Source organism: Xyrauchen texanus, chromosome 20 (genome assembly GCF_025860055.1).
Source record: "Xyrauchen texanus isolate HMW12.3.18 chromosome 20, RBS_HiC_50CHRs, whole genome shotgun sequence".
Taxonomy (NCBI): domain Eukaryota; kingdom Metazoa; phylum Chordata; class Actinopteri; order Cypriniformes; family Catostomidae; genus Xyrauchen; species Xyrauchen texanus.
Window position 1 is genome coordinate 28,139,726 of NC_068295.1, and position 72,089 is coordinate 28,211,814.

Genomic DNA, 72,089 nt, shown 5'->3' on the forward strand with positions numbered 1-72,089 from the left:
ACATTCTCACTTCCTTTCTACGCAAATAATAGGATCAAACGTCTAGATCATTTTTTCTCCATGTGTGACAAAATGACACTTATTGGAGTTTTCCTTGTACTGTTTACACATACACACAGGGATATTTGTTCTCTTGATTTTTATAGAACTTCTGTATTAATTTTCAATAATCAGTAAATTAATATGAATCATTAGATGTGTATTTAATTACATAAAATGACATCAACCTTAATGTCTATCATTTATTTGATAATCTAAATTCCATTCCACTGTAATAGCAGGCCGGTGGCAGTGTAGTGATTTAAGATCTGGATTGTTCACCCAAATATTAGCATGTATAAAGTCTGGAAGTGGTAATCTATATATGAAAGAGAAATTGAATAATTAACATTATGCTCTTAAACATCCAACTTCACCCCAGACAGCCCCTGGGTAACCTATTTATTTCAAACAAGAAACTTTACCTATTTAATGAATGTAATGTGACTTTGTGTAGTATATCTAAATAAAATTCCTCTTTAGAGCAACCTTAATTGATTAATAGAATTTTGATTGATTCTTGATGTCTAATCTATTTCAGCAGAAGGACTTTTTCTTCAAGACACCAGATGGCGCTGAAAACCCACTTACAATATCTTAAGTTTAGCCTATGGAAATAAAGAGACATAGAGAAATTAAGAAACCTCTTAAACTCTTGTGAATTTTTGCATTCTTGTTCATGGACATTCAGTCTAATTTTCAGTTTATGCACCACCCTCATTATTTCATCAAATATCTTGGCCTCTGAGTGGATTAAAAGCTCAATCTAGGTGTCATAAAATATTTTTTTGCGATGATTTGTTTAGGATGCTTACATGTTGGACTGCATATTTTATTTTGGACATCTAAGATAAAACATTGGATTATTAACCCAAGCAAGGTAAAAGCAGATATAAAGTTTGTTGCTATTTGTGGCTTACAGCAGCAGTGGTTTGTCCTCTGTTGCGGACAGCAAGTCAAACCAGTTTAAACCATTTCAAACAATTTACCATTTCCTCAAGTTTATATGAACACTCAAACTCATGAAAGTGATATTTGAAAGGCTTTTATATTCACTTTAATATTTCTACCACGTGACATCTAGATGGTGCTTATTTGCGACACACGTTTTCAGTCCTTATTTTGTTATTGATAAAACATAAATTCAAAATGTGTGGTATTTATTTTGTGATATATATAGTTTAAGGGGTTTTAAAACAACCAAAACAACCATAAATTTGCTATGCAATTTTGCCTTTTTAACTGTTGGTATGAAATTTTAATTAATTAGCATTTACATAATTGTTTAACATCTTGCACATAAAGGCCTTTGTAAAAGCAACAAATGAATATGTTCATTCTCATCAGAGAATTTAAATTTATGGTATGTATATATGAAACTAAAATAATGGATTTTTGGTCTTGATAGATTAAAAGGTACTTGATTGATGTTGATATGAAATCACCTGTTGAACCACCACTGGATTTGTGAAAATTGTTCAGTGACCTAAACTCACACCATTGGTTTAGCTAATATTGCTGTGTTGGGCTGAACGGAGCAGGCGATAAGGCAGCCCTAAGAACAGCTAGGGCCAAACTGTCACGGGCAATCAGAGAGCTACTGCAGTTTGCGTATTGTTCAAACCGTTCAATGGACGATGCCATCGCCACAACCCTCCATCTGGCCCTCACCCACCTAGACAATAAGGACTCATACGTTCGAATGCTGTTCATAGATTTCCCAGCACCTGATTGGAAAGCTGAACCTGCTGGGCCTGGACACCTCCCTCTGCAACTGGATCCTGGACTTCCTGACTGGGAGACCTCAGTCAGTCCGGATCGGGAACAGCATCTCCACCACCACCACCACACTGAGCACTGGGGCCCCCCAGGGCTGTGTGCTCAGTCCACTGCTGTTCACTCTGCTGACTCACGACTGTGCAGCAATGCACTGCTCGAACCACATCGTCAAGTTCGCCGATGACACGACCGTGGTGGGTCTCATCAGCAAGAACGACGAGTCAGCATACAGAGAGGAGGTGCAGCGGCTGACGGACTGGTGTAGAGCCAACAATCTGTCTCTGAATGTGGACAAAACAAAAGAGATGGTTGTTGACTTTAGGAGAGCACAAGGTGAACACACTCCGCTGAACATCGACGGCTCCTCTGTGGAGATCGTCAAGAGCACCAAATTCCTTGGTGTTCACCTGGTGGAGAACCTCACCTGGTCCCTCAACACCAGCTCTATCACCAAGAAAGCCCAGCAGCGTCTCTACTTTCTTCGAAGGCTGAGGAAAGCACATCTCCCACCCACCATCCTCACTACATTCTATAGAGGGACTATTGAGAGCATCCTGAGCAGCTGCATCACTGCCTGGTTTGGGACTTGCACCGTTTCGGACCGCAAAGCCCTGCAGAGGATAGTGAGGACAGCTGAGAAGATCATTGGGGTCTCTCTTCCCTCCATCAAAGACATTTACAAAAAACACTGTATCCGCAAAGCAACCAGCATTGTGGACGACCCCACACACCCCTCACACAAACTCTTTACCCTCCTGCCGTCTGGCAAGAGGTACCGAAGCATTCGGGCCCTCACGGCCAGACTGTGTAACAGCTTCTTCCCCCAAGCCATCAGACTCCTCAATACTCAGAGACTGGTTTGACACACACGTGTCCTGAGTTGCACTTTAATTACTGTCACTTTATAACTGTCTGCTACCTCAATAACTGCTACTGCATAGAACACTATCTCATAGTATGTTATGTTTACGTTTTTTTTTAGAAACTGTCATCTTTTGGTCGGCGCTGCACTTTGTCTATTGTCCTGTTCATTGTCAGAAATTTGTTGTACTGTCCCGTACTTTTTGCACATGTTTGCACATGCACTTTATATAGGTATACATAGGTATTTTATATAGGTATTTTATTTCGTTGTGTAGTCTCATGTGGTCCTGTGTTGGTCCTTTGTTGTTTTTATGTAGCACCATGGTCCTGGAGGAACGTTGTCTCGTTTTGCTGTGTACTGTACTAACTGTATATGGTTGAAACGACAATAAAAACCAGTCGACTTGAATTGAATTGACTTGACTTGACTTGACTTGACTTGAACGGGGTTACATGTACATTGCACCTGCAGTGCTCCTCTGGATGTCTGGCCATCAATGTCAAGTCAAGTCAAGTGGTTTTTATTGTCGTTTCAACCATATACAGTTAGTACAGTACACAGCAAAACGAGACAACGTTCCTCCAGGACCATGGTGCTACATAAAAACAACAAAGGACCAACATAGGACCACATGAGACTACACAACGAAATAAAATACCTATATAAACTACCTATATAAAGTGCACGTGCAAACATGTGCAAAAAGTACGGGACAGTACAACAAATTACTGACAATGAACAGGACAATAGACAGTGCAGCGCCGACCAGTACTCAGTAGTGCAAAAAGATGACAGTTTCTAAAAATGTAAACATAACATACTATGAGATAATGTTCTATGCACATAGCAGTTATTGAGGTAGCAGACGGTTATAAAGTGTTATACAGTATGTCAGAAAATGTCTACAAAAATAGGTCTGAAATGTTCCCTCCTGTAGGATTGAAATAAAACAGTTCAATCTGAAAGGATTTGGAGTAAAAGGCCCCCATAAAATACATTGTTTATCTTTAAGTGGGGTGAATAGATTTGTTATGAAACATTTTCAAAGTGGGCTTACATTTACTGATCACATTACAATAGAGATAAATTTGTTTATAGAATAGTTGAGATGTTATATGCAAACCTTTAGTCATTGTTGTGTTTGCATGTGTAATATGTTGATATGTACAATTATTATGTTTTATTTGTATGGAGAGGCTTTGGACAAATGGAGATGTTTTGGATACTTTTATAATTTTGTTTTTGTAATGCTATAACTTATGATTACTTTGTCATATTAACACACAAATTTCACCTTATTTACACCCAAAGATATATAATGTCAACACATTTTTTTTTCCCAGCAGTTTCTTAGGCTGAGAGTCTCAGGATCTGTCATAGTCTATATAATAAAAACATTTGAAACGTTTTCTTCAGAATGATACAAAACACTTGACCCTCCTTTTTGTTTTTGTTTTTTTCATGTATTGAAAATGTATTTTTATTATCAATAAGAGTACCTTTATGTTTCCTGAGAGAAGCGTTTCACTCATATTTTGTCATAATAAATCCATAGGCAAAAAACGTTATGGTGTATGTAAAGCCTACACCAGACCTGTGTAACTTACGGCCCTCTGGCATATAGAAAGTGTTAAATTGAAAAGGTTTTAATTTAGATTTGTAATGCCTGATTAAAAAAAAGCATCTACCTTTGTAGAGTAATACAGTATTTTAGGCAATTGCCGAATAGTCCCATTAGTCACACACTCCAGAAAATTAAGTACACAACAATTTCTGGGCTTAAAAATACAAAAACCAAATGAATGCGGAACATTGTATCTGAAAAGGAATACAATGTGGCCCCTATGCACTACTTAAAGCCGATTTGGCACCTTTACCAAAATAGTTGACAACCCCTGGCCTACACCATATGATGTCCGTGCGCTCTCCAGGGGGCACACGTGTGAAGCTATGCTCGCTCTAGGACCCGGTTCTTGCGTCTTTTGGCTACTTGATGATCTCCGGGTTCACGCCTATGTGTATTTCAGACAAGTCGCTCAACCCTCAGATAAGCTGCACATGATACAGACGGATTGTGTGTCTTGTCGACCAGGAACGCCTGTGGATAATGTCCTAGTAAATCATCACACTTATAAGTGAACTCTCACAGTGCCAGTCCATATGTATTTGAGCGCAACCTGGGAGTTTGCCTGAATAATACGGATGATACACCGCTAGAGACGCGAACTTCAGGGGCACAACTTTTCTTACTTAGCTGTGCTTTGGACGACAATTTCAAACGACTAAGGTAAATATAGCTTTTTATTTTATATTGGAAACGACTGGTCGATTTCATGAAGCAGTAAATATGGACGGACGCTCCAACCATCCAAGGCTACTCGAAGCTCCGTTCCAGTTTCATACTTTATAATCATCCTTTATTTATCTAAGTTAAACAATTAAGTACTATAAGTCTAGTTGTTATACTTGAAACCTATTATACTTTCCACACTTAAAAACTTTTGACACCAAACGGCTCTTGTTTTCTGGCGCATTTGACACTGGTGCGCGCTATGGAAATCTGCGTGCGCGCTTTAATGTTCCTTGGACTTACAAACGCTAAACGCTTACTATCAGAAATAAAAGTCACTGGACGTTTTGTCTTGACTCATCTCCATATAGTTCTTGTCTTATTCAGACTGAAATTACTTCTCTAGCAGGAAATACACAACAATGAATCAGCGACGGGGCCATTCGCATGGATTCCTAATCTACCTGTCTCTGCTGGCCCTTTGGCGTGGACGGTAAGCAGAAATGCACGAAAATATAGCAGTGTGCTGATTTGTTTAATGGTCACAAAATGACTAAAAATAAATCTATTTACATACACATGCATTAAATAATGCATAAAGACCTAGAGGGAAAGGGGTATGGTTTCAAAATTGACCATATGGACGCAGGTTTCCTGAGAAATAGTCTCAGGTGTTTTGGTTCAGCTGTCATCTCAAGCTATTCATAATTGTGATTTTGCCAGATGGTTGTCCCTTCATAACTTCCTTGGACAAAGTGTGTAGAGCACTATGCGGATGAGTGCTTGAGAGCGTTCTCTCATATTCTCTGTAAATGTTTTAGTGGTTGACCAATATGTGTATTTCAAGAACAGAACAAAACTGAATTTGTTTATCATCCATTGACAAGGCTGTCTGTACATTTTGGAACAGACACAAGGCACTACTAGAACTTATTCCAAATATTGTATACCAGATAACGGCAGATTAACCGGCTTGGCTGATATGGTCTATAATGAATAATATGCTTGTATATATGGTGTAAACACAACTAACAGACCTTTTTGACACCAAATGTATCTTGTGTAGTTCTGAAGCAGAGGTGTCAGGTTCAGATGCCTTTAAAAACAACATCACCCTCTTTACACGGATTTTGGACAGACTGCTTGATGGCTATGACAACAGGCTGAGACCTGGTCTCGGAGGTAAGAGCACAGAGTTGCACTTGTATAAAAATTAATGGGAGAAATTGGAACACTCAATATGGCGGATGTAGAAAAGAAAGTCCAGAGTTAACAACTTTTAGATACATTCATCACCTGATACTCAACTCGAGAACGTGCATGCACATTAGCTGAACCTGCCTGAAAAAAAAAAAAAAAAAAAAATATATATATATATATATATATATATATATATATATATATATATATATATATATATATATATTAGCTTGATCTGAGCTAAAGAAGCATAATTTATGATACCATTGTTGTCTGGTTTAACAGCTGATTTGAAATATATTCTTTGAGCATAATCTTGACCAACCATTCTGTAGATTTCATACTTTTCCCATTCGAGTAATTAGGAGCTCTACATTTATGCCGCTTGTATCCATATAAAATAGCTTTCTCAGAAACGCTCATTAGATGAGGGGTGATTGGACTGACTTGCCATGAAAGGGACTTTGGTTGACCCCAGGTTTAGATTCAGCTGTGTGATGATTAGGGAATGAGTGTCATTTCCAAGAGTCATTTTGCTCTTTGTGGTTTCATTGAACAACCTAATTTCCTGAAGTAGGTATTACACTTATATACACATAACGATGTGCTAATGCGCAATGTTACGGTCATAGTGTCGTTTCTGTTCAGGATTTTCATACATACTGTACAGTCTCATGTTTGCATGTATTTTCAATCAGATTCAATAATTATAATGAGCTGCTAATATGATCTGAGAAGATAAAATCATGTCTGAGACCACTAAATGAAGGAGAAGAAAACAAAACCAGGAATCTGAGCCACACTTAACCATCAACAAATCCTGCCTGTGTAGTCGGTCAGTGTTAATATATATTTATGTGCCATTGTGTGTATGCTCTGAGTCTGATAACATGAAAGACTAAATGGATCATGCAAAATCTACCATTAGGCAAATCGATTTTGGGAGTGTTTCCTTTTTTATCCTTACATTTACAGAGACACAAGCACACATTTATAGACCATGGCACAGGAGTCAGTGGACAGGCAGTTGAGGTAAGAGCTTAGATGAAGTGTTGCCATGGTAGTACCGTTAATGGCAAGTTAAAGGAATAGATCACCCAAAACGAAACATTTGTCATCACTTTTACTTAACACCGTGTCATTCTAACCCTCTTTATTTTGTGACACAAAAAAGGAGATCTTAGGCAGTGTCTGTGATTCAGTTTTCCATACTAGGAAACTGAAATGTGATTTATACTACCAAGCTCCAAAAAACAAATAATATATTCCATACGATTTGTGTGCTATATATTCCAAGTATCCTGAAACGATATGATAGCTTTGTGTAAGGAGGAGTCTGAAATTGAAGTCATTGTGCACTGGTAATCTTACACTAGAACCTTAGATATCCCTGGGATAATTTTTCTCTAGCCCCGAATTCTTTCTTCTCATCGCTGTACCGTACATCTATATTTTTACTATTGTTGCTAAGTTGATTTCCTCCCCTGCCTTGATATGAGCAGAAAGTTGCCAGCATGCAGACTCAGTGGCTGTGTTCACTATAGCATGCAACCATACTACTCTTACTGTTTCTGCAATTTATAGATATGTCCAAACTAGTAAGAGTAGTATGCTAGTATGCTATTCCAAACATCGAAAGGGAAACCGCTGCGCGCATCCATCGCTCTCACGTATTTGAGTGAGATACGAAATTTGGAGTTTATTGGAAAAATTAGGCGATTTCTGAAATGTATGTCTGACAGTTTTGAGTTAAGAAACACACACCACACAATTCGTCTGATGAGAAAAAGGATGAAGAAGCAGTAAAAACCTTTTCAGGTTTCGGGCAGCTGCAGCTGCAGCCCCAGCCCGAAGGGCCATCTGACCTAGGTAGACTGTTTGTGCTTGGGCAGGTTAATGTATGTGTTCTGTTAAAGCGGTTGTTTTAACACACAATATTAGCTGTTAATATCAATATTAATCTAAAAATCTGGTCAGTTCCAAATAGTTATATACCTGTTTGTGCTCGAGGAAGTTGCAATTTTTCATGAGTCAGGATATTTTATTGAACTTCGCCAACTTTGCCAAATCTAGCAACAATTCTTTCTTATGAGCACATGCTTTGGCATTTTTACAACCTGTTATCTTCTAAACTAAGTTAAAAACATCAGACAAATCAATAATAAGCTACTGTTTAAAGCTGTTATTATAAAGTGTTTTATATTTCGCTATTTCATCAACAGGTTTGGGGAGTAACGGAATACATGTAACGGGATTACGTATTTAAAATACAAAATATTAGTAACTGTATTCCACTACAGTTACAATTTAAATCATTGGTAATTATAATACAGTTACATTCAAAAAGTATTTTGATTACTGAAGAGATTACTTTGCATTTTATTGTCATTTATTTAATTTAATATTTAGTCCTTTCAGATAGAAAACATTTATATGTATGAATGAAGCGATCCAAAGTGCATTTGAGCAGCAGTGAAACACTTTCTTATGATGTGTTACATTCATACGAGCAGACAGAGAAGTAAGTTTGAAGTAAGTTTGTAGCAGAAGAAATAGAAATAAACCTTGTGTAAATTGTCAGCTTTGTGCTAAGCTAAAATGCCATTTCTAGCCATTTTACATGCACATGCTACCAGATACGATCATATTTGTTTATCAAGAAAATTCACATTGGATCACCTTTTTCTAGTGAGACCTTCGATATTAGGGGCAAAAATCGTATTCTTGATAATATTTTGTTGTGTTGTTTTTCCTGTAAAAATATCTAAAAATATTTAAAACAAGTTCAGTTTGATTAATCTTGTTTTAGAAACAATACTGCATAAGATATTTAGGTTTTTCAGAGAATGTATTTTTAACATGTGTATTTTGTCTTACTGTACTTAGAGTTTTTATAGTCAAAACAAGTCAAAAAATCTACTAGTGCTGAAGAAGTAATCCAAAGTATATAGAATACGTTACTGACCTTGAGTAATCTAACACTTTACAAATGACATTTCGCAGCATGTATTCTGTAATCTGTAGTGGAATACATTTCAAAAGTAACCCTCCCAACCCTGTTCATCAAAGATGGCCTTACATATCCACAGAGGTCTGGGCTAAGCCCCGAATATCCACTTACCCTAGAAATACCCCTGTCTTATACTCGGCCGTAGACGTAAAATCTAATTCGCGGTCATGATTTGTAAGCTTGACGAGTCACAATCGGTCACATGGAATGTGCTGATTGGTGTCAATGACATCAAACTTGGTGCGGTGCATTCAAAAGCGACATTTTTTAATTAGTCTTCAGAAGAATAAAAGGGCACAAGTCATGTGGACTACTTTAATTATACTTTTATGGTGCTATTTTGCCCTTTTTGGTGCTTGGCAGCATGAATCACCATTATACAGAAAAAGAGCACCTTAGACATTAAAGAAAATAATGTTGGGTCATGAAGACATTAGAGTAAGATGACAAAATATTCATTTTTGGGTGAACTGTTCCTCTAATGTCACCTGAGTCACATTTCTGGTTGATTACATTGTAAATTGTGAGTTTCCATTTGCTGTGTGACAGACCGGGTGACAGAAGTGAGGACCGATATCTATGTGACCAGTTTTGGGCCAGTTTCAGATACGGACATGGTAAGACCTCTGTCTTCTCACAAAACATCTACTGAAATTTAATGAAATATTTATCACATGTTTATCATATTCAGATCATTCTCTTTCTCCAACTCTCTCTCAAAGAGCTTGTTTTTCAACTATTGTTTATTCATAGCATTTGGTACATGGTGCTGGCTAAAAGCTTTTCTTGGTACTCTTCTGCTCCCAACTTCACACTCTCTGCTCTTAAAGATTTAGAATATAGAAAATATGTCCAAATGGAAGAAAAAGGATTTTTCATTCATTATTTGTTTATTGTCTTTTACTGCTCTGTGAGTGTTTTTAACCCCACTGAACAATCTCACAGATTTTATATGTCCTCTTGACTTGGTAAGAGCATATTATGTTAGGAAGATAACCATAGTATATCTATTTAATTTTTTTCTGTCATGTATTTTTTTTTCCCTCTGGCTGCTCTTTGGATGGTTTACATGAGTACTTTGCTTGAATCTTTGCCTCAGTTCTCCATTCATTTCTGTAGTACTTCTCTTCAATCACCTGTTGGATAATGTGTTAGATTAGAGAGAACTGTACTACAGTATTACTACAGTTAGTTTTTGTAATTATTTCGAAAATAATGCACTTGTGTTCTTTGTCATTTCTCTGTGTACTTATGGAGTACTTATGGTTTGTAAGACTTTCAGAGTATGTAAAAGCTGTGTATACTTACAACAGCTAAATTTTTGCCTGGTAAATTATTGGCTCTTATATCCCACAGTATATAGGGATGCATACAGCATGTAGACTATATGTAAAGAAATGATGGCCTATATTCATTACAATATTTCATGCAATGCTAATAACCATTACGATGGTTGATATTATAAACCTTTACTATAAAGCTAAAAAGGCTAAATAAGTTAGTATCTTTCATTTCTTTCGTTAGTATCTTTCATGCGGTGGAGCCACTGGAGTGGGGCGTGATCCGAGCAGAGGGTGAAGGCCCGCCCCAGCAGGTAATACCGGAGGGTGAGGACCGCCCACTTGATGGCCAAACACTCCTTCTCCACGGTGCTGTACTTAGTCTCCCTCAAAGAGAGCTTCCGGCTAATGTACAGCACTGGGCGCTCCTCCCCCTCCGCCACCTGCGAGAGTACGGCCCCCAGCCCTCTGTCTGAAGCGTCCGTCTGCAAAATAAAAGGGAGAGAGAAATCAGGTGCATGAAGAAGCGGCCCCCCACAAAGTGCGGCTTTAATCTGCATAAACGCCTGTTGACACTGCTCCGACCATTGAACCGGATCTGGAGCCCCCTTTTTAGTGAGGTCAGTCAGCGGGCTGGTGACGTTTCGAATAATTAGGCACAAACCTTCTATAATAGCCAGCCAGCCCCAGGAACTGCCTCACCCCCTTTTTGGTCTTAGGTCTAGGGCAAGTCGCAATCGCCGCGGTCTTATCAATTTGGGGACGCACCTGGCCATGACCCAAGTGGAACCCCAGATACCGTACCTCCACACGCCCAATCGCGCACTTCTTAGGGTTTGCTGTGAGCCCCGCCCGCCGCAGCGATCTCAGGACGGCCCTCAGATGTTGCATGTGCCGCTGACAATCATTGCAATAAATGATAATATCATCTAAATAGGCAGCGGCGTACACGGTGTGAGGTCTGAGGATCCGATCCGTGAGTCGCTGAAACGTGGCCGGCGCCCCAAACAAACCGAAAGGAAGCGTCACAAATTGGTGTAATCCAAACGGCGTAGTAAAGGCTGTTTTCTCACGGGACATTGGTGTCAAGGGGATCTGCCAATAACCCTTTGTTAAATCCAAGGTTGAATAAAATCGAGCAGTACCTAACCGATCGAGCAGTTCATCAACACGGGGCATTGGGTACGCGTCAAATTTAGACACCGCGTTGACTTTTCTGTAATCCACACAGAATCGAACAGACCCATCACTCTTGGGAACAAGAACAACCGGGCTGGACCAATCACTGTGGGATTCCTCTATTACGCCCATATCAAGCATCGCATCTAATTCCTCCCGTACTATTTTCTTTTTATGTTCGGGTAAGCGATAGAGGCGGCAACGCACCACCGCGCCCGGCTCGGTCTCGATGTGGTGCTGTATGATGTTTGTACGGCCCGGTAGAGGGGAAAACACATCCGCAAATTCCTTTTGTAATTCGGAAACCTCTGTGAGTTGCCGCGGTGAGAGTTGGTCTCCACAAGTAACCGGAGTGTTAAGATTGTAGTTTTTGTTTACCTCCGGTCCGAGCTCCGCCCTCTCTGGAACTACCGTGGCCAACGTCACAGAGGCCGCCTCCTCCCTCCATAATTTCAGGAGGTTGAGGTGATAAATTTGACGTGCGCCCCCTCTATCGGTACGTTTAACTTCATAATCGAGATCCCCTACTCGTCGTGTGACCTCAAAGGGTCCTTGCCACTTGGCGAGTAATTTAGAGCTCGATGTTGGGAGTAATACGAGTACCTTATCTCCCGGTGCGAATTCCCGTAGCCGAGCACCCCTGTCATACAGCCGGCGTTGGCGTTCTTGAGCTTGGAGCAAATTCTCCTGTGTTAGTCGCACCAGTGTGTGGAGTTTTTCTCTAAGATCGAGAACGAACTGAATTTCATTTTTGTTATTAGAAGGTCCCTCCTCCCACGCTTCGCGGATGACGTCAAGGACCCCGCGGGGGCGTCGCCCGTACAGCAGCTCAAACGGGGAGAACCCTGTGGAGGCTTACGGGACCTCTCGTACTGCAAACAACAGGGGGTCTAGCCACTTATCCCAATTTCTAGCGTCATCGTGTACGAATTTACGAATCATGTTCTTGAGCGTTTTATTAAATCGTTCCACAAGGCCATCAGTCTGTGGATGGTAAACGCTAGTGCGAATCGATTTAATGCCCAAAAGCTCGTAAAGTTTGCGAAGTGTTCGTGACATAAAAGTCGTGCCTTGATCGGTGAGGATTTCTTTCGGAATCCCCACCCGGGAGATTATCTTGAAGAGTGCCCCTGCAACACTACGTGCGGAGATGTTGCTCAGAGGCACTGCTTCCGGATATCGCGTTGCGTAATCCACTAGGACTAACACGAAGCGATGTCCACGTGCTGACCGTTCTAATGGCCCGACGAGGTCCATCCCAATTCTTTCGAAGGGGACCTCGATTAATGGTAGAGGGCGCAATGGCGCTTTTGGGGTGGCCGGTGGGTTTACCAACTGACATTCACGGCACGCCGCACACCACCTGCGGACGTCACCGCCAATGCCCGGCCAATAGAAACGGGCTATTAGACGGAGAAGTGTTTTCCGTTCCCCTAGGTGACCGGCCATAGGATTATAGTGAGCCGCCTGGAAAACCATTTCCCGGCGGCTCCGTGGAATCAATAATTGTGTTACTTCCTCCTTTGTTTGAGCGTCCTGCGTCACTCTATATAACCGATCTCTAATCATGGCAAAATATGGGTATGAAATGGCGATGCCCGGCCGGAGCTGTTGACCATCAATTACTCTCACTTGGTCAAGAGCATGTTTAAGGGTTTCGTCCCGTGACTGATCTAGAGGGAAGTCCCCCTCAGGGAATTCCCTGAGAGGAGGGGCGGCCACCTTGCCCCTTCCCTCGTCATTCCGAGCAGCCGAGGACGGCCCCGGCTCCGCCTCCCCTGCCAAAGCATCGCACACCACACACCTCTTTATGCAGGACCCATCCGCACAAATACCCTCTAAAATATCTTTAAAATTCGGCCAATCGGTACCCAAGATTAGCGGATGGGTGAGGCGGGAACTAACCGCTGCCTCCACACTATGGTTTTTTTCCCCTGAATTTAATCGCCAAAGTCACCATGGGATACTTGTGAACATCCCCATGCACACACCTCACCCCCACCAGTTTAGCTAAACCCAAAGCCCCGGGTTGAACCAAGCGTTGGTGGATGGTGGTCTGATTGCAGCCGGTATCCAGCAAAGCTTGGTAAATACCCCCCCTGATCCTTACCGGAATCCGGTATGCTCCAGCCCGATAGGGGGCAGCCTGCGGGACATCGGAGACCCGCACCACCGTCCCCACCTCCATCAGCGGACACTGATCCCGGAAGTGGTCCGGGTCTTCGCACCTCCAACAGGCCGGCCCAGGCGTTGCGGCCGCACTTGTGCTGGCGGGCGCCCCCACCTGAGGAGGAGAGCGGCTGAAAGACGGGGAATGGGAGGGTACATTCTCCCAAGGCCGGGAAGCTGGTCTCTGGAACCCTCCACACCGGGGCAGGAACGGGCCCTGGGGAGAGAACAGAAGGAGAGAACACAGGGGAGGGGGCGAGGGCAGGGGCAGACACAAGGGAAGGGGAGAGAGAGAGAGACGAAGAAGAGGGCTCGTCCGCCCTCGGGATCGCCGCCAGATGGTCCTCTGCGAGACGAACGGCTTCCTCCAGCGACGCCGGGCGGTGGCACTGGACCCACTCCGCCGTTTTCCGGGGCAGCCGTTGACTAAATTGCTCCAGTACCACCTGATCGATAACACCCTCGACGTCGCGGTCCCCCGCGATCAGCCACCTCCGACAGGCGTCCCGGAGCCGTTGGGCAAATGCGAATGGGCGATCGGACTTTTCCAACTTCATGCCCCGGAAGAGCTGACGATTCTCTTCCGGGCTCCGACCGACCCGTTGCAAAATGGCTCTTTTTAGGTCTGTATAGGCCAGGAGGTTAGTTGCCGGCAGTTGTTGAGCCGCGAGTTGAGCTTCCCCGGACAGGAGAGGAACTAGGCTGGCTGCCCATTGTTCATGCGGCCAGCCCCAGATTTCTGCCGTTCGCTCAAACAAATCAAGAAAGGCCTCAGGATCGTCTGCTACCCCCATCTTCTGTAACGTGGGCGGGGGCAGCGTGGAGCGGGTGTCCGGGCCGGCGTGGCCTCCTGGCTAAGGAGGCTCCGGATGGCGTGCCGGTCCTCTGCCTGAGCCCGCATGATCTCAAAAAACCGGCGATCCTGGTCCTGCCGGAGCTCAAGCAGGGATTGTTGGTGGCTCTGGTGTAGTGTCGCGAGGGACTGGAGGACCTCCGTCAGCTGGGAGGACTCTACGGGGTGACCCATCTCCATACTTGGATGAACAAGTCCCGGGTTTCGGCACCAGTGTAACGCTTCCCACAAGAAGGAGGACAGGGAATAGGTGTTCAGCACAAGGTAAGCTTTTAATTCTCTTTATAATACACAATATCATGCAAGCGCACTGAGTTGGCTTGTCGTCTCTCTCTGACTGAAGGCTCGGTGTCTGCTTTTATGCCGCTCTCCTTGTGCTCACTGGAATTAGAGACAGGTGTTAGGCATAATTTAGCTCAGGTGTAAGCGCCCTTACCGCTTTCCTCTCCCGGACGGGCGCTTGACCACGCCCCCGCTGCCACAATGACATATCCCCCCCCCACAAGGGATGGCTCCTGATATCCCAACACATGAACAAAAACACATAAAACATTACATAATTCCAGAGATCTGTAGGGAGCTGAGGACCAAGGTGGTGTAGAAGAAGTCCTGGACCGTGAAGCAGAGGCAGGCTTGGACCGTGGAGCAGAGGAGGGTCTGGACCATGGAGCAGAGGTGGACCTGGACCGTGGAGCAGAGGCGGGCCTGGACCGGTGAGCTGAGGCTTGCTTGTGACATGGCATGGAGCAGTCCGGGGCTTGGCTGTGACATGACATGGAGCAGGCTGAGGCGTGGCTGTGACATGACATGGAGCAGGCTGAGGCGTGGCTGTAACATGACATGGAGCAGGCTGAGGCATGGCTGTGACATGACATGGAGCAGGCTGAGGCGTGGCTGTGACATGACATGGAGCAGGCTGAGGGGTGGCTGTGACATGACATGGAGCAGGCTGAGGCGTGGCTGTGACATGACATGGAGCAGGCTGAGGCGTGGCTGTGACATGCCTGGGAACAGGCTGAGGCGTGGCTGTGACATGACATGGAGCAGGCTGAGGCGTGGCTGTAACATGGAGCAGGCTGAGGTGTGGCTGTGACATGGCAGGGAGCAGGCTGAGGCTTGGCTGTGACATGGAGCAGGCTGAGGCGTGGCTGTGACATGGCATGGAGCAGGCTGAGGCATGGCTGTGACATGGCATGGAGCAGGCTGAGGCGTGGCTGTGACATGGCATGGAGCAGGCTGAGGCGTGGCTGTGACATGGCATGGAGCAGGCTGAGGCATTGCTGTAAAATGGCCTGGAGCAGGCTCTGGGAAAGATGGGGCTGGCAACGTTGGCTCGTTGGCTGTGGCAGACATGGGCGTTGGTTCGTTGGCCATGGCAGACATGGGTTCATTGGCAATGATGTGGGATGCTGGCTTGGTGCTCATGACGTGGGATGCTGGCTTGGCGCCCATGACGCGGGATGCTGGCTTGGCGGCCATGACTTGGGATGCTGGCTCGGCGGCGGCCAAGTCGAGGAACTCTGGCTTGGCGGCGGCCATGTCCTGGAACTCTGGTTCGGCTGTTAAAGAAATATTCAAGATTTATGGTAACACTTTATAATAAGGTTCCATTTATTAACAAATGTTAACAACATTAATGAATCTTATTTAATGTTAATTTCAACATATACTAATACATTTTTTAAATCAAATGTTGTTTTAGTTAATGCACTATGAACTAACATGAACTTACAGTGAACAATTATATTTTTATTAACTAACAGTTACAAAGATTTATAAATGCTGTCAAAAATATATTGTTAATTGTTTGTTCATGATACCTAATGCATTAACTAATGTTGATGAATGAAACCTTATTGTAAAGTGTTACCAGATTTATTTTAAGATGCATGAAAACTAGATTTGTGACATTGACCATGTTAACTCATTTGTACAAAGTGTCAGATTTCTTTGCTTCATTTAAAATGCTCTTTGGAATATTCTCAAATAATGCTGGAATAACATAAATCATCAGATTTTGCACAAACTTGAGGATATTAATGTAAATGGGGGACATAACAAATGCTTATTCTGAAATTTGAATTTTCTAACTTTCACTTAAATTGTTGTGCCGATCATAATTTGTCATTAAAGTGTTTATATTCAATTATAAAAGAATAAAAATAGAAGCATTTTCACTATGGTTTCAGAATGTTGTACCCCAGTGTAGCCTATATTGCACACCGCTAGTATTATATCCAGTGTTTGTATCACATAAATCTTGTGTGGGCAACAGTCTGACAGAGCACAGCCTAAATGTTTTTTTTTATTGGCCTGATCAGTCTGTAGTATTCCAGCTCATCACTAGTGCTACGCAATTCCACACCCCTATGAATATTACATTGTCTTTAAATAGACACACACACTGAGGAACACATAAACATGTTATTTGTAATAATCTTATCGTGTCATGAATATGATATGACAATATGGAAAGAAACAAGTATTGTCTATTTGCTGGGGGGTTCTCTGGGACTCCTGCATTATGAAGGGTAATGTTGCAAGATGTTGGCAAGAATATCAAACATCCAGAACAAGCTTTCCCCAAAGTTTGCATCAGATGTAGGTTGTAGATTTTATTACTGTGCTGGAATTAAATTAGTATGGACCCATAATAGGTTTTTTGCTCCAATAGGATTGTGGCATTGTGAAAGCTTACAGTATAGAGAGAGAGGAAAAGAATGGGAAGGGAGTGATGCATTACAGATGTGTGCTGTGAGTGCTGGGAAGCACTGGCATTTCAGTGACAGCATATACTGTCACAAAGTATTATCTTTTGTGTATGAGTGCAGGAGTGTATAAGTATGATTTCTTACGTGCATTATATTGAGTTTTCCTGTCTCTCTGCTGCCATAGAAACTGAATGCCCATCTTCACCTCAGGGGTCGGTCTGGGGCAGCATAGTGCTCGAGGGATTCTGATATATGCAGTGATTTGAAGTGGTTCTGACACTTCGCTATTTTCTAGTCATATAGAAAGAAAGATTGCCCAAACTCACAAAATTACCCATAAACAAAAAGATATAGAATGAACTGAAAAATTACTTGCAGATTTTCTTTTTGTCTTTTACATACTTTTAATACTTGGCATTTTTATATATATATATTTATTTAGGTATTGGTGCATTTTTTTTATTTAGTCTATTTAAACGTGCTAGACGGACGTCTTTTACCATGTCTGGCTGTTTATTCAGCATCTCGTGCCATGAGTGCTGTATTTTTGCTGTATTTACCCACTCTTATGCCATCCCAGATGTGTATGACTTTCTTTCTTCTGCTGTACACAAATTAAGATTTTTAGAAGAATATCTCAGCTGTGGCCAGGACTTTGAAGCTTCAAAAAGCACATAAATTAAATCCATTACACTCCAGTGGTTGATGAGAGAACGTCTAGGTTACGTTCGTTCGGTTCGCGATGGCTGTGGGGAGGACGGGGGGTGCCAGTCCAAACCCACGCTGGCGGTGGCCCGGGAAAGCATGTCGGACATCTGAGCGTCAGCCTCGGCTTGGGCGTGCTGGCCCGAAGGCGGCAGCCCAAGGGAGTCATCCGCATCAGACGCCGTGCTCTCCGATGCAGCAGCGAGCTCATCTACTTCTAGCTCTAGAGGATAGGCAAGCTGGCTGTGAGGCGAGCTGCTGTTGCCTCGAGCACAGACGGGAGTCAACGAGCGTGCTGGGGGACGGGTGGTCCGAGGGGGGGTACCCGACGGAGCCGCGCCCGCTGCCATCCCCAAATCGCTTCCAGCACCACTCGCACCGTCCTCAATCCCATGGGAAGAAGGAGCAATGCGAGGTGCGGCTGGAGTGGCTTGCTTCCGGTTGAAAGCGAGCCGCGACCGCAACGTTGTCATGGTCATGTTCTCGCAGTGAGAACATGAACCATCCACAAACGCAGCCTCGGTGTGATCGCTACCCAGACACACGAGACAGCGCCTGTGGCCGTCTGAAGCGGAGAGCACTCTACCGCATCCAGGAACTACACAGGGGCGGAAATTCATCTTTAAAAAGACGCGTCCTGAAAAGGATGTTCAACGCCGCTGTGTATTTTGCTCTTTTAGAGAAAATTACTCTTTTAAAGAAAATCACTCTTTTAAAACTCGTCTGAGTTTTTTAGTCAAGTCAAGTCAAGTGGTTTTTATTGTCGTTTCAACCATATACAGTTAGTACAGTACACAGCAAAACGAGACAACGTTCCTCCAGGACCATGGTGCTACATAAAAACAACAAAGGACCAACATAGGACCACATGAGACTACACAAGGAAATAAAATACCTATATAAACTACCTATATATACCTATATAAAGTGCACGTGCAAACATGTGCAAAAAGTACAGGACAGTACAACAAATTACTGACAATGAACAGGACAATAGACAGTGCAGCGCCGACCAGTACTCAGTAGTGCAAAAAGATGACAGTTTCTAAAAATGTAAACATAACATACTATGAGATAATGTTCTATGCACATAGCAGTTATTGAGGTAGCAGACAGTTATAAAGTGACAGTTATTAAAGTGCAACTCAGGACACGTGTGTGTCAAACCAGTCTCTGAGTATTGAGAAGTCTGATGGCTTGGGGGAAGAAGCTGTTACACAGTCTGGCCGTGAGGGCCCGAATGCTTCGGTACCTCTTATACTGCACTGTCGAAGCGCCCAGGGGCAATATGCACTGCCGTGCAAGGAGAAGAATCGCCGCTGTAATGCGCCCTCAATCCAACAGCATGCAGTAGCGTCAGAGGAATACATGAACGGGTGTGTTTCACTGCGAACAGCATGTACAACCATCGGCTCCGAAGAAAATTTCTGAATGAACTCTAGTATTTGCCTCGCCTTTATACCCGTATGTCCGGGGGCGGGGTATGCAAATACTGACTGCCAACTTCTCATTGGCCTTATTTCAATGGATCAGAGGCATATTCGGCGCTCAAGAGAGACCCCTAGTGTCGCTTCTCCGACACAACGTGGAGAGAGCGACAGACGGGGAACTTTTATTTTTAGGATAACTATCCCTTTAAAAACAATTAAAAAAAAGACTGTTCATGTGATCTTAAATGGCAGTCCCCATGATGCAGCCCAGCTCAATGTAAATTAAAACAGTTTTTATTATGTAACTGATATAACTGGAGTCCTCATCTCAAGTGAACATGATTTTAAGCCTATTTTAAGTACTATTCATTTCTTTAGAAGTTTAACTGTATATTAATGAGGTAAAAATAGTGCACCTTTAAAAGAAGTTCAGCTTTTAAAAACTCATCTTGAGACCCTTGTGTTCTGTTCCATTCTGCTGTGCTGCATCCAGGGGCGAAAATTTCGGGGGGGGGGAGACAATAAACATAACAATTCTCAAGAGCAATTTTTGAAGGGGACACCAAGGTTTTTTTTGTTTTTGCCCTGTTTGCATTTGTATTATTTTAATTCTTAAACAATTATTTTAAGTATATATCATTATATTATTTACATTACACATATTTTAATGATATTTTAGGTCCTGACCCCCCATCCCCCTCAGTCCCTTAGCTTCAAAAGTCCCCATCCCTCTCTGTCCTCAGGAATACACAGTGGATGTGTTTTTCCGGCAGCGCTGGACAGACGAGAGGCTGAAGTTTCATGGGCCGATGAATATTCTACGTCTCAACAACCTGATGGCCAGTAAAATCTGGACACCAGACACTTTTTTTCACAACGGCAAGAAATCTGTGGCTCATAACATGACCATGCCTAACAAACTGCTACGCATCATGGAGAATGGCACTCTACTATACACTATGAGGTGCACACACATTACTACATGTATGAATGCAAACCCTTCACATTTGCATAACAACACAGAATTGAGACACCTTTTAATGTGTTTGTGTATGTGTGCGCATTTGTCATAACAGGTTGACAGTGCAAGCTGAATGTCCAATGCATCTTGAAGACTTTCCAATGGATTTCCATTCCTGTCCACTTAAATTTGGCAGCTGTAAGTGAAAATGCAAAGCTAGATTGTTGTAATCACACAGTGTTCAAAATTAACTTTTTTTTCCACACATGCCAATGGTGAGTGAATTGAGAAAACTCACATCCATAAATATTTCTTAATACCCAGAAAACTGTATACAGCATTGTTTTAATTACAAAAAAATATGTTGTTGTCCCTATGACAATGAGATTATTAAACTGTTTTACCCTTTGCATATTAGTTGCAAACAGTGCACGATGATCCAGCCTCTCGGTTAAACGACGCATATCTCAAAAATGTGGAAAAAACTATGTATTTTTGGCCACATGGAGTTCTGGAGAACGAAAAACATTTGACATCCGAAATGAATGTCCAGGGTTGGGGAATAAGGGAATACATGTAACAGAACTACGTATTTAAAATACAAAATATAAACATCTGTATTCCACTACAGTTACAATTTAAAGAATTGATATTTAGTATAGATTTACATTAAAAAATATTTTGATTACTGAAGAGATTACTTTGCATTTTATTGTCATTTATTTAATTTAATATTTAGTAATTTCAGATGGAAGACATTTATACATATAAATAATGTGATCCAAAGTGTATTTGAACAGCAGTGAAACACTTTCTTATGATGTACAGACAGAGAAGTAAGTCTGATATAAGTTTGGAGCAGAAGAAATAGAAATAAACCTTATGTAAATTGTCATCTTTACGCTAAGCTAAAATGCTATTTCTAGCCATTTTACATGCACATTTTTATCAAGAAAATTCACGTTGGATCATAATTTCTTTTTTCTAGTAAGACCTTTGATAATATGGCAAAAATCTTATTCTTGATAATAATTTTTGTATTGTTTGCACTTGAAAATCACAGAAAATCCATCAGGTGAAATTCCTGATCGCACATATTCCCACTGAGATGACTTTATTTTTCCAGCAGAATTGAGCCATGTAAGGGAAAATGTGCACTGAACCCTTCAAGAATTTGTTCACCCCAAAATGAAACTTCTGTCATTATTTCCTCACAATCATATCATTTCAAACCCATATAACTTTCATTCTTCTACAAATCACAAAAATAATTTTAAAGAATGTCTAGATCTCAAATTTCATATCAAAGGCAGCTGGTAGTGACTCTCTTGAACCTCCTGAGGCATGAGCGTGACTGCTGTGTGTATTTTCCATTTTCCTTATTGAATTGTTACTAGAAGCACCTAATAAACATAAAAAAAGAATTTTCCTAAAATTGATGTCCACATATGTGAACAGCTGGACTAATCTGTGAAATTTTAAGTAATACCAAGCTATAGAAAGTCAGATTTATTTGATCAAATTGTTTATTATGTTTCCATTAGTGTTGGTTATTCGTGTTTTTGAGACGTAACTGACATCACAGCTGATTTTCTGTTAAACTGCTTTGGAACAATATGTATTGGGAAAAGCATAAATAAAATACTATACAAATAAAAATGATTTGGCTTGATTTGAATTTTATGTGAGAAAAATCTAAATGTTCTGTCTTTGCACTATCAAGAAAAAATGTTTGTTAGTGCTGAAGCATTTGACCAATCATAAATTGCCATAATTAATTCTGATACAAGTAATGGCCAGCATATTTCATGTTCAGATAAAAATTTGCATAAAAAATTCAGAATCTATGTACTGATTACCATTGTCCCATGTCTGCCAAACATGTCCAAACATCATCTTCAGCCAGAAACTGAACTTTTGATAGGAAGTTTGGATTGAATGCACTTGGCTTCATAGGAAAGCTATAGGATGCTCCCTTGCTCCCTTTGTAGTGAATGACTTTACCTCAATTGTGCTGTCTGTCTGCACTGGTCTCAGAACAGTATGAAATACACCTTATTTTCATCCTCAACTCCATATAAAGCCTCTGAAAGCCAACATTTTCAGCTTTTGAATGAACCCATTGATTCTCAATGTGAAAATGCACAATAAATATATGATTTCTAAGGAAAATGAGCACAAAAGTACACATTAGTGTAAATTGTGTTCCCTTCTGTCACTCACTTGATGTTGAGTCAATGTAGTGACACTAGAGGTTGCTCTTGAGAGCCCCAAAACACCTCAGATATTTGAGAAAAGGCCAATGAGAATTGGCGAGTGGAATTTGCATGCCAATGGAATTTGCAGGAGCTGGAATGCCAACTCTCATTCAGATTTTTCTTCAGAGCTGAGTGGTTGTGTATCATCGAGCTGAATCCCACTGCTATTCCATTCACCTCTGAAAGAAGCGTATGCTGTTGGATATACGGCACATTCCAGCATCTTTTTTACACCCCTGGGTGCCTCGACAGCACTACTAAAAGAGTATATATTTCTGCAAAGAGTAGATTTTCCTCTATTAGAGCAGCACATTGACATGAACGTCTTTTTAAAGACGCATCTTTTTAAAGATGCCTTTCCATCTTTGTGTGATTCCTGAATACGGTCGTTATCTCTCCACCTCCAATGGCCACAGGCGCTGCCTCACTTGTCTGGGCCGCGATCACACTGAGGAAGTGTTCATGGATGGTTTGTGTTCTCATTGCGAGAACACGACTATGGCAATGTTTTTTTGTATATTTTCTTTATTGGGTTTTTAACAGTTACAATTACAATCATCTTCCCATCCCTTCCCCCCTCCCGCTTAAAAAAAAAAAAAAAAAAAAATTAATAATAATAATAAGTAAATAAATAAAGGGATATACTCCCTAGAAGAATTGGCACATCTTCATAGAATATATAAATCACACTTTATAAAGCTACTTGTCCAGATAACAAGAATACTGATACAAAAATAATAATAATAATATAGTAATAATAATAATATAGTGATTTCAACAGAAACTTTAAAAAAAAAAAAAAAAAAACGTAAAGATGATATAACAAGGGGAAATTGAGGCAGATTATTGCATCTTAGAGGCAGGGGAGCTCTTCAAAATATCTTATAAAGGGGGACCATGTGTCTTGAAACTTACGTTTCGAACCTCGAATCATGTATTTAATCTTTTCGAGTTGAATGCAAGACATCACTTCTTTCAACCAGCTTCTATGTGTTGGAGGGTCTGCCTTTTTCCACTGAAATAATATTAAACGCCTTGCCAGTAATGTAGTGAAGGCAATAACAGAACGAATATCTTTCCTGAGTTCTACACCATCGGAGCAACATCAAAAATACACATTAAGGGATCTGGGTCAATCTGGATGCCATACATATTTTTATATGATTCGAAAATCCCTCTCCAAAATTCCTCCAACCCAGGACAGAGCCAGAACATATGGGCAGTTGTGGCAGGCGATTGCGTAACACCTATTGCATGCAGGGCTAACATTCGGGTAAATCTTAGCTAGTCTGGAGTTAGTGAAATGAAGCCTATGAAGAACCTTAAATTGAACTAAGCCATGCCTCGCACAGGGTGAGGAGGAGTGCACCTGATTCAAAGCACCTTCCCATTCTCCATCTGTAATTTCTCTCCCTAAATCACTTTGCCAAGCTTTGCGGATATCATCCAAGCTCTGTGGATCTATAGATGTTATAATAGAGTATATGCTTGAAACGAGTCCTCTACTATGCGGTTTCATATCAAGCAATGTATCCATAGGCGAGGTAGGGGGTATTCCTGGAAAGGGGGCAAAAACTTTCTTGATGGAACTCCTAATCTGCAAGAATCTGAAAAAGTGTGATCTTGGTAAGGCAAAATTACGTGCAAGCTCTTCAAAAGAGCAAAAAGTGTTATCAAAATATAAATCTCTTAGGAGCCTAATCCCCCTCTCCTCCCAGACACGAATAGCAGAGTCCACATAAGATGGTGGAAATAGACAGTTGGAGACCATAGGACCTAGAATGGAAGCTGATTGCAGACCAAAATGTCTTCTAAATTGGGCCCAAATTTTTAAAGTATGAGTCAGTACAGGATTGGGGGCGGAGATATAATTTTTCCCCACCAGGGGGAGTGAAGAGCAAATTAGTGAGCTAAGTTTGAAGTTAGCACATGATTGTTCCATTTCCACCCATAGAGGGGTATTTTGAGGATCTACACTAGATAGCCAAAAGATTATTTTTTGAACGTTGCTTGCCCAATAATAAAATAAAAGATTAGGTGGCGCCATCCCTCCCTGACATTTTAATCTCTGCAAAAATGTCTTCCTAATATGAGGGGTCTTATTCCCCCACAGAAAGGAGGTGATTAGACTGTCCAGCTTAGTAAAAAAATTCTTCCTAATAAAAACAGGTATATTCGAAAATAAATACAAAAACCTTGGTAAAACAGACATTTTGATCAGGTTTGTATGACCTGCTAAAGACAGGGGCAGAGAGGACCATTTCACAAAATAATTTTTACATCGATCCAAAAGTGGACAAAAATTGGCCTTAAACAAATTATTAAACGATCTTGTGACTTGCACACCCAAGTATTTGAACCCCTCACGAACTACTCTGAACGGGATAGAGGAAGAGTCTCTACAAGAGGCCGGAGTGATCGGGAAAAACTCACTCTTACTCATGTTAAGCTTATAGCCAGATAACTTGCCAAACTCCTTTATTAGTGAAATAATTTGAGGTATTGAGGAGGTTGGGCTTGATACATATAATAAAACGTCATCTGCATACAATAAAATTTCATGCTCTGTACCATGCCGTGTAATACCTTTAAAATTTGCTGACTGACGGAGGGCAGCAGCCAAGGGTTCAATTGATAGGGTGAATAACAAGGGAGAGAGAGGGCACCCTTGCCTGGTGCCTCGATGCAGAGAGAAGTATTCAGAGTATACATTGTTTGTGCTCACTGAAGCAGTTGGGGAGGTATATAACAATCTAATCCACGAGATTAAGTCTGCAGGAAAACCAAACTGTTTAAGAGTGTTAAAAAGGTATTCCCACTCTACTCTATCGAAGGCCTTTTCAGCGTCGAGGGAGATTACTGCTTCAAGTTCGCCTGGGGGAGAATTTGTGTATATTATATTATATAGTCGTCGTAGATTGTTAAATGGGTTACGGCCTCGAATAAATCCTGTTTGGTCAATCGAAATTATAGTAGGGACAATGGTTTCAAGGCGTAACGCAAGAATTTTGGATAAAATTTTAAAATCCGCATTCAGAAGAGAGATTGGTCTGTATGATTCGCAACGAGTAGGATCCTTACCCTCCTTTGGGATAAGAGAAATTGAGGCCTGCGTGAGCGTTGAGGGAAGAGTGCCTGTATTGAACGATTCATTATAAACAGCCACAAGAAGCGGGTCCAGTAAGGCTGTAAACTTCTTATAAAATTCTATCGGGAATCCGTCAGGTCCCGGAGCTTTACTGCTCTGCATTGCCGCAATAGCCTGCGCAACTTCTGCTGCAGCCACAGGTCTGCCTATGTCAGAGTTAAGGTCAGAATTAATAGTTGGTAAATCTATTTCTTTAAAGAAGGAATCTAAAATTGCAGAATCATTTGGGTACTCTGAAGTGTACAGGGTAGAATAAAAATGAACAAAACTGTCATTAATATCCTTCAGATTATGTACCATGGATCCAGATGGGGCCTTAATATGAGTTATCATTTTAGAGTTATTTAATTGACGAGACTGAAAAGCCAATAATTTACTGGCTTTGTCCCCAAATTCATAAAATGTATGCCGCATTTTAACAACCTCTTCTCTTCATGTGCAGTTGACAGCAAGTAATACTCGGACTGAAGACTTATTCTTTCTTTGTATAAGCGAGGGCAGGGAGAGATGGCGTACTGTTCATCTAATCTGTTAATAGCTTCTGAAACATTTCTGAGCTTAGAGAGTTCTTGCTTTTTAGCATAAGAGGAGAAAGAAATTATTTTGCCCCGCAAATACGCTTTCAATGCCTCCCATAATACAGATCTAGATATATCATGTCTGTCATTTAGCTCCAAATACATATTTATCTCTTTAGTTAGAAAAATAATGAATTCTTCATCTGCCAAAAGCAAAGTATTTAGTCTCCAGGGTTTAAAAGAAGAATGCTGAGTTGGTAAACTAAGCACAAACGAGGAAGGAGCATGATCAGATATAACAATGCTATGATACCTACTAGAAGAGACAAGGGGCACGATACTCTTATCCACTAAGAAAAAATCAATGCGACTATATGAGTGATGAACGGGAGAGAAAAAGGAGAATGTTCTGGAGGAAGGGAAAAGAAATCTCCAGGGGTCTAATAGACCAACTTGGTCACAGAAATGTTTAATGTTTATAGCTGCCTTAGAAGGCTGTATGACTCTAGAGGAGGATCTATCCAGTGATGTGTTCAGAACGCAGTTGAAGTCCCCACCTATAATTAAAGCATAAATCATCAGCAGGTGGGATAGATGTGAAGACTTTGCTGAAAAAATTGCCATCATCAAAGTTTGGGGCATAAATGTTAACAAGGATAACTTGTCTGTCGAGTAAGCGCCCAGTGACGATAACGTAGCGACCAGAGGAGTCACTAATAACCTTTTCACTTGTGAAAGAAATGCTCTTCTTAATAAGAATAGCGGTGCCTCTGCCTTTTGCATTAAAGCTCGAATGGAATACCTGTCCCCCCAACTCCGCCTAAGTTTAATTACATCTGAGTTAAGAATATGGGTTTCTTGTAGAAACACAATGTCTGCGCTTAATTGTCGCAAGTGAGAAAAAAATCTTGTTTCTTTTAATGACATTGTTCATGCCTTTCACGTTCCATGTTATAAAATTTACATCACATTTATTAAAGTTGGACATGTTATCAGAAATAATTGTAAATGAATAAGGCAAATATAGTGAGTCTGTTACAACACAACGCATGAGCACCTTGACTCGGACAACGTATGCTGAGAAAAAAAAAAAAAAAACATTGATTCCCTCCCGCCCTCCCCCAAACAACGAACATCTGCTGGTATACTAAGAACCATAACTCACCAGCTCGTGTTCCTGCTCCTTGAAGCTAAGCTGCTATTGAAATAGCAAAAATAAGTGACATTTATATGAACAAAAGAGTGTGGATCAGTTCAAACTTAAATGAGTCTCTTCGTTCTCATCACCCACTCGAGCCATACAGAACCTGCGCTCAGCGGGAACCAAGGTGGAGTCACGTAGGTCTACATTATCTGCAGTGATGTGAATTCCTACTCACTCGTTGAAGCGGGGACAATCCCCCTCACAAATTCCAAAGCCCGCTGCGGAGAATCAAAAAATTTTTTTGTTCCGTCAATGCTGATCCGTAGACGTGCAGGGAAAAGGAGGCCGAATTCAATACCCGCTCCTCTAAGTTCAGCCTTTACCTGGTTAAATGCCGCTCTCCGCTTTGCAACATCGGCGCTAACATCTGGGTAGAAGTGTATTCACGATCCTTTGTATAACACCTGCCCCCTTTCTCGTGCCAAGCGAAGAATCAGTTCCCTCATCTGGTAGTGATGCATTCGCACGATGAACGGCCTGGGGGCTTGATTAGCTTTCGGCGGGGGAGCTAGAGAGCGGTGAGCTCTGTCCACCTCCGGCTTTTTGGAGAAACTCTGTTCACCGAATACCTCGAGTAGCAGTGCTTCAATGAATGCAGAAGGATGAGAACCCTCTGAGCCCTCGGGGACACCGATCACACGTATATTGTTCCTCCTGGATCGATTTTCCAAGTCATCGAGTTTGGCCCTCAGTTTCTCATTATCTTTCGACAGCGTTGAGCACGTAGATTCCAGGGCAGTAACGCGACCATCCACGTCGGTAAGGGATTCTTCCACATCCTTCAGTTTCTGTTCTTGCTCTAGTAATGAAGTTTTCACCGCAGAGATAGATGATTTAAGCTCTGCAAGGATCTCCACTCTGAGCGCCGCTACCTCAGATCTAATCCCGCCAAGGAGTTCTCTGATATCATCCTGGCTCGAGGCGGCCCCGTCCACACTCTGCAAATCACCAGCAACCTCAGTAATATCGGACGTCTTTTTAGTGTTGTTTCTCGGCATGATTCTACTGAGGATCGCGAATAGTATTTCAAACAATGTCACCCAATAAATGTTGAATAAGTCGTTAAATAACAAGAAACGCGAGGAGCAGAAAACTTTACGACTTCTCACGCCGTCATCTTACCGGAAGACGACTATGGCAATGTTGTGGTCGTGGCTTTCCTTCTTCCGGGTGAAAGCCACTCCAGCCCCTCAATGGGCGCGGTCTCGCTGGGTAATTCACCACAGACTTTCCGTTCCCAGCACGCTCATTTGCCCCATTGAGTTCTGAGATGAGACCAGCTCACCTCGCGGCCAACTTAACATCTCTCTCAGGGCTCGCGAGCAGGATGAGTTCTCGATCACTGCATTGAAGAGCGCACTGACGATGTCAGATGCTGAGAACTCAACTGGGCTGCCACCTTTGGGTCTGCCCGCCCAGTCTGAGGCTGAAGCAGAGATGACCGCAATGCTTACACGGGTCTGCTCTCACTACCCTCGACGGGGGGTGGCCCACGGGTACACAGAGGTCCCTCAGGTGGATAAGGTGGTTGTGGTGCACCTGTGCCTGCAAAATGCCGCCACCTGGCGGGATCGTCTGGCACTCACCTCCAAGGCCTTTAGGACTATGTTGTCTCTGGCCACCAAACCCTACAGTGCTGCTGGACAGGCCGCTTCCTACCTATATGCCATGGCTCTCCTGCAAGTACACCAGGCCAAGGCACTGAAAGAGCTGCATGTGGGTAGTCCTGATCCCGATGTGCTGCAGGAGCTGCACTCGGCTACCGGCCTCGCCCCCCGGGCAAATGAAGGTCATGGCACGAGCACTCGGGCAGGCGATGTCCATCTTGGTGGTCCAGGAGCGCCACCTGTGGCTGAATCTTGTCGAGATGAGGGACTGTGACAAAGTTTGCTTTCTCAATGTGCCCATCTCCCAGATTGGCCTATTCGGTGACAAAGTTGAGGACTTTGCCCAGCAGTTCTCGATGGTGAAGAAACAGACGGAGGCCATACAACACATCTTGCCCAGGCACGGCTCAAGGTCCTGTACACCGCCTGCTAGCTGAGGGTGTCCCTCTGCAGTGGCAAAAGCCCAGGCAGCTCCGCCACTGCCTGAGCCCACAGGAAGCTGACGCCCCCCACCTCACAGTCTAGCACGAGGACCCCTAAGACGGACGACCCAGGGAGAGAGATGTCCGCTTCGGAGCTGGTACCCAGACCACTCCATCCTTCGATGGAGGGCCAGAAGTTAAATCCTTTGTTTCCTTTTGTTTTGTGTTCACCGCACCCCAGGATGAGGTACCCACATTGCCAAAAAGAGCAGTTTCCTCACTCCTTGGGTCACATAATCGGTGTTTACGACCTCTGTTTTCATGGCGACCAGACACCGAGCACTCACAGAGGCAGCTCTTGCCCTGTTAAGGGAAGTGGGTGTCCACATACTCAACTATCTCGATGACTGGCTGATCCTAGCACACTCTTGAGAGTTGTTGTGCGCACACAGGGACCTGGTGCTCACGCACCTCAGCCGTCTAGGGCTTCGGGTCAACTGGGAAAAGAGCAAGCTCTCCCCGGTTCAGAGCATCTCTTTTTTTGGCATGGAGTTAGACTCGGTCTCAATGATAGCATGCCTCACAAGCGAGCGTGCGCAGTCGGTACTGAACTGCCTGAAGTCATTCAGGCGGAGGACAGCGGTTCCACTGAAACACTTTCAGAGACTCCTGGGGCATATGGCATCTTCGGCGGCGGTCATGCCGCTCGGATGGATGCATATGAGATTACAACGGCTTCAAACTCTAGTCCAGAAATGGCGACATGGCACACATCGGTTGGCTATCACACCGATCTGCCTCCATTTATTCAGCCCTTGGACAGACCTCATGTTTTCTACAGGCAGGAGTCCCCCTACAGCAGGTGTCCAGACGTGTTGTGGTCAACACAGACACCTCCAATTCAGGCTGGGGCGTGTGTGCAACAGTCACGCAGCCGCTGGCTCCTGGTCAGGACCATGGCTGTGTTGGCACATCAACTGCCTTGAGTTGATGGCTGTACTGCTCACTCTGCGGAGGCTATTACCGTTGATCCAGGGCAAGCATGTGTTGGTCCAGTCCGACAACACAGTAGCATATATATAAATCGCCAAGGCGGCATACGTTCTCCTAGCATGTCACAACTCGCTCACCATCTCCTCCTCGTGAGTCAGCAGCAGCTGAGGTTGCTGCAGGCCACTCATAAACCGGTCAGCCTCAATGCCTCAACGCCACAGCGGATGCAACTTCTAGAACCTCCACGTCTTGCCCTTGGATGGAATGCAGTAGACCTAAATGGCCTACCACCGGCAGTGGTGGACACAATCTCTCATCGATCACTACGAGGCAGCTCTATGCCCTGAAGTGGTGTTGTCCTGAGCCGAAGACCCCCAGAGATGCGCAGTCGGGTCAGTGCTTTCCTTCCTGCAGGAGAGGTTGGAGGGGCGGCTGTCCCCCTCCATCTTGAAGGCATATGTGGCAGCCATAGTGGCCCACCACGACGGGGTGGACAGTAAGTCCCTTGGGAAGCATGACCTGAACATCAGGTTCCTCAGAGGTGACCGGTGGCTGAATCCTCCTAGGCCACGCCTATTCCCATCATGGGATCTCTCCGTAGTCCTCCTGATCCTTCGGAGAGCCCTGTTTGAGCCACTAGAGTCAGTTGAGCTGAAAGACCTCTCCTTGAAGACATTCACCTCCATCAAGAGGCTTGGGGACCTGCAAGCATTCTCTGTCAGCGACAATTGCCTGGACTTTGATCTCACGGGATCCTGAGGTCCCGGCCTGGCTATGTGCCCAAGGATCCCATGACCCCCTTCAGGGATCAGGTGGTGAGCCTGCAAGCGCTACCCTGGGAGGAGGCAGGCACAGCCCTGTAATTGCTGTGTACGGTGTATGCTTTGCGCATCTACTTGGATTGCACACAGAGCTTTAGACACTCTGAGCATCTTTTTGTCTGCTTCGGCGGACAGAGGAAAGGGAGCGCTGTCTCCAAACAGAGGCTTTCCCACTGGATCATGGATGCTATCGCTTTGGCATACCAGGCCCAGGCCGTGCCCACCCCTTTGGGAATAAGAGCACACTCTCGTGGGCACTGGCCAATGGCACCTCCTTAGCAGACATCTGCAGAGAAGCGGGCTGGACAATACCCAATACCTTTGCAAGATTTTACAATCTCTGGGTTGAGCTGGTTTCATCCCGTGTTTTGTCAGATACGAACTGGTAAGTTTGATAATAACAGCTGGCTGAGTGTATCGCTTGCGTATAGTGCCTTTCCCATCTGTGAGGCGAAGACGTGCTCTGCGAGTTCACGAACCTGTGAACCCTGGATGTCCTTCCTCCCTAGCCCTGTGGTTTGCGAATTTGGCCAAGGAATTCACAGCCAAATCCACTACAGTTGCCAATATGCCCTGTACTGGTATAGGTGCTCCATGGTTGACAGTTACTCCGGTACCCCCTGTAATGTATTTTCCGTGGTCTCCCTGTTGGCAGACCCGCGTCTCACTTGGGCAGAGCTCTCTCTGCTCCCGGTTGCTTTGTTTGCAGAGCTCCTCCCCTTCAAGGCAGGACCTACCTCTTCAATGTGCGGCTAGTGAGCCCACGTGTCATATTGCCACATGTTACCTCCCCTTCAGGCAGGATATGGCCTCTGCGGGGTCTTTTCCCCCTGAAAGAATAGGAAAGGAAAAGAACACCTTCCTGATGCCGAATCTAATACTCTGTAGAGAGGAAACATAGAGAGAAAAGGATGCATGCTCCCATGCTAGTTACGTCGCTTACCACCTCAGGGTTGTGGGGAATTACATGACGTCTTTTTGGTCTTGGGGGGGGGGTTATGTGCAGACTTATGCACCTGCTGTTACACACGCAGCAGCTTGCTTGCAAGCCAATCTTTTTGGTTTCATTGAAAAAACGTAATCAAGTTTCTTACCAGATGTAGTTTTGTTGGTGTTTCTCCCATAGACAACATCTACTGTTGTTTTGTCTCATGGCTCCGTACGTCAAAAGTTTAACCCTTTACTGACAGCACAGATTCTTCTGAACTGAGATTAGTAAATTAAATTAAATTATGCATTGCGTATAGCGAAGCCAAAATACATCGTTCATGCATGTGAACGTGGGGTTGCACAAGGTCAAAGCTTAAAAAGCAGCATCTAAATGTGTCATAAAAGTTGTCCATTCGACTCGTGCGTTATATTCCAAGTCTTCTCAAGGCATATGATCACATTGTGTGATGAACAGATTGAAAATGTTATTCATAATTGATCAGCTCCCATATATAGTGTGAAATCAATATGGCGACTACTTTGATAACATCAAATGTCATTGGTTCTTGTTTGTCTTGTGACCACACTTCATGACGTCATGTCGCAAGAACGTCATTAACACGAACAAATATATATATCTGTATTTCATTTTTACATTTAATATGTTTCTTCTGTGTCTAGATGCTTACACTCTGAACGAGGTGACATATGTTTGGACACGTAATGCCACCTTATCAGTGGAAGTAGCTCCAGATGGATCTAGACTAAACCAGTATGACCTAATGGGTCAGACGGTTGGCAAGGAAACCATCAAGTCCAACACTGGTTAGTTGACAACATGTTTTGCAAGATATTCTCCAACTATCACGAAACAGGATCCATCTGGTCTCTTTCTGGTCTCTTTCTGTTTCCCACTGTGTAGGTGAATATACAGTGATGACTGCCCATTTCCATCTGAAGAGGAAGATTGGATACTTTGTTATTCAGACATACCTGCCCTGCATCATGACAGTCATCCTGTCCCAGGTGTCTTTTTGGCTAAATCGAGAATCCGTCCCTGCACGCACAGTTTTTGGTGGGTGAGCATGTGTTTGTGTCTACCGTATCTCTCTTATGGTGAACATAATGTAACGTAATGTTTTTGTGTATCAGAAACATAATGTGGAAAGTTTTCTAATTCAATGCATTGCTCAAATGGCACACATTTATTTGTTGGCTGTGTACTTATTTTCACGCAAAATGAATTTAGCATGCTGATTTTGTTGTTCTGATTGAATTATTGATGCAGTCATGGGAAGAGCTCATGTTTGGTTTGTAATTTTTTATTTTCTCTCCAGCAGTTTCAATTTCCTTCCAAGCTCAAGAGATGAATTGCAAAATAGCTGCAAGCACAGACAAACAGCAGAGCACTGTTTTTTGTGTGTTTTTTTAACACATTTAAATTAAACACACAGACTGTTGATGCACATTTATTTTTTTTATCAAGATTTTTGGTTTACATTTTAATATGAATGTACAATGCAATATATGTTTTTTAGGTGCTGTGACTGGTTACCATTTTGCTTGTATTTTCACCCATTTAATCACCTTTTTAAATGGTCACGCAGTGTGAAAATACTCCATACAGTCTCTAAAATATTTTGAGGTCATGAAAACTGCATATTAATTATAAACATTTGCTGTTATAACTAGTTTTAGATGGAGTTAAGTATGTAACACTGCAGAACATGTCAACTTCCTGGAAGTATTTCATGTCAACTACCTAAATACATTTAGTTCACTGCTTATGGTTATGCTTAACCTGGGCTTTCATAGATTTTTGGTTCTTTTTTGTTTTGTGTAAAACATGCCAAATTTGCTTTTGAAGAATATAAAAACACAATAACTATGGTTTTGGCATCTATTTAATAGTTAGTATAGAATCTGCTTTAATATTTGGCCCAAAAAAGACATGCTTCTGAAATCCAGTGGTTGAAAATGGGGACAAGAGGGTGACTCAGGGCATATGACTGACTGACTGCTGAAATGAACTTAATTTCATTAGCCGAGGGCATTTGGCATCACACATGTACATCTGTGCTGTCAACATGATGTCCTTGCAAATTTGAACTGAATTAATGTTAATTTATATTAATCTTTTTTCTCTTGCCTTACACATGTCCTTTTAGTAATGGGTCTCTACAAATGAGGCAAACAGCATAAATGCTAGTAATTATTTTCAGCATACTGTACATAATGCGGTAACTGTTAATACAGCAGTCTCTGAGCTTTGTTTTTTATACTACCCTAGGTGTGACTACAGTCCTAACGATGACCACTCTGAGCATCAGTGCTCGCAACTCTTTACCAAAAGTAGCCTACGCCACAGCCATGGACTGGTTCATTGCTGTGTGCTACGCATTTGTTTTCTCTGCTCTTATCGAGTTTGCTACAGTAAACTACTTCACCAAGCGTGGCTGGGCATGGGATGGCAAGAGCATTGTCAATGATAAGGTAACCATGACTACACAGACTAGGCTTTGATTGTGGAATTGGGCACATCTGGTGGCTTTGATCATTTTCATTGGGAAGAGGTGTGTTGTTTAGATGAGTAAACTTAAGGGCTGTTCACAATAGACATTGAGCTAGATGGAGTGTAAAAGAACTGAACTGAATGCAGGGGTTTTCGAAATGCGTTTTTAAAAGTAATAACTATTTATATGACACAGCTTCTTAAAAATGCAACACAATTGGCACAAGAAGTTGAAAAAAAAAAAAGAAATAGATAAAATATAACAGCCATATAGACATATAACCAGTGTGGCCTCATTGGTATTCATAGAAATTTGTACATAGATTGAAATATACAACATCAATGTATTCACAGCATCAAAGTAAACACTTCTTTGTACATCTTTAGAGATACTTATTTCCACTTTTTGTATGACTGAATTTAATTATCATTAAAGATAAACAAGTATGGGGGGTCACGTGACGCATTCAATGGAGTAGCCGTGTTGACGACGAGCTCCGGGAAAGCCTTGAAAAATCTCCCTCCTTAAACTTAATATCATCTCTGGGAGGGCGGAAATTAAATGCAGAAGTGACAAGACATGCCTAAGAAACAACCTGATTCCAGTCATAGACTTCGTAACAGAATATTAACGAACTTTAACACGCGCTCCTCTCCGAAAATGGCGGATGTTCCAATGAGTCCATGGACGCACTTGGGAAGAAAATAACAGCAGAAGTCCTGGCGGGCGTCCATAAGGCTTTAGATAACAAGATTGACCCAGTGCTAGAGAAATTGTCGGTGGTAGGGACACATCTCGAGGAGATGGAGAACCAAATCACCGAAGCTGAAACGCGTATATCGACAGTGGAAGACACGGTCTCAAGAGACAGCGCGGACTTGAACGAAATGAAAAAAAAGCTTGACGCGGCCCTGGACAAAATAGATGACCTGGAGAATAGGAGCAGGCGATGCAATTTACGAATCATTGGCCTACCCGAAGGGGAAGAAGGGACGAACCCGGTCTCGTTCCTCGGGACCTGGCTGCCCAATCTGCTTAACACCGAATTCAAGCACCGCCAGGTAAAGATAGAGCGCGCGTATCGAGTCCCTTCACGGGTTCCCACATCAGGAGAAAGACCGAGAGCGTTGTTGATAAAACTACATAATTTTCAAGACAAGGCGCGCATCCTGCAAGCAGCGAGAGCTGCGAGTCAGCTGGTCTACAAACGCCAAAACATCTCTATCTTTGAAGACTTTTCTGTGGCCATAGTGAGGAAAAGACAAGCCTTCTGTGGCCAATGAAAAAAGACGACTCCGTGAACGAGGAATTCGCTTCGCCATGATATATCCAGCAACTCTTCGAGTACAGCACAACGGCGGCGGGAAGTTCTTCAAACAGCCGACAGAGGCTGAGTCTTTCCTCGACGGTATGCCCGAACCATCAACTACCAGTTTCTCAGGCCCAAATCGCCCCGGAGAGGCCGAAGGATAAGGTATCAGTTTGCTCATGCTCTCTGTGATTTAATGACACTTCTGCGCCCCCCAGTACGTGTGGAAAATTTCTGTTCAGAGTTTTAGGGGGTAGACGATTAAAGGGAAAATAAAAGGAGAATATAACAATGGTATGATTTAAATACTGAACCAGTAAGTATATAGAAGGCTGTTGCCTCAGCGGTTTGCCGAGAATTATATCAAAGCTCTTTGATTTCGCGGTGTTCCTTTTGAATACCGCGCATTTTTTGTTTGTTCTGTCTAAGCTTCGGTCATATTATGTTTCCAAGGAGACAGAGTGGCGATCACTACTGCTCTCAAATGTGAAACCGACCAGCGTCAGACTTCCCTTGTCTATTTTCAAAAATGTCTATAAGATGCTAAATGTAAATAGTTCTATGTTATATGTTCGACATGCAGGGCAACACAAATTCATTTTTTTTCTTTTCTTTTTTTCTCTTTTTTTTCTTCTTCTTTTCTCTCATCTCCAATTTTTATGGTATTAGAACTGAACAGACTAGTTGCACTTTAAAACAGGGCAGGGCATCTCACATATATTGGTGCTGTTGGTATATTAAACTACCCCTTGGCTATGTCAACGAATAAATCTATATTAAACATATGTAGTTGGAATGTAAAGGGTGTTCATAACCCAGTAAAAAGAAAAAAGATTCTAAATTACTTAAAAAAAGAACAAATTCACATTGCATTTCTGCAAGAGACACACCTAACAGACAGCGAGCACGTCAAATTGAAGAGAGACTGGGTGGGACAAGTGTATGGCTCGTCATTCACCAGTAAAAGTAGGGGAGTTGTCATTCATGTAAATAAATGTATACCATTATCAGATATTAATACATATTCCGATAAATCAGGACGGTTTATCCTGCTCAAAGCTACACTAGCTGGACAACCCATTACCCTTATGAATGTCTATTTCCCCCCAATTCAATCTAATGAGTTAATTACACAGGTGTTTTCTAAGTTTGCTGAATTGCAGTGTGAACATAGTGTAATCGCTGGTGACTTCAACTGTACGCTGCAACCAAAACTTGACAAATCGCTACCATCTAATGATAGGCCTTCCAACAGAGCACAAGCTCTGAATGGGATTTGTGAAGAAATTGGTCTGGTAGATGTTTGGCGAGCCCTTCATCCCAGAGATAGAGAATACACGTTTTTTTCTGGAGTCCATAAAACTGCAAGCAGAATAGACTATTTTTTCTCTCCCAAGATTTCACTCCAAAATGTAATAGACTGTAATATTGGCAACATTGTAATTTCGGATCATGCTCCCGTTTTTCTTAGGTTAGGCCTATCCAACCAAATATACCACCCGGCTTCCTGGAAATTCAAATCATGGCTCGTTCATGACCCAAATTTTGAATCCTACCTTAAAGAGCAAGTTAAGCTATTTCTTATGGACAATAGAACCCCAGAAGTGTCTCCCAATTTGCTCTGGGACACGGCTAAAGCATATATTAGGGGATTAATTATATCCTATGTATTCAACCAGAAAAAAAAGCAGCTGGCAGATCAGAGAAAATTTGAAATTATTCTCCATGATTTAAAAACTAAATATAACACTTGTCAAAAAAAATTGCCCTAGGTGTGGATGTGAATGTGAGTGTGAGTGTATGTCTGTCTATGTGTGGCCCTGCGATGGACTGGCGACCTGTCCAGGGTGTCCCCCGCCTTTCGCCCAATGTTAGCTGGGATAGGCTCCAGCCCCCCGCGACCCTGTACACAGGATAAGCGGTTGACGATGGATGGATGGATGGATATAACACTTGTCCCTCAGATGTGCTTCTTGCCGAGATATAAACCGTCAAAACCTTTCTTGAAGCAATACTTACTAATAAAGCTGAAAAGTCAGTTTTCTTTGCTAGACAGCGGATGTATGAATTTGCCAATAAACCTAACAAATATCTAGCCAATTTATTGCAAAGCCGATCCCAAGCCCAGGTCATATCCAGTATCAAAGATAAAGAAGGCAAGTGTCATCATGATAACAAAGTAATCAACAAAATCTTTAGAGCGTTTTATAAGAGGCTTTATTCTTCCCAATCAAGCCCTTCTTCTGGTGATAATATGAGTAAATTCTTTGCAAACTTAAATATACAGGAATCAGCTGAGGAGCAAAGACAGATGTTAAACAAACCAATTGAGCTGAGCGAAATTTTGAATTGTATTAATAGTCTTCCCAAAGGAAAGGCACCAGGGCCCGATGGGTTTACAGTGGAATTGTTTCAGAAATTTAAAATGGAGCTAGGGAGCTTAATGCATGAAATGATACAGTATTCATTTGAATCTGATAAGCTTCCTGACTCCATGACAGAAGCCAACATATGTGTCTTTTTAAAAAAAGGTAAATGCCCTGAGCAGTGCGGCTCATATCGCCCCATTTCTCTGCTAAATGTGGACACAAAAATTTTGGCAAAGATATTAGCCACTCGGCTGGAATCAATTCTCCCCAAAATAATTAATCCTGACCAGACAGGCTTTGTCAAAGGCAGATCCTCAGCTCATAATATTAGAAGGCTTCTTAACGTAATTCAACATTCAAATCAGCACGCAAACTCTGGACTGGTCATCTCATTAAATGCTGAGAAGGCATTCGATAGGGTCGAATGGCCATACTTATTCTCAGTACTCTCTAAATTTAACTTGGGTGATGCATTTATTAAATGGGTTAGGATTTTGTATTCTTCCCCCACAGCCAGAGTCATTACTAACGGTCTTAAATCCCCCAGATTTACTTTAGCACGTGGTACCAGACAAGGCTGCCCGATGTCGCCGCTGCTGTTCGCGCTGGCTATTGAACCGCTGGCTACGGCCATTAGAGATGACCCAACCATTGAAGGACTTAGACTGGAAGAGAAAACTTACAAAATTTCACTGTACGCCGATGACATCTTAATTTACCTCGCCTCTCCACAACAATCAATTCCACATCTTATTGATACAATTTCTAATTTTGGCTCTTTCTCTGGGTATAAAATAAATTTTTCAAAGTCAGAAGCAATGCCGTTAAGTCGCACTCCCACAACCCTACAATTTCTCACCCATTTAAATGGTCTCCGGCAGGCTTTGTGTATTTGGGTATAAAGATTACACAGAGGCTGGAAAGTCTGTATAAAAGCAATTTTGTCCCTATTTTTTCGAACATAAGATCAGACCAAGATAGATGGTGTAATCTTCCCTTATCCCTATTAGGTCGTGTCCACCTTGTCAAAATGAATATTTTACCCCGCCTTCTATACCCATTTCAAATGCTACCAGTTCTCATTCCTAACAAAGCACTTAAACAGTTGCGTGGCTCCATTATTTCCTTTATTTGGCGTAAAAAAAGACCTAGACTGAGATATAGCTTTTTATCACTCTTGAGTAGATGTGGAGGTCTAGCGGCCCCAGACATTAACCTATATCAGCTCTCTGCCCAACTTCGATTTACACTGGAATGGCACTTGAACGATCCAAACTCAACTTGGATTAGCGCAGAAGCCACAACTCTTGGGCCAATCCCTTTACGGAATCTACTATATCTGTCGCCCAAAACACAGCAAACTCTAACTAAAGATAATTTCATCCTTAAAAATATGATTAAAATATGGAGATTAGTATGCAAAACAGAAGGGCTTGGCTCCCATCTTTCACTACTCACACCCTTGCATAACAACCCAGATTTCCCCCCGGGGATGAATGATGGCCTAATACATTTGAAAGATAAAGGAATACATGTCATAGGAGATTTGATGGAGACTAAACAGCTAATGACCTTCGAACAATTTACTGCAAAATATGATATCAATAAGAAGCTCTTACGCAGTTTCATAACAAAAAATCTTAGAGTCTATTCAAATGGGCTATGCGTGTCCCCAATTGAGGAACAATTAAATAAACTTACATCATCTCGATCTGCATCCAAAATCTTCTATGACATTTTGATAAGGGCAAATACAGATAGTTCAGATAAAACTAGGGTGTTATGGGAAAAGGACTTGGGGGAAGAAATTCAGACAACTGATTGGGAAGCCATATGTGAGATGCCCTCCTATCTAGCCAACAACTCTGCCTGGGAAATGCAATTTAAAATTGTTCATCGTTTGCATGTGTCTCCAGCCCAAAGACATAAAGTGAACCCAAAACTCTCCAACCTCTGTAATAAATGTAAAAGACTAGAAGGAACCCTCATCCACTGTTTCTGGAGCTGCTCAACAATACAACTATTCTGGATGGACGTCCTAAGGGAACTTGAGAGTATATTTCGCTGCTCTTTACAATTAGGACCAAAGACATGTTTGCTCGGGATGAGCCAGGAACTCCCGTCCAAATTCCAAGGGGCACACCTTCTCCAAATCTTACTACACTGTGCTCGCAAATGCATACTTGTTTGCTGGATAACAGATCGAGCCCCATCAATAGCACAGTGGATTAACTCAGCCAAAGGCCTTATTCCATATGAAGCTTTTTCAACAGCATTAAAAGATAAACCTTTTAAATTCTATAGAGTATGGGACCCCTTCCTCACTTATCTTGGGGCGGAGAGACGCATCGGCTAGCGCTGGGAATACAGAACCTGGCATGGAAGGACTAAATAACTACACAATTCTGATGTAATTTGTTGGTATGCTTATTTTACCCTTTTTTTTTTTTTTTTCCTCTCCCCCTTTTTGTGTGGTAATTATTTGTGATATATATTGTGATAATGTACTTTAGTGGATATTCTGTGGAGTGTAGCCATCTGGGCAATTTGTTTTAGCTCAGATTGGCCAATTATGTTTAAACCCTGTCAATGTCAAAAGCTTGAATTAAAAAAAAAAAAAAGATAAACAAGTATGAAATATGCAGAGAGTGAAACACTGTCAGTGTTATGTTACAAAGTACAGGGTCAATTTTACATTGTTAATATTAACCAGATTCACTCATTTCATTGTGTGTGTGTGTGTGTGTGTGTGTGTGTGTGTGTGTGTGTGTGTGTGTGTGTGTGTGTATGTGTGAGCGTGTATTTATCACTTTGTGGGGACCAAATGTCCCCATAAGGATAGTAAAACCCGAAATTTTTGACCTTGTGGGGACATTTTGTCGGTCCCCATGAGGAAAACAGCTTATAAATCATACTAAATTATGTTTTTTGAAAATGTAAAAATGCAGAAAGTTTTCTGTGAGGGTTAGGTTTAGGGGTAGGGTTAGGATTAGGGGATAGAATATAAAGTTTGTACAGTATAAAAACCATTATGTCTATGGAAAGTCCCCATAAAACATGGAAACACAACATGTGTGTGTGTGTGTGTGTGTGTGTGTGTGTGTGTGTGTGTGTGTGTGTGTGTGCTGTAACAATTATTCCCCCAAAGGATTCACAAACATTTTTTACATCTCAAGTTGTTCAAGCATAAAAGAGTTTACCTTTAGATGCTGTCAATATGTCAGCATTGTATACTTTGGTGTCAATGGAAACGCAGGAAAGTGTACTTTACATAGGAATATCTACAAATACTTGAGATGAGATCACGTTAATCTAACTGATGTACAAAGACAAACAATTGAAAAATAGTGCAAAACTTAATAATGTGTCTTGTGATAACGCCCCCTTGGGATAATACTGGGAGGAAACTTCTACAGTTAGTACAAACAGTTAATTTCCCCCAAAACCTCCAGGCTATTTTATGTGAACCAACTTGTAGACATAAAGTGTATCCAAACAAAGTAATACACAGATGGATTCATAATAGATCAAAGTACCAGAAACTGTCAAAAACATTCAAGAAAACATCTTACATTACGTGTTTTGGAGCAGTCTTGTGTCTAAATGTTTGTAATTTTTGTTTCTTAATGACTCCAAACCTTTAGCTTGATAATATTGAACAGTGTCATGTATCAATGTATTAACTAACTTTTTCTGACTACAGAAGAAGGAGACATCTGTTCTGAAAAAGAATAACGCCTATGCAGTTGCTGTGGCAAACTATGCACCCCACATGGCTAAGGACTCAGCTCTGCCCACGGTCTCTAAGAGTGCCATACCAGAGGCCAGTAAACCTCAACCTAAAGAGGCCAAGAAGACCTTCAACAGTGTCAGCAAAATTGACCGCATGTCACGCATTATCTTCCCAGTTCTTTTTGGCAGTTTTAACTTGGTTTACTGGGCCACATATCTCAACAGAGAACCTGTTATTAAGAATATGGTCCCCTCCCAATGACCTACTAGCTATTGAAGATACAACTCAATCATTCAGTATATGCAACAGCAGTAAGCCTATATATTTGTGACAAACACATTGTGCATCTCAAATACCAAACTTTTGAATAAATGCTTGAGTCGTTAAAACCTCCTTTAATCTTTTCACTGCCAGGAAAATTTAAAGAGAGATAATGCAGGTGTTTTATCATACATTAATGGTACAAAATATCTTATTTTCACAAATGTTCAGGCATGAAACTCTGAATGTTCTTTGAATTTGTTATCTGTTATCAAGTCAGCTTGCTTACATGTGATATGTCAAGACATTTGGCTCACGAGGTGTACGCTAATAGGTCTTTTGACATGTAATCGTGCAGCCAATCAACTTGCATATTCTCTTTAATTACATTAAATATGCTCAGTTTGCAAGTGAGCTGGTTTCACTGCAGGTCCCTGCGAGAGTTTTCTCTGAAAATGGTATTCGCTCAGGTGGTTGCTGGGGCTTTTTTCCTATCAAATTGCAATGTAAGGTCTGTTTTTGGCCATGACACATAGAAGCTTGTGTATCAAGCTGTAGCCAAATCAGGCACTGACACATCTCTATCTTAGGTCATTAGTTTAAAAAATCCACACATAGCTAGGCTACGTCACTAGATAATTAAGCTCTGTGCTTTCCTGCTCCAGATACACATTATGTTTCAGGTCACTAGCCATTTAGAGATTTAGTTCATTACTGTTATGCCATTCGGCCAAGCAGGCCAAGGCACACCTAACAAGCATGCACTCTGTGCACATGGCTCTTTGGAGCAGTAGCAGCAGCACACAAGTTTTGGTGGAAGATCTGCTTGTTTGGGGTATTGTGTTTTTTATTTTGTGTTATGCGTTTGGGCAGCTTCCCTTCTTTGTTGGGGGATTGTATTTATGTCTAATTGTGCTTGATGCAGCATGTCTTGTATTTTTCTAACTGTGCAGAAGCAGCAGCATGTCCACATGCTAAACTCAGTATTTCTGTGTATGTTCCACCAGTAGCAAGTCTCCATACTTGCTCTGCAGCAGCAGCAGCTGCAGCAGTGCAGCAGATCTAGTCTGCCAAGACCAATATTCTATCAATATGTCTTAAGCCCTATTTGGCCAGTAATTATTTTGCATGGGGATGTGTGGAAATTCCAGCATTTACAGGGGTCGTCTGTGATTTTAGTGAGTGTTTTTCTGCCACCTCCCACAAGAAATGTCCAGGCTGAATTACCTACAGTTTTTTTTAAAACACCAAGGATGGATTCACGTCTCCCAGATTATAGTCCAAAAGTTGTTTTGGAAATCCTTTTCAACCACTGCTAAGTGCCATACAGTTGCGCTGTGTGGTAACAACTCTGGTGGTAATGAACAGTTGTGAACAATGGAAGATTGTTTTACAGAAATATTTGAAGTAATTCACAATAATAAATTTACATCGCCACTTCACCACAGTGAGTGGGAAATCTGGCATGCGTTTCACCATACGGCTTCCCATACTTTATGGTTGTGAATAGTTTTGTTGAATTGTTTCTGAAATTTTCAGCATTTCTTCACGTGTCCAGTGTCACATCCTCATCGACACACTGAACGTGGGACTCAGGCATGTGACTGACCATGTAAGAAGCTAATGTTTGGGTTAGTAGGATGACAAAACTTGCTCATCCCCTGTCATTTAATTGTCATCCAAATGCATGAGTTTTATCACACGGAGCCATGCAAATGTACTTTTACAGACTTCAACCTGAGAAACAATTGCCATCCGAATAGGGCTACATCCACATTAACAAGCTACATCTTTCTGAGAGTTGTCATAACTGAAATTACTTCAGGCATGAAACTCTGAACCGCACAAGCGGTTGTTTCTTTGAACTTGTTATCTGTTAGCCAATCAGCTCGCTCACAAAAGCAAAGCCAGTTTTATTGGAGCACACTGCAAGAGTTTTATCTGAAATCCTCCACCTCCCCAGCTCCACGAGTCTATATTTGCTACATGGGGATTGCATTTATGTATAATTTTGCAGCAGCATGTCATACATGCTTGATGCAGCATGTCTTGCATTTTTCTAATTGTGCAGAAGCAGCATCCTTATGCCACATGCCACATGCTTAACTCATTATGTCTGTGTATATTCTGGCAGTAGCAATTCTTCATACTTACCAGTAGCAGTGTAGCAGATCTAGTCCACCAAAATCAATTTCCTATCAATATGCCACACACACATTGACATGCTAAATCTTTCCTAAAGTTGTCATGACTAAACCTTATTTTTGTATGTTGTTGTGCAATCTTTGAGTATATAACTGATTTTATTTTATTTTTTATTTTTATTTTTTTGTGCATTTTCATACAGACCTCATATATCTGGTTTAAACTTATAAATATATTTGTGTATTATATATTTATAGTATATCAACCACCAACTAATCAAAGCAAAGCTGAGTGTTTTAATGGCAATATTTTGTTTGAAGTTATGAAGTAAGCTTACAGTAATGGTGTATCGGAGACTTCTACTTTGTATTGATCTAGTGTTAAAAATAAAACATATGTATACAACATATATGCTTAGTTTTCAACATATATGCTTTGTTGTTTTGCCATAACTGCACTACAATACCTGTGAGACAGATCACTGCACCTTTATATTGACTGATGTAGCATTTTACTAAATAGTTTTTAAGTCAATTAAATATGGCACTTTATTTTTTGCATTATATTTGTTTGTATATTTGCTTTTAATGGACATGAACATCATTGTAATCACCTGTGCATTTAAATTCTGAGATATTCTTATTAAAAGCTGTAAGCAAAGCATTGTTAATAAAATTAAACACCCACATATTGTTTGAAGCTAAATGATTGGAGTTAACACATTCTCAAGTGAAATCTACACTGTATTAGGCCACTTCTGTTTCTCTGGTCTGTATTGAGAGGGAATTGCTGCTAGAACTTTTAAAATATTTTGGGCACATTTGCTTGTGAAATTATGGCATTAGCACTGTTTATAGGTGTGAGATTAATATGCTGGTCTTACATGTGATGTAAATTAAGCTTTTAAGTCCCATGCCATATTACTCATTGGCCGACGATACTCAAATTAACTTTGTTGCAACAGTGACATAATGTTGTTTATATGGTATAATTCAGTATATTATGTAAATTACAGCTTCATGATTAATGCAGAAAACGGTCTGCCAAATGAATAAATGAAACCAAAATTTCAGTTAATTTACTATATGCTCAGTATATCATATGACAAACCATTGCAGAGCTTTCATTACTAATATCAATAATCCTGAAAAGTATAAACGCTTGAATGAACCACTGTGAGCTCAGTCTCTAGCAGCTTTTTAATTTGCCATACTGTTCTTAGTAGTCTGTCTGGGCAAAAAAGACAGCTGTTGACTGAAATAAAGTGTTGTCAAAGTCAACATGGCTCAGTTACTCTCGTTTCTTGTGGGCAATTGTGTAAATGTTCCTTTCTTTTTTCATATTGTGACTCAAAACTGTCAGTCTTTGTTTCTCTGTTTCTCTTTCTATTTCTCTCCCTCTCTCTCTCTCTCTCTCTCTCTCTCTCACACACACACACATATATACACACACACACAAACACTTTTTTATTATGGGGGACTTTCCAATGACTTCTATTGTTTTTATGATACTATGATATGAATAAATTTTATGACGTTATCGCAATCCCACAACAGGGTGGTCAGGTACCTGATGCCTGAAGGGGTTTATTCTGTGAAAATGACTGACTGACTGTACATTATCTTGCTTATTACATGGCTACTGGCCAAATAAATAAATAAATGCAAATGAAACATTGCTTTGCATTGAAATTATGTTATTATGTGAGAAGGATGAGACTGCAGAATCTTCAGAAACATCTAGGTTACTGTTATAACCTCTGTTCCCTGATGGAGGGAACGAAACATTGTTTCGAATGAAGCGACACTAGGGGACTTTATTGAAGGCCTCGGTTACCTCTGAACTTGAGAAAAGGCCAATGAGAATTTGGCAGACAGAATTTGCATGTCCCTCCCCCAGAAATATGGGTATAAAAGGAGGAAATTGTGCATCTGTTCATTAAGGTTTTGCACTGAGGAGCTGAGAATAATGTTCAGCCGTTACAGTGGCTCGGTTCAGCATCATGGCCAGGGGGACACAACATCTCGTTCCCTCCATCAAGGAACGGAGGTTACAACAGTAACCTAGTTGTTCCCCGACTGTCACTCACTCGATGTTGTGTCAAATGAAGGGACACTAGGGGTCACGCCATACGCTAAACCGTGTGCATGCCCTTCCCCAACGCCCCATAAAAATCATCATAAACTTTTTAGGTTCCCGGCATCCCGGAGGGAGGAAACAAAGTGATGTGCCAAGCATGGGAGCAGGCTGCGCCAGCCACGCCTTTTCTGTCTCTATGTTTCTCGCATAGAGTTAAAAGTGTCTGGGGCCATTTTAACGCTATCACGCACATCAGGGAAGGCGTTCTTTTCCAACTCCTATTCTTTCAGGGGGAAAAGACCCTGCGGAGACCACCACCTGCTGATGCTGGGGGGAGGTAAAGTGTGGCGAAATACGTCACATGGGTTTTCAGGCCACATGTGGAATTTTCCGCAGTATGGTCCCCCTACTAGTGGACCTGCGTCTCCCTTGGGCAGTCCCTGCTGCCCCCCGGTCGCCAATAGGGGGCAACTAGAGTGACTTGTTCCTCGTTCTCCCTGACCTTGCACAGCACCCGTGCAAGTAGGCTCACTGGGGGAAATGCGTAATTGCGCTGCCCCCGGGGCCAGCTGTGTGCAAGCGCGTCTATCCTGAGGGGACCAGAGCGGGCAGTCTCTTGGGAATCGAACAGATCTACCTGTGCTTTGCTGAACCACTCCCTAATCAGCAGGACCGCCAGGGTTGGAGCCTCCACTCTCCGCTGAGCATGCCCTGTCGCGAAAGCGCGTCCGCTGCTGTGTTGAGGTTGCCTGGGATATGAGTGGCGTGCAACGACCTGAGTTCCAAAGGAGGAGATAGCGGGCGAGACGAGAGCGCACGCCACCGTGGCGATTTATGTACGCTATCATGGTGGTGCTGTCCGAGCAAATCAAGACGTGCTTGCCCTGAAGTAGCGGGAGAAACAGGGCAATGATTACAGCCAGCAACTCTAGGCAGTTGATGTGCCAACCCAGCCGGGGCCCCGTCTAGGAGCCATTGGCTGCGTGCCGGCAAGTTAGAGATGTGGAAGTACCCGTACATCAGGTCTACCACTGCGAACCAATCTTGATGCCGGACGCAAGTTAGAATGTGTCTTTGCTTGAGCATTTTGAATGGAAGTTTGTGCAAGGCCCGGTTGAAAACGTATAAGTCCAAGATAAGCCGCCGCCTTTCTTGGGTACGATGAAGTAAGGGCTGTAGAAACCCTTCTTCATCTCGGCTGGAGGGACAGGCTCTGTCGCGTCTTTGAGTAAAAGGGTCACAATCTCCGCACGTATGGTGTTGGCGTCTTCGCCGTGCACCGAGGTAAAGCTGACGCCGGCAAAAGGGGCGGGGGCCTGGCGAACTGAATCGCGTAGCCGAGTCGGATGGTCCTGGCCAGCCAGCTCGATGGGTTGGGAAGTGAAAGACATGTGTCCAAGCTCTGCGAGGAGCACTAGGGGGACGATCGCTTTTGTACCTGGCGAGGCTTTGCAGCGGGGCGGAGCAGGTAGTGTCATGTCGGGAGATAAAAGCACCTCCGTCTGTTTCTTCACTGCCGAGAACTGCTGGGAAAAGTCTTCTACAGTGTCACCGAATAGGCTGAGCTGGGAGAAGGGGGTGTTGAGAAAGCAGGCTTTGTCTACCTCCCGCATCTCGAAAAAGTTCAGCCATAAGTGACGTTCCTGTACCACAAGGGTTTCCATCGCCTGCCCTGTTGTGAACTGTGCCTGGACCCGAGGAACCAATCGTCTAGCCATGAGGGCTGCGGGAGGACGGAGGGTTCCAGTCCAACCCTACACTCACGGCAGCACGGACAAGCATGTCAACCATCTGTCCGTCAGCCTCAGACTAGGCGTGCCGACCCGAAGGTGGCATTCCAGTTGAGTCTTCTGCGTCAGAAGCTGGAACGCGAGCGAGCCCGGATTTCAACGAGCCGTGCCAGCGTGGGTGGTTTGTGGGGATCTACCCGGTGAAACCAAGTAATACATTACAAGTATAATGTTATAAATGTACAATAAAAATTGTAATTATTTATTATTTATTAAGGCCCAGCAGAGGTTATACTTCCTTCGCCAGCAGAGGAAGTTCAACCTGCCACAGGTGCTGCTGATAAAGTTCTACTCTGCAGTCATAGAGTCTGTCATCTGCACTTCAATAACTGTCTGGTTTGGTTCAGCTACGAAATCGAATATCATCCCTGCCCACCCTTCAAGAACTGTACTCTTCCAGAGTAAAGAAAAGGGCTGGAAAAATCACTCTGGACCCCACTCACCCAGCCCACTGCCTATTTGAACGGTTGCCTTCTGGCTGACGCTTCAGAGCTCTGAGCACCAGAACCATCAGGCACAAGAACAGCTTTTTCCCTCAGGCTATCTATCTCATGAACAGATCAGTTGCCCCATTGAGCAATAATTATGTGCAAATCTATCATCGCAATATATATTATTTGCTAGATTTATGTTCTATCTATCATCACAGTCTGTGAAAAGGGTCCATGCGTCCCAATGCTGTATATACACCAATCAGCCACAACATTGAAACCACATGCCTAATATCATGTAGGTCCCCCTCCAGCCACCAAAACAGCTCTGACTCGTCGAGGCATGGACTCCACAAGGCCTCTAAAGGTGTCCTGTAGTATCTGGCCTGTAAGTCCTGCAAGTTGCGAGGTGGGGCCTCCATGGATCAGACTTGTTGTTCCAGCACAACCCATAGATGCTCAATTGGATTGAGATCTGGGAAATTTGGATGCCAAGTCAACACCTTGAACTCTTTGTCATGTTCCTCAAACAATTCCTGAACAATTTTTGCAGTGTGGCATGGCACATTATCCTGTTATAGGAAGCCACAGCCATAAGGAAATACCGTTGCATTGAAGGGGTGTATGTGGTCAGCAACAATCTTTAGGTAGGTGTACTTGTCAAAGTAACATCCACATGAATGCCAGGACCCAATGTTTCCCACCAGAACATTACCCTTAGCATAACACTGCCTCCACTGGCCTGTTGTCTTTCTATAGTGCATCCTGTTGCCATCTCTTCCCCAGGTTAATAACGCACATGCACCAGGCCGTCCACATGATCTAAAAGAAAATGTGATACATCAGACCAGGCCACCTTCCTCCATTGCTCCATGGTCCAGTTATGACACTCACTTGCCCATTGTAGGCACTTTCGGCAGTGGACAGGGGTCAGCATGGGCACTCTGACCGGTTTGCGGCTATGCAGACCCATACGCAGCAAGCTGTGATGCACTGTGTGTTCTGGCACCTTTCTATCAAGGCCAGCATTACGTTTTTCAGCAATTTGTGCTACACTTGCTCTTCTGTGGGATTGGACCAGACGGATAACCTTCACTCCCCACGCACATCATTGAGCCTTGGGCGCCATGACCCTGGCGCCGGTTCACTGGTTGTCCTTCCTTGGACCACTTTTGGTAGGTACTAACCACTGCATACCGGGAACTCCCTACAAGATCTGCTGTTTTTTAGACGCTCTGACCCAGTCATCTAGCCATCACAATGTGGCCCTTGTCAAAGTCGCTCAGATCCTTATGCTTGCCCATTTTTCCTGCTTCCAACACATGAAATTAAAGAACTGACTGTTCATTTGCTGCCTAATATTTCCCACCCCTTGACAGGTGCCATTGTAATGAGATAATACATGTTATTCACTTCACCTGTCAGTGGTTTTAATGTTGTGGCTGATCAGTGTAAGTACTCTTGGAGTGCCTCTAGTCCAATCAGATTTGGAGGACCAGAACTACAGTGACTGTTATATATTATTTTATTTAATTATATTCTATATCCCACATCCTTAAACTTTAACCTGGCAGAAACCTTTTTGCATATGTTTATTGCAAATGTTCATTACTGCTGTTTGCTGGGCCCCACATTATAGGTGGTTTCAGGTTTTACTGCCCTTGTGGGGACATTTGGTCCCCTCAATGCCAGCAAAACCTGACCCACACGCACACACAAGAAAACCTTCAGACACAAGAACACTTAACTAAATGCAGTTTAAATGTTCAGACTTAGTGGGGGCTGAGGAATGGCACTGGCTCTTGTCGGCAAAGTGACGTGGCTCTGTTCGATATTCTTTGAAAGGTTCACTGTGTACTGGTACTGCTTTTTTTAATTTCCCACTCTTAAAAGCCTGCATCTCTGGTCAAATTAAGCTTCCACTACCTCTGCATTTTGTGTTAGAGCTTTTGTATGGCACACTCTCCTTTGGCTAACCAGCAGAATTTGAGATTAGCAAAACTGAATGGGGAAAGGAAGTCACTTTGCATTCATCTGAGATCTCCCTTTAATAACATAACAGCAGCACTCACAGCTCATCTCTTTTGGTTTTGGAAGTATTATCTGCCTGTATTAGATACTGCTATCATTGCCCACAGAATTTGCTGTCTTATTTTAGAGAGAAATATTGTCCTCTTTTAACCTCCCCTCCCTCCTCTGCACCTTCTAGAAAGGCATATATTTGGGTACAAACAAGCATCTGTCAGAACAGATGTGTTCACTTGTGCACACAGTCACATACACACACACAACCACGCACAAATAGTTTTGTGACCACACACACTCACATCCACACACACAGACCTGACCAGAGGGGTGACTCAATCTTAGCTGGATTTCATTTATTGGCCCCTCTTAAGGTGGAATTGACTCTGATACCCTGTCAGGTGGCATTAACAAAATGCTCTGCCTTGAGCGACGTCTGTGAGGATGTCATGAGGGTTTGTCAGATGTGAAAGATCATAGAAGCAGATAATTCAACCATGTGTGTGTTTTGTTGTGTCTGGGAACAGGCTGAAGCCATATGAAGCCTTGAACCCAATGGCAAGTTTACAACAAATCCCTGAGCTAACAGTCTATGGACAAAACAAATTAAAAGATCATTAAATATATACAAAGCAAATTTGTAGCTACAAATTATAACTGTTTGATCTGTTAAAGTATTTTATTGTTTTCTGATTACATTAATTCATCTAATCAGAAAAAGTCTTATTCATGTGACTATCAAGGCGCAAGAACATACAACTTGGTAAAAATTAATGCTCAACAACAGCAATTAAATAAGAAAATAATACAGCAAGATACTTTGTTGTAGCACAAGTTATAACGACACCACAATTAAAATACATTATACAGTTATTTAATCTGTCAACAGCTTTATTATCTGTAATCATTTCCCTTGCAGCAACTATAAATGTGTTCCAAAAGTCCAAACACCACATACGTCATGTGATGAATTAGCATCATTTTAATATGGCTGCTCTATATTTTGTTAACATATGGACCCTCAGAATTATTTCTTCTTAATAGCCACTGTCAATTCAATAAAAATGACATGCACAATATTGGAAGAAAAAACAAATCTCTCTTTACAATACTACGAGAGTAATACAGAAAAGGTTGCCAGTGGGAACAGTGGAGAAAATCATAGATTTCTGTTCTGCTTCTTCAGATATCTATGTGATTGTGTCTGTGTTTATGCATACATGTTTATGTTTGAAGGTTTTTCTTCATCAGAGGGCAGATGAAAAAATAAATAAAAGGTTACTAGATGAAAGATAAAAAAGGGGAAAAGCAGAGAGGGAATGGGGTTGGGATTCCTCCACAGTGAAACCAGACAAGCATGAAGAAGGATTTGGTTGAGTTGCCTGGCAACTGAAGGGATATGCAATAGGCTTTGATGCTTAATGTGTGTGACAGAACTTGACTGTTAGTTCTCTGTGTTTATGTTGGACGTGTATACTTGTGTGTGTGTATAATATATAGTGTTTCAGGGTCTTTTAGTATGTTATTATGGCAAATAAATATTGTTTATAATTATATTAAAACATCATAACATACTGAAAATATTATATACCAATAAGTTATAGTTATAAGTTATGTTATATTTCAATAGTAAGTAAACTGTGGATTCTCATTAGATTATTGCGTCTGTGTGTATGTGTGTCTGTATACTTAGCTATATTTTGGGGACAATTATGTACCCAGAAGTGAGCTAAATCAGACAAAATCTCCCTTTGAAGACAATTTGGGATGTCCACATTTGGAAAAACTATCCATGCATAAATAAATAATAACGATTTTTAAAATTCTAATAGTGCAAAAAGTTTTCTGTTAGGGTTAGTTTATGGTAATTATAGTAAGTTTTATATAAAACAATACAAGTCCCCCATTTAAATACCTAAATATTTTAAACATGTTGTAAATGAAAATAGCAATACATTTTGTGTGAATATACTGTAAATAAATTTATAATTTTTTATTGAGTTAAAAGACAAAAAATAAAACATAAATAAATAAACACAAATCTAAACTGGTTAACTCCAATGTAGCCTAACTACCAAACATTAGGCAAATAACTATAAAATGTGAAAAGAAAGAAATGTATTTTATGTTCTGAAAATCTTAACAATTTGTTATGGTTGTATGGTTCAGAACACACGTGAATATGGTGAAGAGAAGAGGAAATTGGAATCTGGACAGATGTGTTCATCACTGCTCTTCTGTCTACATGGAGCTCTCCATGGTGCTGAAAACCCTCCAGGGCTGAAGTTGAAAAAACAGTCAACGAGCTTCTGTGTATCAGGATGACAATAACTTTTTCATGGATCAAGAATCCATGACCTACTCTATGTGCCATGCAGGTCTAAAAGTGTGTGACAACTGCTGTGTAATGTCTTTTAATTTAACGTGTATTTTTACACTGGGCCATATATTTGAAATATGGCCACATATTACACATCTGGAGGCAACGCCTCTGAAAATGTCGTATATTTATCTGTCCCCTTCTTAATCCCCAACAACTACAAAACTTCGAAAAGGTCTCATTCGTCAGCATTTGAAGTAAATTCTCTGAGGTAGAGAAGTCAGCTCTTTTCCTAGAGGCAGTTTCTAGAACATCGAGTCCGTCTCACTCAGCAGAACGCTCGATGAACGCAGCAAAGCAGCGGTGTCGCAATCAGCGAAATCCCGCATTCACCTTTCACATCCACTCCGCGCGGCGCGACGCCTGCCTATAGGCTCAACCTCTGCATTTGTCTAATACACCAGTTGACGGTTTCAAAACACCGTAAATCTTTTTCGTTTTATGTGGGATCGGTTGAACGCTACAGCGGTTTAATTGTCTTACTGAAACTCTCTCATTCATTTCGAAGAACGTTTGGTTCGTATCGACAGCGTTCGCACGATGGTTGTGCTGGACCGTCGCCGGAGAATAGGGGCGATGGTTTGGTTGTTGCCTAGTCTGCTCGGAGTCTGGTAAGTTTTCGCTTTAGAGAGGGTGTGGGAAAAAAAGGATGTGCAATCGATATGTCTAAAATAGCCCACACTGTTGGACAGTCCATGTCGCGAAAGATCGGCGTGCTTCTTAACGGGAAGTGCAAAAGGTTTTCTGTAGTTTCACGTTTTTCTTTATCATTAACCCAAGTATTTCCAGCAATAACTGGAATGCTATTAATGCTAATATATATGCATGATAAGTGCAATTCCTTTTGCACATTAATACGCTGTAAGTGAGTTTTGCTTCGAGCTTTCGATAGTGTTTTGCCATCTTTTTAGCACGGACGCGCAATGTCAGTCTCCAAACAACCTTGAGAATACTTCAGTCAGCATTTGCAACACTCCACCATTAGCAACACTCTACTATTAGCAACACTCTACACGATCTAATTTTGCATCACCAAATTTTCTTGTGACATTACGATATGCTGCATGCATAAGTTGCAGCGCACGCTTTACTTGGCACGCGCTACTTTGTTAACCTTCAGATGATTTTTGGCAGCGTTCTCAAGGCGCGCTCACACATCGTTGTTTATGTGTTTTCGGGGATATGTAAACGCTTCATAGAATATGGCTTGCACTGTTTTATTCCTCCAATTCCCTTGTGCGAAAAAAGGGATTGGCAACCATTTTCAAAAGCGTCTCCTCTTTCATTTCGGCCAACAGAAAGATACGTTATATTTTAAAGCGTTTTAAAAATAAATTACATTAATGTAGGACTTATTTGTCTTTTAACTTTATATTTGTCATGATTATAAGAGACTGTCTTATAGAGTCTGCTAAATTTAACAGGCTCCAAGTTCACCAGAGCAAACACTAATCACCCTAATGATGACTTCACCCAAATCACAACTGTCAACCTGCTTCAACAAAACAACAACAAGAATTCAATCTATATACATTTTTAAATAAAAATGATAATTTTTCTACATAGGTTTCTTTGTTTTAAACAAACATACATAATGTATTCAAGCACTAAGGCTTATGGGTATTCCACAGAGCTGCAATTTTTTACTTGATCATTTTGAGATAGTAGTACTCGAAGCCAAAGTTTAAAGAATATTTAAGTTATGAATCCAAAATGTGACATTTCAAGTACTGTTTAATTAGGACCACTTAAATGTTTTTATTTTGACAACTTTAGAGTTTAGAGAGTAAAAGTAACTTAATTTAACTTATGTTAAGTGTAAACTATTTTTTTTTTTTTTTTTACAATTTGAGATAACTATTACATTTACAGTGTTAGCTTTTATGATCTCCCAAACTTGTCCCAGATATCAAGCATATTCAAGTTGCTATGATGTGCAAATTTAACAACCTTAATTTCTCTTTATAGAAAAAGTCAGATGTAGTGACATCGGACAGTAATTAGTTAGAGACAATTTAGGTCCTTAGGAATGGCTCATATGAGGCAAGAATCTGTTCCCTCTCAGTTATGAATGATATGTATCGTCCAACAGATAATGCTTTAGAACAGCTTTAACCAAATACTTAGAGAAGGAGAGTGAGAGGCAGTTGTTGGTGATAATGTAAACCCCTCACCTTCAACTGTTCCCTCTCTCTCCTGCCAGAACACATCTTCATTAATCACTGCATTCTTTTATTAGAACCTCCTCTTTGTATCTCCAGTGCAGCAAGATCATTCTTTCTTGCTGTCACAGAGGCCCCTTTATATTAACAGTTACTGATGACTTCATTTATCTGTTCTTTCTTTGAAACTTATCATAAAAATGTATCTTCTCCCTCTGTCTGTCATACAGTGTTCAGCTCATTTAACCAGTCACTCTCACTTTATATTTTAAGATACCACTAGTGTAAACAGACTTCTCTGTGCACTCTTTAACACTTCTCTCTCCTAATATTTCTCAATTATTTAGCTCATTGCTTTCTAATTCGTCTTTTTCTCTGTTTGTTTCTGTTTTTATGCCAGCATGGCATTTGGCCCAAGCAAGGCTGAGGAGGAAGATTATGAGGATGTTCCCATCAATAAAACTTGGGTTTTATCACCAAAGGTCTACGAAAGCGACGTCACCCTTATCCTAAATAAATTACTGCAGGGTTATGACAACAAACTGAGACCAGATATTGGAGGCAAGTCATCAGTCTATGCATGCTTATGACCCTCAAGTGCACCGATGCAGCCTGTAGGGGATATCAGGGCTAGTTGGCACACTTTTTTATTCCAGTGAATATATCTCAGTTTAAGCTTATTTTGGAAGTCATTTATTGTATAGGCACATTCCTTAAAGTCTTGGCTGTAAATAAGCTTTGAAAATGTTCACAGTTGTTGACAAAAAAATAAAGATACAGCTCACTGAACACATATTGATCTTTTATGACAAAATGTCCCAAAGGCAGGGTTGTGTGGAGTAATTTGTCACAAAGGAACCTGCTATTTAACAGCCCATTTAAGGCTTTTCTGCTAAATATAAAACAATGATGAAAACCAGTGCAATTCATGAAACAGCAAACAGCACTGGGTAGTAATGGACAACATGTAATCTGGATTATGTAATAAGATTACAAAAGCAAGTGCCTGTAATCAGATTACATAGCATTTATAAATGTGCATAATGAGATTAAAGTTACTTTAATGGATGACATGATTACATATACTGGCGGACAAAAGTTTGGAATAATGTACATATTTTGCTGTTTCGGAAGGAAATTGGTAATTTATTTACCAAAGTGGCATTCAACTGATCACAAAGTAAAGTCAGGACATTACTGATATAAAAAACAGCACCATCACTATTTGAAAAACATTTTTTTTTATCAAATCTAGACAAACCCCATTTCCAGCAGCCATAACTCCAACATCTTATCCTTGTGTGATCATTAAATTGAGAATTTGGTGCTAGAAAATCACTTGCCATTATATCAAACACAGTTGAAAGATATTTGGTTCATGAAATGAAGCTTAACATTGTCTTTGTGTTTGTTTTGGAGTTGCTACAGTATGCAATAGACTGGCGTGTCTTAAGGTCAATATTAGGTCAAAAATCGCAAAAAAGAAACAGTTTTCTCTAGAAACTCGTCAGTCAACCATTGGCTATACAATGCTTGAAAGGCCAGATATACAACTAAACAAGAGGATAATTACGTCAGAGTATCTAGTTGGAGAAATGGATGCCTCACATGTCCTCAGCTGACAGCTTCATTTAATTCTACCTGCTCAACTCCAGTTTCGTTTACAAGAGTAACGAGAAGACTCAGGGGTGCAGCCTTATGGGAAGAATTGCAAAGAAAAAGCCACTTTTGAAAAGATTAAATTGTAGTTCCAATTTATTTCCATAAGAGCAAAATCTGTACATTATTCCAAACTTTTGGAAGCCAGTGTATATATTTCATTAACTATCAGTCTTGATTTAAAAACCCCCACTAAAGATGGATTTATGGACTAAAATACCAAATTATAAGAAATTCAAAAGTAATCATTCAAGTAATTTGTAATCAGTGCCAGATTACATTTCAGAAGGAATCTACCTAAAACTGTACAAAAATATCAAACCATTGCTATAGACCCAAATCACTATTGATCTTCCTTCTGTTAATCATTGTGCAGATCAAGCGATGAGGGATTGTAAGGTAGAATAACAGAGTTGTGCTACCTATCATGTCTTTGGGACTGGATTCCTAGTGATATTTTGGAAACACAGCAGGGACAAGAACAGAGGCAGCTTTGAGTACTTTGTTAGACTATTACACTGAATATAACAGAATATCTACTTCTTTTACAATGCATGCAGAATACTACTGCACTGTGTATTATATACATTTAAATAAATGATTATGTTTTTGTACAGTTTTTATATTGAAACTGTGAATGTATACTTACTATTATTAGTTGTGCTTGTTAAGGCAAGCATCATTATTTCTACTGATCATATTTAGGATTAAATATCTTAACAAGCCCTAATCCTAAGTATAACATTTCAACGTGTAATGTGTCCCACATCGTTTGTGCTATAGACATTAATTATATACTCAAATCATGTGGCTTGTGAGATTAGGTGTGCTATCACTTTTCTTAACAAACAGACTTAAGATTTTCTCCTGGCAGGCAATAAAATGTGTGTAAAAGCCCTGTAGAGTTCCATTAAAGGAGCCATATTTAGGGATTAGGTTAGGGTTGCACCAGTAAGGACTCATTTAAGTAGGGAAATAAAGTTCAAACCAAAGGTTTAAAGCAAGACTTAGCTAGTAGGTCGTAAGCTCTCCGTAAAGTAGTGCATAGTTGCATAATATGACATTTATCTTTATGGATTCATTAAGCTGACTTTCATTTTTTAAACGGACGTCTTTAAAAATTGTGCATTTCCGTTCCATTCTTGTTATGGATGATGTTCAGAACTTTTTTGTCTCATGTAACGGTCAGAGGTAATAAATTGAATTTACATCGAAATACAATACATAAAAAACAAGTAATAAATAAACATAATAGACAACAATATATAGTAGTACAATAAATGTATAATACGTTAGTAAAATAAATAGTAATATTCAGGAACTGTATCTAAAATTATTAAAGGGCAATAAATAAATAGTAATACAACAGTCCAGAAAATTTAACATTTATAAAATGTAATATGTTATATACATTATATGTGCTGAAACTTTGCATGCCAGTGGTGACACAGATCAGTTTTTATGCTGAAAAATTTCCCCCATTAATTTCTCTCTGGTAAATGTTAACAAGTGTGAATGTTGACATCTCACAAATGTCTTTTTTAAATTTTTTTATCCCTCTTTCTCCCAATTTGGAATGCCCAATTCCCATTACTTAGTAGGTACTCATGGTTACTCACCTCAATTTGGGTGGTGGAGGACAAGTCTCATTTGCTTGCACTTCTGAGACCGTCAAACCATGCATCTTATCACGTGGCTCGCTGTGCATGACACCATGGAGATCACAGCACGTGGAGGTTCATGCTACTCTCTACATACCACGCACCCCATTGAGAATGAGAACCCATAATCACGACCATGAGGAGGTTACCCCATGTGACTCTACCCTCCCTAGCAACTGGGCCAATTTGGTTACTTTGGAGACTTGGCTGGAATCACTCATCCTACCCTGGATTCAAACTCCCCAGTTTGAGCTACCCAGACCCCCATCTCACAAATGTCTTAAATGTGTTAAATCAGTCTCTGTACTGTGATGGGGCCTAAATCCTGACTGAAATTGTTCATATATACCATTTCTCTAGAAATTAACATAGTTGGGAGGACACTACCTTTTCTAGTATTTTTTACGTAAATGGTAGATTTAAAATCTGTCTGTAATTAGCCAATTCTCCAGGATCAAGCTTCTTAATAAGTGGTTTGATAACTGCCATTTTAAAGTTTCTTGGAACATGTCCTAAGGATAGTGAGGAGTTAACAATATTAAGAATAGGTTTTGAGATTACAGAGAATACCTGTTTTAAGAGCTTAGTTGGTACTGGATCTAACATACATGTTTTTATTTTATAAATTTTTTAAATATATTTTTTCTCCTCAATTTGGAATGCCCAGTTCCCAATGCGCTCTATGTCCTCGTGGTGGCATAGTGACTCGCCTCAATCCGGGTGGCATAGGACGAATCTCAGTTGCCTCTGCATCTAAGACGGCCAATCCACAAATTTGATCACGTGGCTTGTTGTGCACGTTACCCCAGAGACGTAGTGTGTGTGGAGGCCCACACTATTCTCCGTGGCATCCACACACAATTCACCACACACCCCACCGAGAGCGAGAACCACACATTATAGCAACCTCAAGGAGGTTACCCCATGTGACTCTACCATCCCTAGAAACAAGGCCAATTTGGTTGGTTAGGAGACCTTGCTGGAGTCACTCAGCACGCCCTAGATTCGAATTTACGACTCCAGGGGTTGTAGTCAGCATCAATACTCGATAAGCTACCCCAGATTGATTTTTTTATACGTTTTGTAACCTCTTCATGTGAGGAAAATTATGAGACACTGTTTTCTGAGGTGCTGTGACAGTTGATTGCATAGTTCCAATTTTATTTTTGATTATTTGAATTTTATCATTAAAGAAATTCATGAAGTCATTACTCTTGTGTTACAACGTAATATCTGGTTTGGTTGGGGTTTGAGATTGATGTGGTTCCTGATCAGTAGATGATTGAGATTGATACAATAATTTGTGTAAATCACAGTGGAGAAAACAAATGCATGCAGTCGAGATGCAAGTTGTAGACAAGCGGGGGAAAAAAGAGAGAAAACGGGTGCGCACGGTAAAATACATGCAATTGAAAAGCAGAAAAAAATGAAGGTAAAATGGCAAAGGATAAAATTATGAACTTGTAAGACTAAGCAATGCTAAGCAGGCTAGCAAGCTACAAACACTCGTGCAGCATGCCGGCAACCCAAACGATTGAAGACAGTGATGCCAAACATAAGCTCATTAATGTCGTTCAGTCAGGTTTACATTAATTTTTAGTTTATACATGAGCTTACGTTTAACATAATTTTAATGGTCAAAGGTTCAAATATTTAGAAAATTGCAACTTTTGTAACATTTATACTATAACTTGTCCAAGTTGCACCTTATGCATGGCTGGTGCAACCTGCCCCATAATACGTTGACTACTCAATGATAATCCAAGTCTCATAAAAATTTGGAATGGGCTCTTTTGACTTGGGACTTTAAACATGCACCTAACAACCTCCTAAAAACACCCTAGCATCTGAAACTGAAATCTTGTATATTATATTCTAGTGAGACCCACTGTGATCGAGACGGCGGTGTATGTGAACAGCATTGGCCCAGTAGATCCCATCAATATGGTGAGCTGGAACATCAAATATTTTCTTATTTTCAGAGCTATTAATACAATATAACCAATACAATATATACAATATGACAAACACATAACTGCACACTTATAAAAGCAACTGTAAGGATGTTTGAATAGACCTGTCATTTTTTGGTGATTTGTGTTATGTTTAGGAGTACACCATAGACATCTTCTTTGCTCAGACATGGTATGACAGCAGACTCAAATTCAACAGCTCCATGAAGGTCCTCATGCTCAACAGCAACATGGTTGGAAAAATCTGGATTCCTGACACATTTTTCCGCAACTCGCGTAAATCTGACGCCCACTGGATCACAACACCCAATCGGCTTCTCCGCCTTTGGAGCAATGGAAGAGTCATGTACACTCTAAGGTGTGTCCATGGTTAACATTGGGATGGAGCATGAGTGAACATTGTTTGTGCAGCTTAAGTATGTATCCTTGTATTCCTGTCCCTGTCCCATTGTTTTTGTATAAAATTGCACCCGCTGTGTGTCTCAGCACTTGTTTAAACCATTACATCTGATTCACATTTATTTATGTCAGGCACAATCAAAGTTCACCCCAAAATTTCAATTCTGTAATGCGAATGCATCATTTGTCATGTTCTTCCAATTTCATATGACTTCCTTTTTTCCATGGATCAAAAAATTAGAAATTTTGCAGAATGTCCAAGCTGCTCTTTACCATACAATGAAAGTCTAATTACATAGAAATTTTAAATTCTAGTAATCTAGTAAAGGGGCAGCTGTGGCTCAAGTGGTAGAGTGGGTTGGTAGAGTGGGTTGGCTGCTAATTGCAGGGTTGGCGGTTCGATTCCCGGCCCACACGACTCCACATGCCAAAGTGTCCTTGGGCAAGACACTGAAACCCAAGTTGCTCCCAATGGAAGGCTATTGCCTTGCATGGCAACTCTGCCATCATTGGTGTGTGTGTGTGTGTGTGTGTGTGTGTGTGTGTGTGTGTGTGTGTGTGTGTGTGTGTGTGTGTGTGTGTGTGTGTGTGTGTGTGTGTGTGTGTGTGTGTGTGTGTGTGTGTGTGTGTGTGTGTGTGTGTGTGTGAGAGAGAGAGACAATGTAAAGTGCTTTGGTAACCTCTAAGGTTAAAATAATGATATATAAGTGCAGACCATTTACCAAAATCAGCTTACAGTTAAGTTAATTACTTCTATGTACATAACTTGGGTAACACTATTTTTGTTGCTGTGACAGCTGAATAACTAATTGAAAGTGAGATAGTTCTGAGTGTATGACTTGTGTGACAATGATCAAGGTTGAACTAAATACATCTTTCTGAATTCGGTTAGCAATTTGTTTTTCTGTTTTCTGAATCCAAGTGTTTATAAAGCAACTTAAAATTAAAGAGATTAGTAATGTGATTATTACATTTCAATAAATTAATAAGTAAAGTAATATGGTTACAATTTTATAGAGGTAATTAGTAATTTTTAGTGGATTACTTTTTGAGTACCTTACCAAACACTGTTCCAGACAAGAAAGAAAGTCATATTGGTTTGGAACGACATTAGTTTGAGTAAATTATACTACAATTTTCATTTTTGGGTGAACTATCCCTTTAAATCAGACTTAGGGTTTCCACTTCAATGTTATATTACAAATATCAAAGCCTGTACAAATACACTTCCTCTAAAATGTCACAGTCAACATTATTTTTGTTTTGCTATTGTCTATTATTCTGTTTTTGGTAGGTTGACTATTAATGCGGAATGCTACCTTAAGCTGCATAACTTTCCCATGGATGAACATTCGTGCCCTCTGGAGTTTTCAAGCTGTAGGTGTTAAATTCTTATGTCAATCTGTCACTCAGCCTCAGGCCTGCCCTGAGCGCTGCCGGGCAGCCAGTCCCCCACGCATTGCCTCTGTCAGCCAACCATACATTGCCCATTTTGGCCAACCAAGCCTGAACATTGCAGAAGGTCTACACCAACTACCATTCTCCAACCTTGCAATGAGTGAGAACAGAATACCATCCTTTTTCAGCCCTTTCTGCACCCCTCTGTGTCACCTCTTCATCTGTTAATAGCTTTATGCCTCAGCTTCTCATGTGTCATCATTCCCTGTTCGCAGTGTCAAGGAAAGGGCGACTGTTTGAGCCTCAATGCCATTTTGTCATCATTGTAAACGTATGCAGTGTGGATACCAAAATGGAGGGTCATTTGTAATCTGGTGTGCCTTTGGATGTGCCTTTTTCAATTTACAGATGGGTATCCAAAGAATGAGATCCAGTATAGATGGCAGACTCGTTCTGTTGAGGTTGCTGACCAGCGGTACTGGAGGCTTTACCAATTTGCCTTTGTCGGCCTACGAAATACTTCTGATGTGGCAAGTACTCAGTCTGGTATGGAACGCAAACATATTCATAGAAGCATCATGTCCAGATTTTTGAGCCACGTATTTGCAACTTTTAATTGTGTCTTTGATAATTAAGTTGGACAGTTGTTTATTGTAGGTCAGTTTTTGTCTAAATGCTATGGCAGAAATCATGAATTCACATGCCTAAATTTGGTCCAAATCCCTTTTTCTTGGTAAAGGCAAGTCAAACTTTTTGCAGATCATTTGCTTTAAACTGGAAATTCTGTCATCATTTACTCACCCTTATGTTGCTTGTACAACTTTTTCTCCAGAGTTATTATCTAAATGTAAAATCTGCTCTTTTGCATTCAATAAAAAGTCATGCTGATCACAGGCTGCCAAGTTCAGTTTACATTTTGCCTGATTTATTCAAAGTAATTTTATAATAGGTTGGGATTTAAACACAGATCCCCAAATTAAAACAATATCCCTAGACTCACACATACAAAATGAGACCCTTATTTGTTTAAAAAGTGTTAATGGGATGTTTTATCTTGCCTAAGGCACCAAGTGAGCTTGAACTGCCATTGGTGTCCATAGTAAGTTGCATCGCTACATACTCAATACTGTATATGAAGCACAGCTGAAGCCAAATGTCTTGTGTTACTAGGGGAGTATGTGGTTATGACCATTTTCTTTGACCTGAGCCGGAGAATGGGCTACTTTACCATCCAGACCTACATCCCCTGCAGTATGATTGTAGTTCTGTCCTGGGTCTCTTTCTGGATCAACAAGGATGCTGTGCCAGCCAGAACATCCCTAGGTATTTGACAAGCCTCAGAATCAAATCAAATTGATTTGCATTGATAATAAAAGACCACAGTTATTGTTACTGCAGTTATCTCTTGTTCTCCAACAGCAATAGAAAAGAAATCCACTAATACAAATCTGTTACTTTCCAAAATAGGAAAAAATAGAGAGATGGATTACAGCAGTCAGAGAATGAGTGAAAGATGTCCCATTTACTGTCACTCCTTCAGAAACTGTAATTGAAACCCCATTGCAACAATATTGACTAGTTTGGTTGATTTTCTAAATTAGCCCTTTAAGCTAAGAAGGTGTTTTTAAAGATTTCCCGTTTCAGTGGCATGCCCAAAATTAAAGGCTTATAACTCTACAAAAAACCCAAAGAGGGTAAATTTATTATTATCCTTAAAAAAAAGAAGAGAACAAGAAAATAAAAATAATAATTGAGCCAAAAATTTTTTTCTTATTTTTCTGATTTGACATTATATATCTCATGGTGTAAATAAGGTAGCTCTGAAAAACTTTTGTTTTGTTCCCAACCATGTCACATGTAAATTAGTAAATATTTGTGTTGATACGACAAAGCAATCAAAAGTTTTAGCATTATAAATATAATTTATCCTAATGCTGAAAAATGTCTCCAAATGTCCAAAAGCCAAACAAGTAAAACATAGTAATTGTAAATAATAATTAATTACACATGCAAATACAACAACAAAGTTGTTGTATTTGTCATTTCTCGTGCTATCTCTCCAAAGCATGAGTAATGAGATTTAATTTAGTTCCATTCTGTGTCATTTGAGCCATCATTGAGTCATGTACTTGGCACTATATCTGCTCCTCTCTGCTCATATTTGGATGACTTCCACCTGTGGTTGCAGCAATCTGAATCATAATACAATTTGTTTAGCATTCCTTGATGCTGGACAACATATTATATCATTTCAGATTAAGTCATCTATTTGAGGAAAGCTTACGTGTTTTTATCCAGATAACACATAATGTGCTGTGTGCACTTTGTTCTTCGTATGGATTATTTAATGATCTATGCATTGCACCCAATTACGTTATATGTAGACTCATAATGGTATGTGATATTTTATGTTCTGTTTATTTTTCGTGAAGTTTGCTGCTTAAAAGCAATACCTGTTTATAAGTAACATGTACAGTATGTCAAAGACCTATACTTAGCTATTGATCACTATATTTTTGTCTGTGAGTAAAACAAATAGGCTGGTTGTATTCTGCTCTTTAAGAGCTTTCCAATTACATATTTGACCAGTTTTATGTTTTTACCGATTACAATAATATGAACTGTGCAAAATTATTAATAAATCATCAAAACGGAACACCTCTGATTTGTCTGAAAATTTCCAAGCACTTGTTCAGTTTTGGTCACAATGCCTATGTGCATTGTATAGCACAGCTTGTAAGCTTTAAAACAATAACTATTTTGTGTTGGTCAAAACTAGTTATTAATATTTTGATAATTATTTTTTTCTCGGCGGGCCCACCAGCGGTGATAATATAATACACAGTACAGTGATAGAAAAATACATTAAATAATGTACATTAAGAGAGAGAAAAGTTTTCTTGAATTACCCTGCAAATTAAAGCAGAAATATGTCATTGACCTCTGTGACAAGGGTCCATTGTTCTTTATGAGAATAAATCACACAAGTGCTTGTGATAAAAGAAAATAAATGTTTCCATAGTGATGTTAAAATACTGTGCATTTTGATTGATTTAGGTATTACAACTGTGCTCACCATGACAACCCTAAGCACCATATCTAGAAAGTCCCTGCCAAAGGTGTCTTATGTGACAGCCATGGATCTGTTTGTGTCTGTCTGCTTCATCTTCACCTTTGCTGCTCTAATGGAGTATGGGACTCTGCACTACTTCACAAGCAATCGCCAGAACAAGAAGACCAAATCAAGCCATACTCAGGTGAATTAACTTTATTTTGCTGCAAGCAATAAAAAAAAAAGTTTTTTTTAGTAATGACATATAGAAATGTCCCTATTACATGACATACTATATGACATACTAAAAAATATCTAAAAAAATTAGGTGTCCTGAAATATTACACCTATCTCTGATAGCCCTAGACTCTCTAAGACTTTGAGGCACTTTTGTCAGAAGTTAGTCCATGCGAGAATGCCATTTTGTCAGTGTTGCTTTCGACAACATGAGATGGCATACTGCTGCAGTGCATGTCTAAAATACTAGTAATGTTTGTGTTTTTGATTGAATCTTTTATGTCAATTAATCGTTTACATTGTTTCAGTCGTGAATTACTCACTCATCACAAATAGACCCTCAACTGTCGCCATAAAATGAAGTAAATATCGGAAGAAATCTGAATGAATTAGTGAACGAATCTAAAAGTCTCTTTTTGGTGAACGGATTCAAAAGACTCTATTCACTATATCTCTAATTACAGTGGTATCTTTGAAAGAACAAGGTTTTGAAAAGTTGATGTGCATCTATTTTTAGTGGCTAAGTCTGGCAGAAGATCGAGAACGGCTAAGAGGTTGTTCACAGTGAATATATTTTTGTGTCCATCTGCTCTTATTAAATGAGATGTTTATGTGGTATTTAGTTTTTTTTTAACTCAACAACATATCCAGACTGAATGGCCCAAAACACTGGTTACATCACCTTTTACACATTTTACAGACTTTCACACGTTTTTGAATGGAACACGCAACAGATAATTAATGGGATAGTTCACCCAAAAATTAAAATTTTGCCATCTCAGATGTGTATGACTTTCTTTCTTCTGCAGAACACAAAGATGTTCAGCTCTGTTGGTCCATACAATGCAAGTGAATGGTGATCAGGCCTTTGCAGCTGCAAAAAGGAGATCATAAAATGAATCCATACAACTCCAGTGGTTTAATCAATGTCTTCTAAAGTGACAAAGGAGTTATATTTTGGTCTGTTTTTGCCCAAAACCGATTTGATCGCTTCAGAATACATGGATTCACTGAGAACACTGGAGTTTTCTGGATTACTTTTATGCTATCTTTTTGTGAACAATATACAGTCAGTGGTCTCATAGTGGGCAAAAGCACATAACTGTTAATAAGAAAGTGGCTGATTCGATCCCCACAGCCACCACCATTGTGGCCTTGAGCAAGGCACTCCACTCCAGGTTGCTCTGGGGGGATTGTCCCTGTATTATGTGCACTGTAAGTCGCTTTGGATAAAAGCATCTGCCAAATGCATAAATGCAAATGTAAATGTCAGGGGACACAGAATTCGTTGCTATGGCTCTGATTCCTTTAGTAAGTAAGGGGAAGTAACTTTGCTGTTCCTATGTTTAGAAACCCAGCATGGCGAACAACAGACCAGGGACCTCCCTGCTGCAGCTGAACAACATTGCTACCTATCATGAAGACGACGATTATGCATATGAATGTTTGGACGGGAAAGACTGCGCCAGTTTCTTCTGCTGCTTTGATGATTGTCGCACAGGAGCCTGGCGTGAGAACAGAATGCATGTCCATGTCTCTAAAATTGACTCTTACTCTCGAATATTCTTCCCAACCGCATTTGGCCTCTTTAACCTTGTCTACTGGATTGGGTATCTGTATCTTTAAAGATGTTGGGCGAGCGGGAGAGGGACTTAATTCTAGTAAAATTTGCCAATCCATTTGTAAATTCTCCACTCGCTGTAGCATAAGTCATTGAGAAAAGGGGTGAGACTTTAAAAGTTGGATGTATTAATGCTTAATGTGTCTTTTATTGCCTGATCTCATGAAAAGTATGTGACCACGGCAACATTTTTGCAAAATGAAATGATGTTAATGATTACACATATTGCAGGAGTTCTGAGGCGAAATGTCCACTGTATGACGCTAAAAGTAAGTTAAATACTCTCCCAAAGAGATCACGTTTTAAATCAACAAACATGTTTTCAGTTCCAGCACATTTTGTTAGGGTGAGGGGCATGATGATACAATTTGACCCTTTGTTTCACTTGCATGTTGGAATAATTTGGGAGTGCAAAGCCCACCCCAGCACCCCCCTAAATCTGACCCTGGAAAAAATTCTAGTATTGATTTATTGTAGCTATGACAGAAGTACAGGGTATTATCTCTATGGCTGAAGCTAAGTATTATTAATATCAGTGAAAAATAGATATGATGATAGCAGCTTCTGATACTAATGTGCCAAGGTAATTAAAACACGCTAATATTGCTGTGTAGCGAATCAGCTCTATGAAATATTAATAATCAATCATAACTTGTTATAATTGATTATGAATATTTGGATCAGTTAATCGGGTTAACTTGATGTAGCTACATTAACATTACAACCAAATACTCAGTTCATCCCATGAACACTCAATATTGGTTATTAATTAATTAATTAATAGAAATGTACATTTCCGGGGCATGGGAAATGTCTTTCTTACTAAGTATTAAGAGCAAGTAGTCAAAATCTATGATTAGTGACTTTAGATATGAGCTTGAGACACAGACAACTTTACGTGTGACATGAACAAGACTTTATTAACTAGACTAAACATTTAAACTACTCTAACATACATATACATACATGCATACAGTTTACCAAGGGAAAGAGGGCTGAAGCAGAATACAGGAAGGCAAGAAGTTATAGCATTGTTTGAAGTTCAGCAGATCAACAGCCTGAGCAAACCATCATATTAGTTCTGACACGCCCTTTTTAGAAAGGGGTAAGGATACTTAATGTATCAAATAATGAGACTAAGTTTGATATTTGCATGTCCCATTTGAATTAAACTGTCCTGATGCAATTTGTTGAGGCTCCAGTTGATCTTTGATGATGTTGTCTTGATGAGAGAGAACCAGTGGGAGTCAGAGGATCTTTGGTGAATGGAAAGACAAGGCCGTAGCCTGGCGCATGCTTGGGAGTCCTTGGGGGCCTTCTAGTTCAGCATCATCTTCATTAGGACTTCTCAGGAAGGACCAAGAGAGTAAGAGAGCACGAGGCTCAGAGAGCTAAGAGAGGGCTAAGAGGACCAGAAAGCAAGAGGACAAGAAGCAAGAGAGAGAGAAGGGCCGGTGTGGATGCAATTTATAACCTTAGAAAACGTGTCCCACCTCTCATTGGCTCGACCAATAAGAAGGGTGGAAGTTCCAGGCGGGAATTTGGTTTATTGCTCTTTGTTCTAAGGGTGCTCATTGCATGTGCACCCTGGAGGGGTGGTAGCCGATGAAGAAACTAGGAAATATTCTTGTAATACTAATATGTTGTTGTTATCGACATATCATGTACACAGTCATTTCGATCTTCAAAATGCCAAGTTATAGAGACAAAATATGCCACACATATGATTTCGGTTAACCATAGTATGCAAAGTCTGAAACATTAACCCATTAGAGTTTGCAAGAAAACATAGACCAAACAACATAAGGAAAATCATGAGATGGAACATTAGATACATGTCAATACATTTATCACATGGATATATATATAGAATATATAGGATTAAAAGGGTTCATTTCTCCTTCTCAGTAAGAATTAAGTGAGAGTCAGCACTCTCTGAACATTCCTTTGGAGGTCGTAAAAGTCTCCTTATCAGCCCTGTAACCTGAGACTTGGTTCTGCCAGGGTGTTCATTTCATTTGGGATGTTAGTTTTGGAGGAGTTTCATAGACCTTTGTATATAATGAATAATTAGTGTGTGTCTGGTTGGTCCAGACCCTACAGCTGTCAGAAAACTAATATTTACATATGCTAATCTTTCAGAATGTTTTTATTTCTATAATGACTGCATTTGTATGTGAAGTACCTGTTTTCAGCTCAGTACTAAACAAACCAAAGGATAGATGTTTTAATGTTAAATGAATAAAATTTGATGTTTTACTCAAGAATTATCCAGAAGCCATTTTACTTGGAATTAGCCTATAATGATACTGTGAAATGTTCTTGACTTGAGCTAAGTGGTCTCTGCAATAGCTGACACAAAGAAATACCAATGTGCCCATTATCAAAGGGTTCCAAAAGAGCATGTGTACATTTTTATATATTAACAAATAGCAATTTAGTAGCCTTTACAATTCACAATTGTTCAGTGTCATTAATTAGAGTAGCTCACAGGCTCAAACTCATCCCTCCCGTCTGTATTCAAGACAGCATTTTATCTCTCTTCGTGAATAGTTAAATGTCTGTGAGCTTTGCGTAAGTGTAATTGCATGACTCATCTGAGCTCCAACGGCTAATCAATCCATATTTGGGAACCAGTCTGATGGAAAATGGGTTGCAAAAGCTCTATTGACAGCTCTCTCATGTACAAAGCAAAAGAAAGGCGTTTGAAAAAGTGCAATCTTCATAACACAATACACAAACCATGGATGCCTTCTGCAGAGTCCTAGTCTTAAGTCAAGAGGTAATTTATGAAGGTTTTGTGTTACATGTGGAAATTTAGTTGCTTAATCTGATCTCAGAGCTCTATTTGTTTTGTAGAGTTGGATTAATAGAGAGAGAATAGAAAACTGCAGTAGCTGTGCGTGCAAGTGAATATGAGATAGCGTGCTATGTCTTGACCCTACTCTCCAAACATCTGTGTACAAATTGTACAAGTCTTTTTCACAATGTCCTGTTGTGCTTTCAGCTGTTGCTAGCTTGTTTTATTTAAATGCTTACACATGGTATGTCTTTTGGATGTACTATTAGGCTCACAAGTGACTGTTCTGTCTTCTCCATTTTTAAACAGCTGTTATGTAGTAGAGCTGTTTCTGAGTCTGTGTTGTGCCCTGTAGCTGAATATATATGAATATTTTTGTCTTCTTCATGACAGCATCACAGTTTCTGAACTCATGCAACAAAAGCAAAGCCCGACAAATAGCAGGAATATATATATATATATATATATATATATATATATATATATATATATATATATATATATATATATATATATATATATATATATATACAAAGAAAATCTATTTATATTTTTTGGTATAAATAGATTGTTAGAACAAGAATATATATTGAACACGATCTGTTTCAAATCGTTCTTGCCATATGATACAAATGTTGTGACCGTCAGTTATCTGTGGTGAGTGTGTGCATGTGTGTCTCTTTGTGAGATATATTCAAAGCAGATTCCATCTCCAACTATACATCTCTGTCTGCTTTGCCCTCCAATTGTTCTGGGTGTTGTTGCCATGTCCTCTGTTAGTGCATCAGCTCTTAATGTGTTCCTACATTTTTGTAACTCTGAACATTTTGAGTTATAAAACAGTGCCTGAAAAACATTAATAAAATTCTCAAACTCTGTTACATAATGATATTATATTGTATTGAAATCCTAAAGCACCAGGAATAAAGGATGCATGTAGTTTTCTTCACATGCCTGCCCTTGTAATATTGCTTGTTTAATACCACAATTAATTTTATAATTATTGCCACAAGTGAATGAGCAAAAATTATAATTTTTTCATAAACATAAATTAATTTTCAGTAATTTATGCATCTTAATTGTTATCTCACTGTAACGGGGTTCTTACAATGGGAAAGGAGGAGGCAGGAACTGGCAGAACAGTCAACTTTAATGATATAAGAAACTGAAACATAACATTAAACACACAGACACGCACACACACAGCGGCCATGTCTCTCTCTCTCTCTCTCTCTCTCTCTCTCAATCTGGCGCCCCCATCTCATCTTTATCCCCCTACTGGCTGATTAGGACAATTCTCCTCGTCACACTCCTCCACTACCCAGTTCATGCCGGGGAAACCTCCGGCATGACATTCTCCCTTTCCTTCCTGGAGGGGAGGTGTTGCCCTTCTGGCCATCCTTCTGCTGGCAGGTCTTCCCCACCTCTCTGGAGCCCATGGAGTGATTTGGGGGGAGAGAGAGAGAGAGAGAGAGAGAGAGAGAGAGAGAGAGAGAGAGAGCGAGAGAGAAACTCACTCGCCTGTTCCTCAGCCACTCCTCCGCCCTCTGGTGGACGACAGCTGCTCCTCTCCTGGCAGATGGCAGCGACTCCTCTATACTCTGGCGTACAGCCGCGGCTCCTCAGCTTCGGTAGTGGTGAGGACTCCACGACAGCACATCTCCCCTTCTTCCCAGATTTTGGCACCAGTGTAACAGAGTTCTTACGATGGGCAAGGAGG

General features: G+C 40.9%; 2 protein-coding genes across 2 annotated transcripts; both read left to right on the forward strand.

Annotated features, from left to right (window-relative positions):
- Positions 1-4,948: 4,948 nt before the first annotated feature.
- gabra2a (gamma-aminobutyric acid type A receptor subunit alpha2a) lies at positions 4,949-42,842 on the forward strand. The gene is made up of 10 exons (XM_052151649.1): positions 4,949-4,970; positions 5,380-5,466; positions 6,040-6,155; positions 9,733-9,800; positions 20,254-20,474; positions 20,587-20,669; positions 33,054-33,197; positions 33,295-33,447; positions 34,663-34,865; positions 42,267-42,842. Exons 2-10 carry the CDS (start codon positions 5,396-5,398, stop codon positions 42,555-42,557), a joined length of 1,350 nt encoding a protein of 449 aa, XP_052007609.1. The 5' UTR covers positions 4,949-4,970; positions 5,380-5,395; the 3' UTR covers positions 42,558-42,842.
- Positions 42,843-53,757: 10,915 nt separating this feature from the next.
- Positions 53,758-67,843, forward strand: gabrg1 (gamma-aminobutyric acid type A receptor subunit gamma1). Its single transcript, XM_052150827.1, has 9 exons — positions 53,758-54,018; positions 55,970-56,130; positions 60,769-60,836; positions 61,000-61,220; positions 62,556-62,638; positions 63,068-63,205; positions 63,830-63,982; positions 65,717-65,916; positions 67,299-67,843. The coding sequence occupies exons 1-9, from the start codon at positions 53,948-53,950 to the stop codon at positions 67,572-67,574; spliced, it is 1,371 nt and encodes a 456-aa protein (XP_052006787.1). The 5' UTR covers positions 53,758-53,947; the 3' UTR covers positions 67,575-67,843.
- The last annotated feature ends 4,246 nt before the right edge of the window (positions 67,844-72,089 follow it).

Coding starts and splice junctions, on each gene's coding strand:
- gabrg1 (XM_052150827.1), top strand. CDS start 53,948: ATGGTTGTGCTGGACCGTCGCCGGAGAATAGGGGCGATGGTTTGGTTG. Junction 56,131..60,768: donor ACTGAGACCAGATATTGGAG/GCAAGTCATCAG, acceptor ATTATATTCTAG/TGAGACCCACTGTGATCGAG. Junction 63,206..63,829: donor TGTGGCAAGTACTCAGTCTG/GTATGGAACGCA, acceptor TTGTGTTACTAG/GGGAGTATGTGGTTATGACC.
- gabra2a (XM_052151649.1), top strand. CDS start 5,396: ATGAATCAGCGACGGGGCCATTCGCATGGATTCCTAATCTACCTGTCT. Junction 5,467..6,039: donor CTGGCCCTTTGGCGTGGACG/GTAAGCAGAAAT, acceptor TATCTTGTGTAG/TTCTGAAGCAGAGGTGTCAG. Junction 6,156..9,732: donor GCTGAGACCTGGTCTCGGAG/GTAAGAGCACAG, acceptor GCTGTGTGACAG/ACCGGGTGACAGAAGTGAGG.